The following is a 72,089-nucleotide window of genomic DNA, read 5'->3' on the forward strand; positions in this document are numbered from 1 at the left end:
CTCAGGAGGATCGACAAGTATTTGAGGTTGATTAGCTGTTTGGGATTCAGCAGTGTTTCAGTCACCCAAGAGTGTAGGCTGGTATGAGTAAGTGGCAGACGAGTGGGGCGGGATACAGACCAGGTTTGGGCCTAGGGATAGGCCGAGATTCGAGTATAAGGAATGGAATTAGAGTTCAGAACCCCTAGAGGGCTAGAACAGTATGTATGGGAGAGATTCACAGGAGGAATAGTTCGGAATGATATTTTGAGCGGTCCAGGGAGACTGAAGGCCAGTGGGCGTACCAGTCAGGCCGAAGGCTCGGAAAACGGTCCAGACATGCTGAAGGCCCTGGAGGGCGGTCCAGACATGATGAAGGTTCGGAGAGTGGTCCAGATTGGTTGAAGGCCTAGTAGGGTGGTCCAGTCAAGTTGAAGACTCTATATGGGTTAGTGGATCGGTTCGAGGAGAGTGAGAAAAGGCGTCACCATGGGATGATAATTGATATGGTCTGGCCCCAAGTATGGATCATGTTAGTGGAAGGCAGTGCATGGACCCGAGACTCCTTGCAAGAAGAATTAGAGTTTATGGAAGTTCGAGAATAGCAGTTGCTCTACATGGACAATGTAGACCAAAGTTTAGCTCAATGGCACGTGCAAGTGCAACAAGGGTTGTTGAGTGGATTTCCTGGAAGGAAAGGCATGTAGCTCCGGAAGGAGCGTGGGTACTCCAAAGGAGGAGGAAGTGAAGTAAGTGGATTATCGGCAGTACTTCAGCTATTGGTAGTAAGTACTGGGATGGTACCAGTGGTATGGAACACATCCAGGTTGGGTGTCTGTTGAGGTTGCGGAAGGATTTCCGGTGGTGTAGAACTAGAAGAGTTCGGAGGGGATGCAAGGATGGAGCCTTGGATTTTCCAGTATGGTTGTGATCAGGAGGTTATGTATGTAGCGATAATTCATCCTGGGGATGTTTGGAGGTATCGTTAGTGTATCGGGTTTTTTCAGCCAAGGATGTTAGAGCAGGTGCAGCATGTGTATGTGATTGCAGAAGAGAGCTCATGGAAGCTACTCAGAAGCTGAAGGATGTGTCATCCGGTCAGCATGGAAAAAAAGAGTTGGACTTTATAGCGATTTGATAGCAGTGTTTGGAGGAACCTGGGTTGGTTGAGACCAGGAGCTGTATTGTGGGAGTATTCATCTGGGATGTGTTGCTGCAGGCTTTGAGGACGAAGCCTAATTTAAGTGGGGGAGAATTGTAACATCCTAAAGTCAGAATCAAGAGTTCAGGGGGTAAAAGTGTAAGTTGGAAGAAAGGAACTCGGCGAGTAGGACCTGCAACTCGTCGAGTCTAAGCGGGTGTCGGGCACATGTTAAGTAACCGGATTCGCCGAGTCAGAGGCTGGACTCGACGAGTCCGTGCTGGAATGAGAAACCCTGATTCCTGGGGTTTGCACCCTATATAAGGAACCTTAAGCCCCACCCCATCCTCTTTAGTACCCCATTTGATGTCCAGAAGCTTTCCCCATCGTTTTCAAACCCTAATTTGAGAGTGAGAGGGATTTAAGTGATTTGTGGAGCTTGGAGAAGAAGGATACTTGAAGCAAGAGTTGGTGGGATCATAGAGGAGCGAAGTGGATATGATTTCCTTGCTTGTTGGCATCAGATTAAAGGTAAAAAGTTGTTACCTTGGCTTGGTTGTGCTTGGTTTGTTCATGAATGAAGTTTTAGGGACAAATTGTCATATATGAGTCTTTTTTCGAGTTTTGGGTTCAGACATGTGGTTGCTACTACAGATCTAGATTGGTCTTGACTCATGAATCTAGAAAGTGATAGATTTGGGGCTTGTTTGAGAGTGTCCTTGCCTTAAACCTTCATTTTAGCTTGTTTAGAGCTTGTTGAACCTTGCATGCACGTAAAGTTGGAAACTTTACGTGTGAATCTGGCCCTAGGAGTCCACATCTATGTATTGGAAGCATTGGAATGGCCTAAAATCGTCTGGATGAAGATGTCACGTCTGGACTCAGCGAGTCACATGGGTGCACTCGGCGAGTTGTATGAATATGTGCATGGACTCGGCGAGTTGGAAGAACAACTCGGCGAGTCTGTTGAAGATTGCCTTGGACTCAGCGAGTCTGGTCGTAAGGTCTTAACCTTTTTGGTTGAGCGGTGAATCGGTGAGTCGAGGGACGACTTGGTGAGTTGAGCAGGAAGTGACTCAGAGTTGGTTGGACTCGACGAGTTGAGTCGTGGATTGGGAGTTTCTGAGTATAGGGACTCGACGAGTCAGCGGGTTGACTCGGCGAGTAGAGTGAGTCACGAAGGTTGACTTTGACTGAGAACTGTGACTTTGACCAAGAGTTGGCCAGTTGACTTCCAGGGGTATTTTGGTAATTATTGGTATTTATTAAGTTCAGTCTTTTGGTATTATCAGTGATGGAGTTCGTATCAGAGGTTGGAGCAGCGTGATCTTATCTTTTCAGTCAGCAGTTGCGAGGTGAGTTATCCTCACTTTATCGACAGAGTCTAAGGCACCAAGGCCGACCCTTTTTCGGATGGATATCCGGGTAGTTGTTTGTTATGTTATTGCTTTGTTATGTTTGCATCCTGGTAGTTAGGATGGTGTATCTTAGAGACCTGGTAGGGTCGGTATCCTGGTTTATAGGATGATGCTATGCTAGTGACCGGTTAGGTCGGAATCCTGGTAAGGATGTGCTATGTATGTGATCTGCTAGATCGGTTTGATTAGTTGTGATTTGATATATGATTATATGTTTAAGTGCACATGGTTGTTGGACTGGGGTTGGGTTGAGGCGGGTCCTGCTTTGTGTTGTAGGTCAACATACCCAGGGCGGACCGGTTATCCCGAAGGCCCAGCGAGCGGTCCGGATAAGCTGTAGGCCCCAAGAGGGTGGACCAGACGTGTCGAGGCTCAGGGAGTGGACCAGGCCGACTGAAGGCCCGGTGCGGGCAGACCAGTCATACTGTAGACTCAGAGAGTGGACCAGGTGGGTTGAAGGCCCGGTGCGGGCGGACCAGCCACACTGCAGACTCGATGTATATGGCTAGACTCGGAGGGTGGACCAGGTGGACTGTAGGCCCGTTGCGGCAGACCAGTCACACAGTAGACCCGATGTGCATGATTGTTCTGTTATGTTATGATATGACATGTTATGTGTTTGGTATATGTTGTTGGTAATTTGGGGGTATCTCACTAAGCTTTCGGGCTTACAGTTGTGGTTTAATGTTTCAGGTACTTTAGGGGACCGTGGCAAGGCAAAGGCTTGATCGTACCACTCCTCATGTTTTGGTTTTATGATTTGGTTCTGGGAATACTCTGATAATAAATGTATTGAAAACATTTTTGTAATAACTTGAGGATGTTGGGTTGTTTTTGAAATGTTTAAATTGGTTGGAATTTTTAGAACGTTACAATATATATATATATATATATATATATATATATATATATATATATATATATATATATATATTAATGCACAAAACCTTAAGTAACAATAAAGTTTTTTTTTTTTTTGGTTTTGATCACACCATTTTGTAAAGGTTATACTTTTGATACTCCTTTTATATATTAATGCATAAACCCTTAAGGATTAGTAAAGTTTTATTCTTTTGAATTTTGACCACATCATTTTGTAAAAGTTACATTTTTGGTCCTCTTTCTTTTACTTTTCAATCCTAATCATATTTTTTTTAAATGATTATTTTGGCCCAATAATTATTATACTTTGAGATATGTGGTTCTTTTTTTTGGATCTAATGTATTGTGTATTGAATTTGTTGTGGATTTCTTCACATATTGCTTTTTAATTGATGAATTTAAAAGTCCCTATGCTTTGATTTATCTTAAAAAAATACGACCCAGGGGAAAACCCATGCTTTATTTATTAGTTATAATTAATATAAAACTAAAATTTTTATTAACTTAAAATTTAAAATTTCATGTACATTATAATAATAAAAAATAGATAAATTACATAATGGTCCTTGTGGTTTGGTGAAATAGGCCTTTTTAGTCCAACTTAAAAAAAATCGATAAACTCGGTCCTTATGTTTGTTCAATATTACACGAGTCGTCCCTTAGCCGTTAAATCCAAGTACAGAGCCGGTTAAATGCATGTAAAATTACTTTTTTCACCTTTTTTTTTTTTCTTTTTTGTATATTTTATTTTTTATATATTTTTTCTAAACTATAGGGGCCATTTATGTAAAGAATACCTTTGTAATTAATATCTCATCCCTCAGATTCCACTACATCAATTCCATTTTCTGATACACCTTTGATTCTCGATTTCACTTTGAGTTTTCGATGACAACGATCGTGGAAGTGGGCGCTAACAAAGAAGGGGACGATTGGGTTAGGAAAAGTTCACCATCGACGAAAGGGATGGTTGTTGTGGACGTTAATGCCATCGATAGAACTAAAATCTGTAACATCCCGACTTGCAGGTATGAGAATTAATCTTTTAAGTATGTTTTTCCATTGGAACACGGTGTGGTGGAAGCCTCACCACGGCGTGTTGAAGGACTTTTGTGCCGCGTATCTTTATGGACCAACACGGCGTGTTGGTGAAGGAAAACTCGGTCTATTGACGGCTGAATGAGAAACCCTAAATTTTAGGGTTTTGCACCTTATATAATCCCCTTAAGTCCTTAGGGCTGATATTTTATCAGCCTCCAAACCCCCATATCGGCCCTTGTGAACACTAATCATCCTTCCCTCTCATTTGTGAGCTAGTGTGGTATTTTGGAGCAAAATAAGAAGAAAGTTGGAAGAAGGAAGCAAGGATCTAGCAAGAAAAGATCTCATATTCATCTTGACACTCTTCTGGATCTTTGTAAGTGTCTAAGATCCGATTTTTATTCCTCTATATAGCTAGATCTTGAGTTTTGTTCCTTTTCTCCTTATTCTTGGATGTTGCAATGGATGTGTAAGCATTGGCATCCTTTAGGAATTGGGGATTCCTTCATTCTTAAGGCTAATCAACTTCTTGGGTTCAATTGTTTCAATTGAATCCTTGATTTTTATTAAGAAGGTGTGTTGTGGGCTTCCCTAACCTCCATACTACCTATGAGGAATCTTGGCATATCATGCTTCATGATTGTTATAACCAATTTGGGATGAATGATAAGCTTCATATTGAATCCTAATGATCCTCGGGGAACACTTCCGGAAAATCACACACCACTAGAATGCTCTCCATCACCTTCTTTTCCTTCTTAGCATCAATCACAAATGCTAAATATGATGTACATCCCTTGGTCAAACACTTTCTGGCTTTCATTAGAGAAATGATCCCAGAATTCACTCTGCGTTTGTCCCCATATACCATAAACGAATCTTTTCCAGGCGGGTTTACTTTAACTATCTTCTTCTTGCATAAAATTTCGGCATCATTGGCGCTAAGCCAATCCATTCCCAAGACGATGTCGAAACCATTTAGTTTGATAGGCAATAACGCCTCGTGAAACTTATTCCCATTAAGGTCGATCAAGACGTTTTTCATACGATGGCTAACAGGTACAAACTTGCCACTAGCTACTTCAACTAATAAAGCATTATCTAGTCTATCAATAGGCAAAGCTAGCTTTCTACCAAACTCATGCGAAATAAAGGAGTAGTTGGCTCCAGAATCAAACAATATATGAGCAGGTAATTCATTTACGAGAAAGGTACCTGAAGCGACATCAGCTTCATCTTTCGCAGCCTCAAGTGTCATCTGGAAGGCTCTCGCCTTCGGCTTTGGTGGAATGTTGGGCTTTGCTGCCTCCTTCTTCTTCAGACAGTCTTTCAAAATATGCCCCTCTTCATTACACCCAAAACACATCCTTTTGTTGTTCGGACATTCATTGGCAAAATGTCCAACCTTTCCACACTTGTAGCAGGTCACATCCTCGCTACATTTCCCAAAGTGCTTTTTCCTACACTTATCACACCACTTCGCTTCGCCTCCTTTTCCTCCAAACTTTTTCGAATCAGATTACGAAAATTTGCTCTTCTTACTGGAACCAGATGTTCCTTCAAACTTCCTTTTCTCACCAACCTCAACCTTGACGGTGGTTCTCCCCTTGATCATGTTCTCCACAGACTTGGCAGCCCAGATAGCTGCCTCTAGAGTAAGTGCCTGACGTACTGGCACCTCGTACTCCCATGGAAGTCCCTTCACATACCGGTCCACCTTTGTCAACTCGTCTGGAACGATACGCAAGGCAAACTCCATCTTATCGGTGAAGTTATTGGTGTACTCATCCACTGACATGCTACCCTTCGTCAATGTCAAAAACTTATTCTCCAACTCCAACAGATTTTGAGCCGAGCAGAACTTGCGCTTAAACTGCACCAAGAACTCTGCCCATGACAATTGCAGTGGCTCATTAGGGCTTAAGGTCTTCCCTAGAGTGTTCCACCAACGAACGGCTCCACCTCGGAATTGACGCACGGCATAGATAGTCTGCAACTTACCTCTGCAGCCACACGTCATGAAGGCTAGCTCCATTTCGGAGATCCAATCCATAACCCCAATCGGATCCTCCTTTCCATTGAAGGTCGATGGTTTGCAAGTCAAAAAGTCCTTGTACTTGCATCCCATTCCATCATTCCTTCCATCGCGGTTATCTTGCCTAACTATCGGTGGGTTGGCTGGACCAACAGACCCACTGAAGTTTCCACCTTCTGAGTGCCCTTCATTCAGTTCAGGCTCTTCCACACGAATCGACAGTTCTTCACGATTTTGTTGAAGCAACCGTCTAGTTTCATCCATCTGACGATCCAACATCGTCTGAATCATCAATTGTACACCAGCCATGGTTATTGGCTCAGGTGCTGCTGCTACGACAGGTATTGGCTCAATCACTGGTGGTTGATTCCTGTTTTCGTCAGCATTTCCAACTCCACTTCTTGTTCTCACCATTTTGATCTACACACCGAATGAGGTGAAATTAGATCCTCAATCATGATAGATATCCAAATCATCCTTATCACTCCGAAACGTTTACATGCTAGTTCTAATATCGTAGACGTACGCTTAGAATCCTACACACATAAGGTTTCTAGATCCGGTCGGCAACAGACCATAGATCCGAACAAATAATATCATATATGGCAACATATAACATTTAGCACATAAAGCATTTTAGGCAACTTTCCTAAAATAAACTAGTGCTCGTGTCTAAATCACAACAGACACACATCTCAAAACTTCACTTAGCATTCTAAGTTTAAGTCTAGAAATCCAACAAATTCCTAGTTCGCTTAAACTAATGCTCTGATACCAACTGTGACATCCCCAAAAATCTCGGCCAGAAAAGACCGATTTTCATTTATGCTTTTAAATATTTTCAGAGTAAATCCTTTTGATTTGAAAGAGTTGCGGAATTTGTTCCCAAAAACAAAACATGATAAAACATTGTTTACCGAAGCATTTCATAAAAGAAATGTATTTTCATTATAATCAAAACTCGGGGTGTCATGTTCCGATACAGACCAATAAGCATAAACGAATACATTACAAGTCATATAACAAATATAAACATATGCAGACTTGTAAACAAAACAACTTGATGGTTCATCCATCTCATGCCCTTCCGCCACTTCCTGTAATACAATTTAAAACTGAGTGGGTCAGGCTTGGGAGCCTGGTGAGCATATAGGGTTTTCAACCCACAATAAATATCATATTTAATTTTCACCAACCAACAATAACCCAATTACCCATTCCCGTTATTCTCACTTTAATGTCCCTAAAACAACTAACATAAGGGACCTAGTCTAAGAATATTTCATCGGGGCGACAACACATGCTTCGGGGGTACCTCAGCAATATAAGTCAAATAAGGCAACCATGAGGGGGATGGAGTACAGCGAATGAACACCCAAGTTCATTAACACCTACAGGTGGCGAACCTGCTAATGTTTCCACAAGACTGTCTAGAATAGCCAGGGGTCGTCATCTAAACTCCGCTAGATGACTCAATCAAACAACAACGAGGCCTCTCATCTGTTTATTACACACCAACTGTCTACCCATGTTCTACCCAACATATTAGTAGATAAAAATATACATTTGTATACATAGTTTAAAGAAAACCTGTATAGCATGCTTTAATCAACACATATATCACATAACAGATGAGGCACAACACGCATAACACATATCTCATAAAGAAATAAGCAGATCTGTAAGATAGAAGAGAGTGAATACTCATTCACACATAATACAACCAAATATATACACATAGCACGTATTTTATATAAAATACTTCATATTATTGTATTTGGAAGAAAATAACTACACACTCACACTTATAAACAACAATACTCTTAATACACTCGAACCAAACTCGTATTATTATTGTGTTTATGAAAGGTAGTATACACTCACTTGATCAGAAGATGATCGGACAGCACTACGGCTTATAAAAGTAGTATTCCTCAGCAGATCTGGAAGATCTTCACAAAAATCGAACTTCTCGCGGGCAGAGCTTCGACTCGGGAACCGCACTTCTCGGGATCTTCGGGATCTCGGGACTTGCCTCGGGGCTCGAGTATGATACCGGGGCTTCGGGGTATTTCTGGCACGCAAAACGATGCAAAAGACTAGAGAGAAGAGAAGAAATGAACAACAAATAAGGCTGTCTTCGGATCCTTTATATAGAGGCTGGAAGCCTCAATTACGCGGGGCGTACAGCAGTACGCAGCGCGTACTGCTCCAATGTTCGTAAGCGCATGCGTCATCCAAAGCCACTTGCTGCGATGTCGACACCCTCGAAGTACGCGGGGCGTACTCGAGTACGCGGCGCGTACCTCGGATCAGATCAATGACTCGTTCGGATAATGCTTCCGAAGTTTGAATTAAATATAAATACCAAATGATTAATAACCTTCGGAAATTCATAACTTCTTCATACGAACTCCGTTTTCGACGTTCTTTATATCCACGCGAAGGTGAGACCACGCTCTACGACTTTCGTTTAGACTCCGTCGGCTAATTTTGACTTTATTTTTATTAATTATTTTTAATAGGCCGGGACAGAAATTTTCGTTATAAATTCATAACTTCTTCGTTTGACGTCCGTTCTCGCCTAACTTTTTATCGCTTCGATACCAACAATGAGATCTTCGATTCTCATTTAGATTGCTTCGGCTAACAACCGCTCGATCTCAAATCGAGTAAAACAGGTTGTATACCGCTAAGCCGGAACTTCGATAAATCATAACTTCTCATACGAAGTCAGATTTGGGCGTTCTAAATATATTCGGAAACCTCGTTTTAACTACTACAACATTATTCAAAGATATTAAGTTTATTTTACACTTAAATTTTGACGCTTATTTTTATTCTTAATTATTCAAACCACATAATTAAGCAATTAAGCACAAAACACATAATACTCAAATAATAAAATCTCATTATTTCAAAACGGGTTACAAAGGTTAACCTAGACTATTACATTGCTAAAAGTGACAAGCCCGGAAACACAGGCGTTACAATTCTCCCCACCTTAGAATGATTCCGTCCCCGGAATCACACATCAACAAACAAATGCGGATAGCGACTCAACATGTCACTCTCCGTCTCCCAGGTGAGATTTGGCCCACTCGTGTGTTTCCTTCGGACAAGCACTAACCCAACCATTTTGCGTCGCAACTTCTTAGTCTTTCGGTCAACAATTGCCTCTGGTTCTTTAATCAACCTTTTGTTCGCATCAATTCTCAATTCAGAAATTGGAATTATATCGGGAACTTCTCCCGTGAACTTCCTCAAATAACACACATGAAAGGTGTTGTGAATTCCATTCAGTTCTTCGGGTAATTCGAGCTTGTAAGCTTGATTCCCAATCCTCTGAAGGACTTTAAATGGTCCAATAAACCTTGGACTCAACTTTCCCCTTTTACCAAATCTTATAAGTCCCTTCCACGACGAGACTTTAAGCAAAACCGAATCTCCAATCTCAAAAGTCATCGGTCTTTGCTTCTTGTCAGCATAGCTCTTTTGACGATCTTGAGCTGCTAACATTCTTTCCCTAATTATTTTCAACTTTTCAGCAGTTTGATGAACCAACTCTGGTCCCATAAACTGCTTTTCCCCAGCCTCAAGCCAACAAGACGGCGTACGACACTTCTGTCCATACAAAGCTTGAAAAGGTGCCATCTTAATGCTCGAGTGAAAACTATTATTATAGGAAAATTCTACCAACGGTAAATGTTCATCCCAATTACCTAGGAATTCCAAGGTACATGCTCTCAGCATATCCTCAAGTGTTTGTATTGTTCTTTCACTCTGACCATCAGTCTGCGGATGGTAAGCTGTGCTTAAACATAACTTGGTACCCATTTCCTCTTGTAGACTTTTCCAAAACCTTGAGGTGAAACGGATATCACGATCCGATACAATCGTTAACGGAACACCGTGAAGCCTCACAATTTCCTTCACGTAAGAATTCGCAAGCTTTTCCATAGACCATTTCTCCCTGGCTGCTATGAAATGCGCACTCTTAGTGAATCGATCAACGACCACCCAAATCATGTCGTGACCATTCTTTGTTCTGGGCAGTTTAGTGACAAAATCCATAGCAATGTCTTCCCACTTACCCATAGGCACAGGCAATGGTTCTAAACTCCCGTAAGGTTTCTGATGTTGTGTCTTGACTCTCGCACAAGTCACACACTCGGCCACATACTTTGCAACATCAAGCTTCATCGTCGGCCACCAGTAGTAGGGTTTCAGGTCCCTATACATTTTAGTGCTACCTGGATGAATTGAGTACATGGTTTTATGAGCTTCTTCCATCAGAAGATCCCTAATTCCACCTGACTTAGGTACCCAAATACGATCTTGGAATACCTTCAGTCCATGACCGTTAGTACCAAACACCAACGTTTTACCCAAACGTTCCTCCTTTCGGTCATTTTTCTCAGAAGCTTCCTCTTGAGCTTTCTTTATACTTTCCACAATAGTCGAGACAACTTCAATTCTCAACGCTCTTGGCCTCTTCCTTTCAAGATTGACCTTCCGACTGAGAGCATCAGCAACAACATTAGCTTTACCGGGGTGGTAAAGTATCTCGCAGTCGTAGTCTTTAAGTAATTCTAGCCAGCGTCGTTGCCTCATATTCAATTCCTTCTGATTAAAGAGGTATTGGAGACTCTTATGATCAGTGAAAAGTTTGCACTTCGTGCCATAGAGGTAATGCCTCCATATTTTCAGAGCGAAAACTACCGCTGCCAACTCCAAATCATGAGTCGGGTAATTCTTTTCATGCTCTTTCAGCTGTCGAGACGCATATGCTATCACCTTTTCTCTTTGGGTCAAAACACAACCCAATCCAACACCAGACGCATCGCTATAAACAGCGAAGTCTTCAACTCCATCGGGTAGAGAAAGTATCGGTGCCTCGCATAGCTTCTTCTTTAACTTCTCGAATGCTTCTTTATGCTTCTCACTCCAAGCATAAGTAGCTCCTTTGTGGGTCAAAGCTGTTAATGGAGTAGCAATCGAAGAAAAACCTTGGATAAACCTTCGGTAATATCCGGCTAATCCCAAAAAGCTTCGAATCTCCGTGGGACTTTTCGGTTGTTCCCACTTCGTCACAGCTTCGATCTTCGCTGGATCAACCATTATCCCTTCTTGGTTGACCACGTGACCCAAGAATTGGACCTCACGAATCCAAAAATCACATTTGGAGAACTTTGCATAAAGCTTCTCCTCCTTCAAAACTTCTAACACTTCTCGCAAGTGTCTGCCATGCTCCTCCTGGCTTTTCGAGTAAATCAGAATGTCATATATGAACACTATCACGGATTTATCAAGGAACGGGTTACAAACCCTATTCATCAAATCCATGAATGCTGCTGGAGCATTGGTTAGTCCAAACGACATAACCAAGAACTCATAGTGTCCATATCTAGTTCGGAATGCAGTCTTCTCGATATCTTGCTCTCTTACCTTTAGCTGATGATATCCTGACCTAAGATCGATCTTCGAGAAATAGCTCGAACCTTGCAATTGATCAAACAGGTCATCAATCCTCGACAACAGATATCTATTCTTTATTGTTGCCTTGTTCAGCTCTCTGTAATCGATGCACATTCTCATACTTCCATCTTTCTTCTTTACAAATAACACCGGAGCTCCCCAGGGCGATGAACTAGGTCTAATGAAACCTTTGTCCAACAACTCCTGAAGTTGCATCATTAACTCCTTTATCTCCGTCGGTGCTAATCGATAAGGTGCTTTTGCAATTGGCGTGGTTCCTGGTAACAAGTCTATTCTGAACTCCACTTGTCTATCAGGTGGTAATCCAGGAAGATCCTCGGGGAACACTTCCGGAAAATCACACACCACTAGAATGCTCTCCATCACCTTCTTTTCCTTCTTAGCATCAATCACAAATGCTAAATATGATGTACATCCCTTGGTCAAACACTTTCTGGCTTTCATTAGAGAAATGATCCCAGAATTCACTCTGCGTTTGTCCCCATATACCATAAACGAATCTTTTCCAGGCGGGTTTACTTTAACTATCTTCTTCTTGCATAAAATTTCGGCATCATTGGCGCTAAGCCAATCCATTCCCAAGACGATGTCGAAACCATTTAGTTTGATAGGCAATAACGCCTCGTGAAACTTATTCCCATTAAGGTCGATCAAGACGTTTTTCATACGATGGCTAACAGGTACAAACTTGCCACTAGCTACTTCAACTAATAAAGCATTATCTAGTCTATCAATAGGCAAAGCTAGCTTTCTACCAAACTCATGCGAAATAAAGGAGTAGTTGGCTCCAGAATCAAACAATATATGAGCAGGTAATTCATTTACGAGAAAGGTACCTGAAGCGACATCAGCTTCATCTTTCGCAGCCTCAAGTGTCATCTGGAAGGCTCTCGCCTTCGGCTTTGGTGGAATGTTGGGCTTTGCTGCCTCCTTCTTCTTCAGACAGTCTTTCAAAATATGCCCCTCTTCATTACACCCAAAACACATCCTTTTGTTGTTCGGACATTCATTGGCAAAATGTCCAACCTTTCCACACTTGTAGCAGGTCACATCCTCGCTACATTTCCCAAAGTGCTTTTTCCTACACTTATCACACCACTTCGCTTCGCCTCCTTTTCCTCCAAACTTTTTCGAATCAGATTACGAAAATTTGCTCTTCTTACTGGAACCAGATGTTCCTTCAAACTTCCTTTTCTCACCAACCTCAACCTTGACGGTGGTTCTCCCCTTGATCATGTTCTCCACAGACTTGGCAGCCCAGATAGCTGCCTCTAGAGTAAGTGCCTGACGTACTGGCACCTCGTACTCCCATGGAAGTCCCTTCACATACCGGTCCACCTTTGTCAACTCGTCTGGAACGATACGCAAGGCAAACTCCATCTTATCGGTGAAGTTATTGGTGTACTCATCCACTGACATGCTACCCTTCGTCAATGTCAAAAACTTATTCTCCAACTCCAACAGATTTTGAGCCGAGCAGAACTTGCGCTTAAACTGCACCAAGAACTCTGCCCATGACAATTGCAGTGGCTCATTGGGGCTTAAGGTCTTCCCTAGAGTGTTCCACCAACGAACGGCTCCACCTCGGAATTGACGCACGGCATAGATAGTCTGCAACTTACCTCTGCAGCCACACGTCATGAAGGCTAGCTCCATTTCGGAGATCCAATCCATAACCCCAATCGGATCCTCCTTTCCATTGAAGGTCGATGGTTTGCAAGTCAAAAAGTCCTTGTACTTGCATCCCATTCCATCATTCCTTCCATCGCGGTTATCTTGCCTAACTATCGGTGGGTTGGCTGGACCAACAGACCCACTGAAGTTTCCACCTTCTGAGTGCCCTTCATTCAGTTCAGGCTCTTCCACACGAATCGACAGTTCTTCACGATTTTGTTGAAGCAACCGTCTAGTTTCATCCATCTGACGATCCAACATCGTCTGAATCATCAATTGTACACCAGCCATGGTTATTGGCTCAGGTGCTGCTGCTACGACAGGTATTGGCTCAATCACTGGTGGTTGATTCCTGTTTTCGTCAGCATTTCCAACTCCACTTCTTGTTCTCACCATTTTGATCTACACACCGAATGAGGTGAAATTAGATCCTCAATCATGATAGATATCCAAATCATCCTTATCACTCCGAAACGTTTACATGCTAGTTCTAATATCGTAGACGTACGCTTAGAATCCTACACACATAAGGTTTCTAGATCCGGTCGGCAACAGACCATAGATCCGAACAAATAATATCATATATGGCAACATATAACATTTAGCACATAAAGCATTTTAGGCAACTTTCCTAAAATAAACTAGTGCTCGTGTCTAAATCACAACAGACACACATCTCAAAACTTCACTTAGCATTCTAAGTTTAAGTCTAGAAATCCAACAAATTCCTAGTTCGCTTAAACTAATGCTCTGATACCAACTGTGACATCCCCAAAAATCTCGGCCAGAAAAGACCGATTTTCATTTATGCTTTTAAATATTTTCAGAGTAAATCCTTTTGATTTGAAAGAGTTGCGGAATTTGTTCCCAAAAACAAAACATGATAAAACATTGTTTACCGAAGCATTTCATAAAAGAAATGTATTTTCATTATAATCAAAACTCGGGGTGTCATGTTCCGATACAGACCAATAAGCATAAACGAATACATTACAAGTCATATAACAAATATAAACATATGCAGACTTGTAAACAAAACAACTTGATGGTTCATCCATCTCATGCCCTTCCGCCACTTCCTGTAATACAATTTAAAACTGAGTGGGTCAGGCTTGGGAGCCTGGTGAGCATATAGGGTTTTCAACCCACAATAAATATCATATTTAATTTTCACCAACCAACAATAACCCAATTACCCATTCCCGTTATTCTCACTTTAATGTCCCTAAAACAACTAACATAAGGGACCTAGTCTAAGAATATTTCATCGGGGCGACAACACATGCTTCGGGGGTACCTCAGCAATATAAGTCAAATAAGGCAACCATGAGGGGGATGGAGTACAGCGAATGAACACCCAAGTTCATTAACACCTACAGGTGGCGAACCTGCTAATGTTTCCACAAGACTGTCTAGAATAGCCAGGGGTCGTCATCTAAACTCCGCTAGATGACTCAATCAAACAACAACGAGGCCTCTCATCTGTTTATTACACACCAACTGTCTACCCATGTTCTACCCAACATATTAGTAGATAAAAATATACATTTGTATACATAGTTTAAAGAAAACCTGTATAGCATGCTTTAATCAACACATATATCACATAACAGATGAGGCACAACACGCATAACACATATCTCATAAAGAAATAAGCAGATCTGTAAGATAGAAGAGAGTGAATACTCATTCACACATAATACAACCAAATATATACACATAGCACGTATTTTATATAAAATACTTCATATTATTGTATTTGGAAGAAAATAACTACACACTCACACTTATAAACAACAATACTCTTAATACACTCGAACCAAACTCGTATTATTATTGTGTTTATGAAAGGTAGTATACACTCACTTGATCAGAAGATGATCGGACAGCACTACGGCTTATAAAAGTAGTATTCCTCAGCAGATCTGGAAGATCTTCACAAAAATCGAACTTCTCGCGGGCAGAGCTTCGACTCGGGAACCGCACTTCTCGGGATCTTCGGGATCTCGGGACTTGCCTCGGGGCTCGAGTATGATACCGGGGCTTCGGGGTATTTCTGGCACGCAAAACGATGCAAAAGACTAGAGAGAAGAGAAGAAATGAACAACAAATAAGGCTGTCTTCGGATCCTTTATATAGAGGCTGGAAGCCTCAATTACGCGGGGCGTACAGCAGTACGCAGCGCGTACTGCTCCAATGTTCGTAAGCGCATGCGTCATCCGAAGCCACTTGCTGCGATGTCGACACCCTCGAAGTACGCGGGGCGTACTCGAGTACGCGGCGCGTACCTCGGATCAGATCAATGACTCGTTCGGATAATGCTTCCGAATTTTGAATTAAATATAAATACCAAATGATTAATAACCTTCGGAAATTCATAACTTCTTCATACGAACTCCGTTTTCGACGTTCTTTATATCCACGCGAAGGTGAGACCACGCTCTACGACTTTCGTTTAGACTCCGTCGGCTAATTTTGACTTTATTTTTATTAATTATTTTTAATAGGCCGGGACAGAAATTTTCGTTATAAATTCATAACTTCTTCGTTTGACGTCCGTTCTCGCCTAACTTTTTATCGCTTCGATACCAACAATGAGATCTTCGATTCTCATTTAGATTGCTTCGGCTAACAACCGCTCGATCTCAAATCGAGTAAAACAGGTTGTATACCGCTAAGCCGGAACTTCGATAAATCATAACTTCCTCATACGAAGTCAGATTTGGGCGTTCTAAATATATTCGGAAACCTCGTTTTAACTACTACAACATTATTCAAAGATATTAAGTTTATTTTACACTTAAATTTTGACGCTTATTTTTATTCTTAATTATTCAAACCACATAATTAAGCAATTAAGCACAAAACACATAATACTCAAATAATAAAATCTCATTATTTCAAAACGGGTTACAAAGGTTAACCTAGACTATTACATTGCTAAAAGTGACAAGCCCGGAAACACAGGCGTTACAAACCATTTCTCTGAGGATTGATACCCCTTGTTACCATTATATTACGTTTTATTTGCAAACAAATGGTGTAATTTGCTTGGTGGACTTATGGATGCATCGCTTGTTATGTATGATTAGACTAGAAAAGGTTTTAAATGATGCACCGAGGACGCACAAGAACCAATGAGTCTTATCGGAATCGTCGACAACTTGGCCGGTAGCAGCGAGGTGATCACACGGTAGCTTAAATTTGCGACCAAACTCAGAGACGAAGTCGCTGCCTTTGGTAAGATGGCGAAGGAGGTCACGAAGGTTTTGAGCACACTCCAATGAGGAGTTACCGTAGGCAGCTTCAAGAGCATTCCAAATCTCACAAGCGGTGGAGAGTCCCACGATCTCAGAAAAAGCCTCTTTAGTGAGGGAAGCTTGAAGGAGAATGAGAGCCTTTTGATCCGATGAGACCCACTCAACAAAGGCGGGGTTAACAGTGGGCTTATTGTCTACTAGAATAGACGCCGGTGGGCACAGATTGGAGTCGCCAACATGGCCGTAAAGCTGTTGAAAGTTCAAGAGAGGAATCATTTGATTTCTCCATAAAAGATAATTTGAGGAGGACAACCAAATGGTGATTAGATGGAGGATTGTGCTCATTGACAGAGAAGAGGAGTCGGCTGCCATGGAGGGGTGGAGAAAAATGGAGAAAATCCGATGGGTGGGGGTTAACGGAAGGAGAAGAGAAAAAGAAGGAGGTTATGGGAGGGAAAAGGATGTGATTTAATGGCTTTGTGATACCATGAGTGAATGTAAAACCCGGTGCCAACAATGGCACGAGTAACTCTATATATAGGAAAAAGAATAACATTTACAACCCCTCAAATAATAAATGATTATACAGTAAATACAAAATTTACATAAGTCTAATTGGGTCCTCCTGTACATTGTACATCGACCCATGGGCCAAAACCATCTCTTCTGTCAGGCTCCAAAGATGAGCGTTTGAGGAAGCCAGTTTGATAGAGGATTATGCGTGTTGAATGTTTGAGAGAAATGAGTATCGAAGGTTTAAGAGCGGTGAAAAAAAAATTGTTCGTAATTATTTTGGTTGAAAATGAGTTTTAAATTTGATTTTTTGAAACAAAAAATAGTTAAATTTTTGAAAGACAAAACTGCACAAATGGTCCCTATGGTTTGCTGAAAATTGACACTTTGGTCCAAAAAGTTTTGGACTAGCACCACATGTCCAAAGTTTTCATTTTGTTGCGAGTTTGTTCCAATTTACTTTAAATTTTTTTGTAATGACGATTTTACCCTGGTTTTTGTTTTTTCTTCAGTTTTTTTATTTATTTAAATATTTCATAATTAAAAGAAAAATAAAAAAGAAAATAATTCTCTCTCTCTCTCTCTCTCTCATCTGACTACTACCTCCATCCCCGACTAAATGTTTTCTACTTTCACAATCTAAAATGAAATTAGGGCTTTAAATGGCATTCCTGTGTTCAATGTATAATCGAGCAATGGATAAACACGTATGAACACAAGGCAGCAGAAGGAACGGAAGCGTCATTGCAAGTAGAGGAGAAATCGAACACCAACTTCGATTTTGGGGGGTTCAATCTTTGGTTCCTTGCTCGTCACAGGCCAGAAAGGGGACCGAGGGAGGTATCGACGATTACAGATCGTGAGGAGGGAGAAGTCTCCGGGTCGACGAGAGCGAAGCGACGCAGGTGGGAAGAAGCAGCGAGCGTCTGTGATTTCGAGGCTGCTGGGTCGTGGATGAAAAAGGAGAAACACCCTCGTTGTTTGAGTAAACCGAAGAAGGGAAGAAGAACAGGGCAGTGAGGTTGTCGTCGAACTTGTTGGGTTCAACGAGGGCTGCTAAAGCAGCTCTTGGTTGCTTGTTTTTGCTCTAGCTGTGGATCGTGAGGGGGAGGAGGGAAGGGGCAATGAAACATCGGTGCAGGTAGGGAGGCTCGTGGGTTGGTCGAATGCTCACAGGTCATTTACTTCTTCTTCTTCTTTTTTGATAAAAATGGATAGGCTTAACAGGTGTTTGGGATTGATTCTTGACAGAAATTTATGAATGGAAAGGATTTTTGGGGTTAATGTTTTACATGGGATCCATGGGTGTTTGTTTGTTTTGCTTGATAGAAATCGATGAGTTTAAATCAATAGCTTTAGGTTGGTGTTTTGTTTTGCTTGATAGAAATCGATGTGTTTAAATTAAGTGTTTGGGAATGTATGAAGTTTGAAGAACATCATCTGAGTTTCCAAGAAACAAGAGAGGGAAGAGTGAATGTTGGTAGTCTGGAACCCGAGAAAGAGAGAGAGAGAGAGAGAGAGAGAGAGAGAGAGAATTATTTTCTTTTTTATTTTTCTTTAAATTATGAAAATATTTAAATAAATAAAAAAATGAAAAAAAAAACAAAAAAGAAGGGTAAAATCGTCATTAAATTTTTTTAAAGTAAATTGGACCAAACTCGCAACAAAATGAAAACTTTGGACCTGTGGTGTTAGTCCAAAACTTTTTGGACCAAAGTGACAGTTTTTAGCAAACCATAGGGACCATTTGTACAGTATTGTCTTTTTGAAAAGCAAGGTATTTTTTTAAATGATGAAGAAAATGAAAATTAAAAAACCTTTTTCTCTCCTCTATACGATTGTTTGCCAAACTCAGCAAGCCAAGGTGGTCGCTTGGTATTTACCAAGATAAGTCATCGTCCACCAAGATAAGATGGTGTCGAGACCACTCTGTATAGCCTAATGATTACACTATTTATAACATCTCTTCCACCACATTATCAACTTGACACGCTTAAACTTAAATACAAATAAGTTTTGCTAAGATGGTATATGATCTTCACCATGAATTTTTGTTCAGTATTTTCTTATTTGTTTTTTTGTTATATTTCTAAACCACACCTATACGTTTACTCTTTGTGTATTGATGAGTCATAAATTGAATTATTTTTTTATGAAGTTAATGCACACCCGACACCACCAACACATTTGAATTCCCACTACTATTAACCTAATGAAACCATTTGTGCGGATTTCAAATGTCAATGATATCCACCCACACACCAGAGGAAATTTGCCTTAAATGGTTCAACACTTTTACTGATGAAGATGATACAGATCTTAATCAAATCAATCAAACCACACCACTTTGATCATTGTTGTTAATTGACTAATCGTTAATCCGGTAACCACTTTGATCAAGTATTCCTCTTTCTTCTGTTACAAATCATGGATCGCATCTTTTAATCAATCAATTAAGAACCACTTTACAATTACAATAATTTTACCTTTTCCTATTGCTGTTTTGTTTTTCTTTCACATGATTATGATGCATAAAGCAAAACCCTAAATGTGCTTCATCATACCTATTCCTGAAAGTCAAAACCCTACAAAACCAAACTCGCCCATACATACATACATACATATGTGTATGTATGTATATTTAAAAAAGCTAAAACTACTTAAGCTTGCTTCTGAGAGATCCGTACACATCTTCAAGATCCTTGACTACCTCTCTCATTGAAGGTCTTCTGTTTGGTTCCGTTTCTGTACACCTCAAAGCAAGATGAAGCACTTCAGTCACTTGTTCCCTTACAAAAGAATCATACAGATCATCATAAAGCCCTGGATCCATAACCACCTCCAACTCCACCTTTTCACTCCAAACAGACTTCACCCACCTCACAATATCCAACCCATCCGCAAACGAATCATCAACCGCTTTCTTCCTCGTTATCAACTCCAGTAACACAACACCATAACTGTACACATCAGACTCCATGCTTTTCGTGTTTGTAAACGCATTTTCTGTCAAAACATTTTCATCATCATCATCATATAATTGATATATGAACAAAAAACCCTAAAATTGATAAAAAAAAAAAATTGAATTTACCTGGAGCAATGTATCCGATTGTGCCACGGAGTATAATGCTGGAGAGGATTGATCGAGAAGCTTGGCAATTCCAAATCTGAGATGTGAGGCTCCAATTCATCATCTAAAAGAATGTTCATGGGCTTAATATCTCGGTGCACGATAGCAGGATCACAGTCAAAATTTTAGGGTTTTGCACCTTATATAATCCACTGAAGTCCCTAGGGATGATCTTTTATCAGCCTCCAAACCCCCATATCGGCCCTTGTGAACCCTAATCATCCTTCCCTCTCATTTGTGAGCTAGTGTGGTATTTTGGAGCAAAATAAGAAGAAACTTGGAAGAAGGAAGCAAGGATCTAGCAAGAAAAGCTCTCATCTTTATCTTGTCACTCTTCTGGACCTTTGTAAGTGTTTAAGATCCAATTTTTATTCCTCTATGTAGCTAGATCTTGAGTTTTGTTCCTTTTCTCCTTATTCTTGGATGTTGCAATGGATGTGTAAGCATTGGCATCCTTTAGGAATTGGGGATTCCTTCATTCTTAAGGCTAATCAACTTCTTGGGTTCAATTGTTTCAATTGAATCCTTGATTTTTATTAAGAAGGTGTGTTGTGGGCTTCCCCAACCTCCATACTACCTATGAGGAATCTTGGCATATCATGCTTCATGATTGCTATAATCAATTTGGGATGAATGATAAGCTTCATATTGAATCCTAATGATAAACACACAAATGTTCATTGTGTTGAATTGCCTTGGTTAACCAATTCTCTCCAATATTTAAGCATCTCACCATCTTGCTTAATTGCAAGCTTTTTAGTTATTCAAGTTTTTTGTTTTCAAGCAATCACAACCCCCCCCCCTTTAGTTTAATTGTAGTTAGTTTATTTACACTAGTTCTATTGGATTGCATTAGTGATTGAATACAACCATTTCTCCGAGGATTGATACCCCTATTTACCATTATATTATGTTTTATTTGCAAACAAAGGGTGTAATTTGTTTGGTGGACCTGACATCTCACCAAGTTTTGGCGCCATTTTCGGGGATCGAACCCGGGTCACCCGCATGACAGGCGGGCTAAACTCTTTTGAAGTTTTAGGAACCAAACATATACTCTCCAACTAGCCATCGACCACCATCTGCGACCATCGACCACCATCTCTAACCAACTACCACCAGAAAACCCACCAATCCCAACAAAACTCATACACCTCTCACACTTCGGTTCTCCTTTCCCCTCCATCCCCTCTTCACCGAACACTTTTTTCTGGCACCACCCACCTGTATAAATTAGAGAAAATGAAGGGTTCCGACCACCAACCACCTCTAATTTCCCCTTTTATCTTTGTCATCTCTCATTCTCTTCTCTCCCCAACCATCTTTTTCAGCTCTAACAGCCACTACTTGTCACCACCAACATCCCATTTTACCTCCGGTAACCCCTTTCACCTCTAGAAACCTCCTCCAAGTAGAGAATGCATTGATAAAGGTTTGTTGTCAGAATCTAGATCTATAAATGGAGAAGAAAAATGAGTTGTTTCCTGACTGTAGATCTACAAACCCTAAATGGTACGCGATGATGATGCTTAGGTCGAACAGAGAAGACAATGGTGATACCGGAGACGATGGCAAATGAACCTACAACCGGAGAAGAGAGATGGTGATGTAGATCTGAGACGATCTGTTTATTGTCATAGTGCAGACTACATCGATGCAATGATAGGGGTCTTGTAGAGATTGTAGGGGGGCGATGAGGTGTAGGTGGAGACGCCGACGATACTCTTTTCTCTCTCGGTAACTCCCCAATGATGGTGGTGGGCATAGGAATTAAGTGATGATCTTCTCTCTCGGTTCTCCAACGAAGGTGGTGGTGGCGATGATATGTATCTCCGACGAAGATGGTGGTGGTGACGATATGTATCTCCTGCAAAGGTAGTGGTGCGCAGTAGGAGTTACACCAATGAAGATGAAAGGTGTGATGGGGCTAGGGTAGAGTTTAATAGTTTGTAGTGGTAGCCCCTTTTTTGTTTTTCTTTAAAACTTTTAATAATAAATAAATCAAAAAAGGAAATGAAAAAGGTAACATGGTCATTTTATGTCCGTGAGGGCCAGTCCGAATGAGATATAAACATTATAGGGATGACAAGGTTAATTTTTGAAAATAAGGACTAAACATGCAATTTAACACCTGCACGAGGGACGACTTATGTAATTTACTCAAAAGAAAACATAAAAATAAAATCACTTCAGTCCACGTGGGTCGTATTTTGTGCCCCTGACAACTTGTCATAACTCTAGATATCCAGAAAGCTTTTTCATTTTGTTGGCGGAAATTGCAATAGCATCATTTAACATCATCGGGTCTGAGTGAGGTGACCGGCAAAATGACCATTTTGGGGACAATGGTTAGCAAAATGACCATTTTGCCTTCAAAGTTGACAGTAAGGTGATCGGCGACCACGACCTCGACCACCACCACGGGCCGCACGACCGCCGCGGCCCCGTCCAGATGCCAACCCAGCAGAGGCTGCTTCGGCAGAAAACGCAACTGCAGGGGGTGAAGAAGCTTCTCCATGTATAACCTTCAAGAAAAATTCATAACCTTAGGCCTTGGCCAGAAGATCACGTAACTGGTAGGAGGAATCGGAGGTCCGAACGGCTATGGAAAAGGTTTCAATCGACACACCGAGGCCGCACAAGAACCAATGAGTCTTATCGGAATCATCAACAACTTGGCCGATAGCAGCGAGTTGATCACACAGCAGCTTAAATTTGCGACCAAACTCAGAGACGGAGTCGCTGCCTTTGGTAAGATGGCGAAGGCGATCACAAAGGTTTTGAGCACGCTCCAATGAGGAGTTACCGTAGGCAGCTTCAAAAGCATTCCAAATCTCACGAGCGGTGGAGAGTCCCACGATCTCTGAAAAAGCCTCTTCAGTGAGCGAAGCTTGAAGGAGAATGAGAGCCTTTTGATTCGATGAGACCCACTCAACAAAGGCGGGGTTAACAGTGGGCTTATTGTCTACCAGAATAGACGCCGATGGGCACGGATTGGAGCCGTCAACATGGCCGCAATGGCGGATCCAGGATCAAAGTAAAGGGGTATCCCCGACAAGTAAAGAGGTATCCCCAACAAAAATAATCGCATAATATATACACAATAAGAAAAAAAATCGGAAAAAATTACACTACTAAATTTTTTTTAGGGGTATCCAGGGCTACCCCGGGATATATACTAGATCCGCCTATGCATGGCCGTAAAGTTGTTGATAGTTCAAGAGAGGAATCATTTGATTTCGCCATAAAAGATAATTTGAGGAGGACAACCGAATGGTGATTAGATGGAAGATTGTGTTCATTGATAGAGAGGAGGAGTCGGCTGCCATGGAGGGGTGGTGAAAAATGGAGGAAATCCGATGGGTGGGGGTTAAGGGAAGGAGAAAAGAAAAAGAAGGAGGTTATGGGAGGGAAATGGATGTGATTTAATGGCTCTGTAATACCATGAGTGAATGTAAAACTCGGTGCCAAGAATGACACGAGTAACTCTATATATAGGGAAAAGAATTACATTTCAACCCCTCAAATAATAAATGATTATACAGTAAACACAAATTTACATAAGTCTAATAGCGTCCTCCTGTACATTGTACATCGACCCATGGGCCAAAACCACCTCTTCTGTAGGGCTCCAAAGATGAGTGTTTGAGGAAGTCAGTTTGAGAGAGGATTATAAGTGTTGAATGTTTGAGAGAAATGAGTATCGAAGGCTTAAGAGCGGTGAAAAATGAGAAAAAAAAATTGTTGGTAATTATTTTGGTTGAAAAGGAGTTTTAAATTTGATTTTTTTAAACAAAAAATGGTTAAACTTTTGAAAAGTGAGGTATTTTTTTTTAAAATGATAAAGAAAATGAAAATTAAAACACATTTTTCTCTCCGCTATACGATTGTTTGCCGAACCCAGCAAACCAAGGTGGTGGCATGGTATTTGCCAAGGCAAGTCATCGTCCTCCAAGATAAGATGGTGTCGAGACCACTCTGTATAGCCTAATGATTACACTATTTATAACATCTCTTCCACTACATTATCAACTTGACATGCTTAAACTTAAATCTAAATAAGTTTTGCTAAAATGGTATATGATCTTCACCATGAATTTTTGTTTAGTATTTTCTTATTTGTTTTTTTTGTTATATTTCTAAACCACACCTATACGTTTACTCTTTGTGCATTGATGAGTCATAAATTGAATTATTTTTTATGAAGTTAATGCACACCCGACACCACCAACACATTTGAATTCCCACTACTTTTAACCTAATGAAACCATTTGTGCGGATTTCAAATGTCAATGATATCCACCCACCCACCAGAGGAAATTTGCCTTAAATGGTTCAACACTTTTACTGATGAAGATGATACAGATCTTTGTCAAATCAATCAAACCACACCACTTTGATCATTGTTGTTAATTGTCTAATCGTTAATCAGGTAACCACTTTGATCAAGTATTCCTCTTTCTTCTGTTACAAATCATGGATTACATATTTTAATCAATCAATTAAGAACCACTTTACAATTACAATCATTTACCTTTTCCTATTGCTGTTTTGTTTTTCTTTCACATGATTATGATGCATAAAACAAAACCCTAAATGTGCTTCATCATACCTATTCCTGAAAGTCAAAACCCTACAAAACCAAACTCGCCCATACATACATACATATGTGTATGTATGTATATTTGAAAAAGCTAAAACTACTTAAGCTTGCTTCTGAGAGATCCGTACACATCTTCAAGCTGCTTGACTACCTCTCTCATCGAAGGTCTTCTGTTTGGTTCGGTTTCTGTACACCTCAAAGCAAGCTGAAGCACTTCAGTCACTTGTTCCCTTACAAAAGAATCATACAGATCATCATAAAGCCCTGAATCCACAACCACCTCCAATTCCACCTTTTCGCTCCAAACAGACCTCACCCACCTCACAATATCCAACCCATCCGCAAACGAATCATCAACCGCTTTCTTCCTCGTTATCAACTCCAGTAACACAACACCATAACTGTACACATCAGACTCCATGCTTTTCGTGTTTGTAAACGCATTTTCTGTCAAAACATTTTCATCATCATCATCACCATATAATTGATATATGAACAAAAAACCCTAAAATTGAAAAAAAAAAAAAAAATTGAATTTACCTGGAGCAATGTATCCGATTGTGCCACGGAGTATTCCACTCATTAATGCTGGAGAGGATTGATCGAGAAGCTTGGCAATTCCAAAATCTGAGATGTGAGGCTCCAATTCATCATCTAAAAGAATGTTCATGGGCTTAATATCTCGGTGCACGATAGCAGGATCACAGTCAAAATGGAGATATGCTAAACCATGAGCAGTTCCAAGAGCTATGTTACAACGAATGCTCCAATCCAACAATGGAGGTGGATGCACCTCGTGTAGTATATCATGAAGACTACCATTATGCATATACCTGTATAAAATCAACCCGTAGTTCTTTCTCATCCAAAAATCTTCCAATCTCACAAGATTCCTGTGTCTGACTTTCCCAACTGTTTCAATCTCTCTAACCATGCTTGTGCTTCCTTCTTTACTAGCTCCAAACATAAGCTTCTTTACTGCAAAAACCCCGTTTTGACCTAGTGAAGCTTTGTAAACAGTTCCATGGGCTCCTCTCCCGATTATGTACTTATCATTCAAGTCTTCAGTAGCTTGCATTACTCTCTGAAAAAGAACATCATCATCTTCTTTATCAGGATACACCTCATCTATAACGTGTTTTTCTCTTTGTCGACATTGAAGCATGAAACCAACTCCAAGAACTACTGCAAACAGGCATGCAGATGTTGCAAGGGCCACCATTGCAGTATGGAACTTGCTAAGACCTTTCTTTTTGTTTGAAGAACCAGGACACAGCTTGAAGTTTCTGAAAGGATCACAGTTTGAGCCACAATCGACACAAAGATCTGGATTCCCTAAGAAGGAATCCAAAGAGGAATTGAGAAATTTCATCAATGGTGGTGGTATTTGACCTGTGAAGAGATTGTATGAAATGTTGAGGCCAGTTAACACACGAAGCTCGGCTAGTGATGATAAAGATCCGGTTAAATGGTTGTGGGAAAAATCTATGTGCTGTAACATCACCATTTTTGAGAAACCTGAGGGAAGATCACCTGTGAGATGGTTTCTGCTGATGTTTAATGTGTCGAGTGACTTGAGCTCTACTATTGAAGAAGGTATTGTTCCATCTAATGAGTTTCCATCAAGTTGAAGATCTATCAGAGCCTGGAATTCAGATATGAAATCAGGGATGTTCCCGGAAAATTGATTGTCACTTAAATACAGTCTCATTAGCCCTGACATGCTCTGAAAAGCATAGGGAATTGAGCCATTGAACTGGTTATCACTTGCATCAAATTCCAACATTTTCCTGCAATTTGTTAGTTGAGATGGTAAAGGACCTTCGAATGCATTGTGGGAAAGGTTCAGAGCTTGAAGATGAACGAGGTTTCCAAGCTCCTTAGGTAAAACACCTGAAAACCTATTCATGGAGAGGATAATTTGTGATACATTCGTAAGATTACCGATGCTAGCTGGGATTTCACTGGTGAAATTGTTGTTTTCAAGGTTCATGTAATCTAGGGTTGGATTATTCACAAATTCTGGAAGAACTCCGGTGAGATTACTGTTCTCTAATCTCAATCGTAGAAGATTTGGACAGTTTCCAAGGTCGGAAGGGATACCACCTTCGAAATTATTGAACCCTAAAACCAGTCGCTCAAGTTTCTTTCTGAAGCAAAGACTAGGTGGGATTGGTCCGGTGAAGGAGTTGTCGAGGAAATCAAGTATGACAAGATCGCTGTTCATTCCTAAACTTTGAGGTATGACACCCGAGAAATGATTAGTAAACAGAGTAAACTCTTTCATTTGCTTCATCTGGGCGACTTCAATGGGTAGTTCCCCAAAAAGACGATTTTCATAGATAAGAAGGTGTTCTAGGGTTTCGATTTTCCAAATACTCATTGGAACCTCACCTGTTAAACGATTTGTAAACAAAAAAAGGGATTTCAGCTTCAGTATACCAAGCTCACTTGGAATACCACCCTCGAGTTGATTTTGATCCAGTTGAAGATCAGACAACGATGAGCAATTGGCAAGCTCAGTTGGAATCTTTCCTGACAATTCATTGATAGATAGGTAAAGGAGAGTCAATTTGGTGAGTTGACCAAAAGAAGAGGGAATTTCACCGGTTAACCGGCATTTCACAACTGCGAATTGTTCCAGGTTGCTACAGTTTCCCAACTCAGGTGGAAGACGGGTGAAGCTGTTGAAAGACAAATCTAAATAGATCAAATCTTTGCAACCATTGGAACCCAAAGGAATTCTACCTTCTACACCAGCTTTATGAACATCTAAATAAACGAGGTTAGCAAGATCATTTAAGCTATCTGGCAAAGACCCAGTGAAGTGATTATCGTCAAGGCATAATTTGTTGAGCATGGTTGCATTTCCCAAGTTCGACGGAATCAAACCGGTCAGCTGGTTGGAGCTGAGGAGAAGCACCTCCAAACCGGAAATGTGGAAGATGGATTCCGGTATGGACCCATTGAGTGAATTGTTAGAAAGAATCAACGATTTCAAACGTAAGTTACCGAAGCTGTCTGGTATCTTACCAGTAAGGTCGTTGAGCGACAGGTCCAACTGTTGAAGACGACTGCAATTGCTTATCGATGAAGGAATTTGACCGGAGAGATGGTTTAAACTCAAATTCAAATATTCCAGTTGGGTTAACCGGGAGATTTCCGGCCCTAATTCACCGGAAATCTGGGATTTTGATAAGTCTAAAGAGATTACCAGCTTGTTCCGATCACAAAGAACACCAACCCACGAACAAGGATTTGCATCAGAAGCATTCCAGGTTGACACGAGTGGTGGGGGTATAGAAATCCAATGGCGTGAGAGTGATAGTAACGTTTGACCATCGGAGCTCAAACCAGATACAGAATAGAATGGAGGAGGAGGAAGGAAACAAGCTACCATTGACAAGTAAATTAAATCAACCTTGATCTTCATTAATGTCGAAGAGAAAGAGGTGTACTTTAGTGGAGAGTGGTCGACTACAGTAGTGGTAGTGGGAGGGAGTTGCAGAGTGATTTGTTGAATTTCGAGGTTACTTTTAACGCCTATTCAAAAGGTCTTCGTTCTTTGTGGTTGTGCTTGCCTCGAATCTCAATCAAATCACACCTCAAAATCATCATTACGTGTGTTCTTCGTCCACATCACACTCTTTTCTTTTTTAAAAACCCACGAGGTTTTAATGTGAAAGCAACCGAATTTGAACTAGATACTGATGTTTTGATTCTGTTCTCAGTGGGATGCTCTGTTTTCTTGAAATTTGTAAATCCGAAAGGGTTTCTAGTGTTTCGATCTTTCTTTTCTTTTATAGATTAAAGTTTGGATTTTTCTCGCGACTTTTCACATATGAACTACTACACCCTGCTCCTGAGTATCACTTAATGAAAGAAGGGAACGGAATTGAGAGGATTTGGAAGGAAAGAAGAGAAGTTTGGGTGCTCCCGAGTATTTTTTTTTGAAGAGAAGAGATGAAGAGAGCAGATTTGGGAGGATTTGTATCGTTCCAAACTTTCCTCCCAAAATGGGCGGAATTGGAGAGAAAGAAAACGGCTGGAAGATAAAAAGGTAGATTATGACGAAAATACCCTTTAGCCTAACAATAAAAAGATATGCTCACTGATTCTACTAATCGATTAGCTTCTGCCTCGTCTTCTTCTCTGTTACAAACACCAGGTACCCAATTTCTTCTTCAACTGTTTTTTTTTTTTTTTTTTTTTATATCCTTCTGTATTCTACCTGATTAGGCTTCTGCCTTATGTTTGTTGCCCAATTTCTTCTTATTTGTGTTACGGATTCTGCTTCTGTTATGACTTCTGCCATTTTTTTTTGTTAGACTATGTATCTGTGTTGTATTATAGCACTAATTAATCCCATCAAACTGCTTACAAATTTTTTTTTATCAATGGGACAAAAAATTGTAATATTTTGTCCCTCCTAAAAATTGTAATATTTTGTCCATCTTTAGGGACATTTGCAGGGACATTTGCAATACTCAGTTTCACAGGATATAAAGGATGTCCCATGGTTATCCAGAATCTGCATATAAAGTTTTTAAAAAATTAAACAAGGTTTTAAACAGAAGATGAGTTATATAGTTTGTATCTATTACATGGATTTTAAGAAAAAATATATATAATTTTATGGAGTAAACTTATGGATCTGCATGTCTAAGTCTACAAATTATAATTAATAAATCAACTCTTTATAATTACATGTTATTTTTATCAATGTTGTTTAAATTTAACTTAAACTATTTGATCATGTATCAGAAAAAAGGATTAGTTCATATTTAGTCCTTATGGATGCTCCGGTACTCAACCCTGCTCATGCTTTAAGAGCCCGACAATTGCAAGTCGTTAACTTGATTTGCTTGTTGTTGACTTTTATTACACAACGTAATATGGCCAACAAAAATCGGGTTAGATTACCCACTAGAAAAGTTATTTTAGAAAGACAAGCTGTACGGGAAGAGTTGCTCCACAATCTTTTAGAAGGTGGTCAATGTCGTGACCTTATTCGTATGAGTGAAAACGCTTTTAGGAGATTGTGTGAAATCTTACAAACTGTAGGTGGTCTACGACGTACGCAACGCATGTCCGTTGAGGAACATGTTGCTAGATTTTTGCATATTGTAAGTAATGATTTGCGAACTCGGTTTACCTCGTGGATGTATCGTCGCTCTAGATCAACAACGAGTAGGTGCTTCCATAGAGTATTACGATCAATTATAGCAATAGAAGGTCTTTATATTCATCAACCTACAGGTGATGTTGTCCCGAGAGAAATTCAAGAAAGTACAAGATTTTATCCTTTTTTCAAGGATTGTATAGGGGCAATAGATGGGACACATGTTCGTGTCCATGTGCCTAATAGAGATGCCCCTAGATACCGTGGTCGTAAGGGATACCCGACAATAAATGTATTAGCTGCTTGTACATTTGATTTGAAGTTTACGTATGTGTTAACGGGTTGGGAGGGTACTGCATCAGACTCGAGAATAATAAAGAACGCATTTACTAGAAATGATAAACTGATAATTCCATCAGGTAATTTATTAAACCAATGTAATTTCAATATCTAATATTTTTCAATAATATTGATTAAGCTCTTTATAGGTAAATACTGTTTAGTAGATGGGGGTTTGCCTCATACGAATAAACTAATGGCGCCATATAGAGGTGTTAGATATCATTTAAAAGAGTACTCCATGCGTGGTCCACAAAATTCTAAAGAGTTGTTTAATCTTCGTCATGCTTCTTTACGTAACACCATTGAGCGAGCTTTTGGTGTCCTTAAAAGAAGGTTTCCTATCATTCGAAGTACAACGGAACCATTTTACTCTTGTGAAACACAATCTGCCATATTTTTGGCATGTTGTATTCATTTGGAGAACGAATATGTTGATCTTGATGATAACATTCAGGATGTTATTCCACCTCCTTTTTCACAAGAACAGTCTTCATGTGCAAAGAAGTGTAAGAGTAAAAAGAGGAAATTTGAAGACGACGACGAAGAAGAAGATATTAACTCAAAGATAATGAAATCGGTTGATAATGTGGCTGGTGCTATCAGGGAGGGTAATATAATTTTTGAAAGAGCTTATCCTCGGGAATATACAGGGGAAGAAATTTATAGAGAATTGGAGTTGGTGGGTTTGGAACCCCATGAATTACCGAGGGCTCTAAATTTTTTGGCAACAAATCAAGCAAAAGCTAGGACATTGTTCAGTTGTCCCCTTCAGATACGGATGGGTGTCCTTAAAGATATGATGGGTGCACGTGATTAAATAACCTTGGGTGATTGTTACTGGATTGATCTAATGCGTTTATGATTTTGGTTTTTTTTTATTTTTTTTGAGTTGTTTGTGGTTTTCGTTTTGCATCTTGAAAACAATTGAATAACATGCGGTTTCCCTTTTTACAATTTACTTTATGTTAAAATAAAATTGTTTTGTTAATGTTTTAAGTAGAGGGGAGGAAGGGAGAGTTGGTTTTTTTGGGGTAGGGGGTACGGTAGAATGAATGTGGGGATGTAAAGACTTAATATTTACTCAAAAACATAAAAGGGTATAATTGTCTTTTTTTACTTTCTTTTCTTTCCTTTAATGAACTCGGGAGCACCTAAAATGAATACTCTCTTTTCCTTTCTTTTGAACTCGGGAGCACTGAATACTTTATTATTTCCGTTTCCTTCCTTTTTCTTTCTCTCCTTGTTCTTCCTTTCTTTTCTTTTCTTTCCTTTAGTGAACTCGGGAGTAGGGTGCTAGGGTTCAATCCCTATAGGAAACAAAAAAACATCAATTCTTGATTAGTTAATTAATTATGCCAACAAAAAGTAAACAACACACATGTGAAACAAATTAGCGATGACTCTACTGTTTGAAAGAATGAATTAACAATTCTTTCTTTTAACACGAGTCGGTTTACATGAATTATTAAATCAGTCAAATGACAAAATTCAACAGTCGTTTTATATTCTTCATGTTACTCGCATTTCCAACTGTTACCAAATTCTTTAATCTGTGTGTGATGCAACCAAATCATAATATTATATCGACTTAAAAAACAAAAAGAAAAAAAAAAAAACAAGTAGACATTTAAGTACACAACAACTAACAACCCCAACAAGCTAAATAATTAATAATTATCCGATGCTTTTGAATGAAGATTTTGTATCTTCAAGACACTTTACAACCTCTCTCATCGATGGCCTTCTTGTTGCTTCCCATTTTGTACATCTTAAAGCCACCAATAACACATTTTCCACTTGTTCTCTGATCATTGTATCATCAATTTCATCTAAAACCTCATCATCTACAATCTTTTCAAGCTCCTCTGTGTCCCTCCATGTTGACCTAACCCATGACACCAAGTCCATGTTTCCTGTTCTCTCCATTAACAAAGGATCAAGAACCTTCTGTCTAGTTATGAGCTCCAACAACACAACCCCATAACTATACACATCAGACTCCATGCTTTTCGAGCTTGTAAACGCATTTTCTGCAACACAAATCAATAACCAAATAAAATGAATATAAACAATAAACAAGTTTACAAACAGAAATAAATGTATATAATAAATCTTAAATCTTTACCTGGAGCAATGTATCCTAGTGTCCCCATTAGTAAGGTGGTTGGTGGTGAAGCAGTAGAGTGATCAAGAAGCTTAGCAATGCCAAAATCCGAGAGATGAGGGTCCATGTCAGCATCTAAAAGAATATTCATAGGCTTAATATCCCGGTGCACGATAGCAGGATCACAGTCAAAATGAAGATATGACAACGCCTGAGCTGTTCCTAATGCTATCTTGTATCGAACACTCCAATCTAAGTTTAAGCTTCTTCTCTCATGTAGAACATCATGAAGGCTTCCATTTTTCATATACTTGTAAAGAATCAAACCGTATTCTTTTTTTATCAAGAAATCTTCAATTGTCACAAGATTTCTATGTCTCACTTTTCCAACTGTTTCCACTTCACGTATCATACTTGTATGTCCTCCTTTTGTTCTTCCAAAAGCAAGCTTTTTTACAGCATACACCTTATCATGACCTAAAGAAGCTTTGTACACTATTCCATGGGCTCCTCTCCCAATTATATACTTATCATTCAAGTTCTCAGTAGCTTCCAGAACTTTTATCATCAACGTGGAAACACCCCCTTCACCAAGCATCTCGATGTCTTGCTTTTGTTTTCTGTGAAGAAAAAGCACCAGATAAAGTACAAGGAGAACAGCAGCTACAGACAGACATATTCCAATGGCTATCATTACATATTGCTGTTTGCTCAGGTGTTTCTTGTTTGATTGAAGAGCAACACAAGGTTTGAAATTGCCACAAAGACCTGGATTTCCTATGAATGATGAGTTGGATATGTTGGAAGATGATAACAAGATTTCTGGAATTGGCCCTGTGAAGTGATTAAAAGAGACATTCAAGTCAACCAGTCCATGAGTGTCACTTAGTGATGCTAAATCCCCAGTTAGATTGTTGAATGAAACATCTAAGTACTCTAGCATTACCATCTTCCCAAAATCAGAAGGAATATCACCTGTTAATCTGTTTCTGCTGAGATTCAAGTTACTTAGACTATGGAGCTCTACTATCGATGAAGGAATGTTTCCACTGAATGAATTCCCACCTAAATCAAGACTTATTAGATTTTGGAGTTGAGATATGAAATGTGGGATTTCCCCTGAAAAACGATTCTCTTTTAGACTTAAAGTTGACAAACGAGTCAACTTTCTAAAGCTCTCAGGGATCGAGCCAGTTATCGAGTTATGACTTGCATCGAATTCCAACAACCTGCTACAATTGGAGAGTTGAGATGGTAAATGACCTTCTAACCCATTGTAGGAAAGATTCAAAACTTGAAGCTCCACAAGGTTTCCAAGCTCAAAGGGTATCTGGCCATGGAGTTTATTCATGGAAACATCAATCTCTGTGATATTGGTAAGCTTCCCAAAGGTAACAGGAATTTCACCATTGAAGCCATTTTTCTTAAGGTTCATGTACAACATGTTATGATTCTCAACAAATTCTGGAAGGACACCCGTGAGGTTATTATGTTGCAAGATTAATCTTGAAAGACTAGAACAGCTTCCAATGTCACGAGGTACACTGCCTTCAAGATTATTAAAACCCAAAAGTAGCCTTTGTAGATTCTTCCGGAAGCATATGTTTGGTGGAATCTTCCCTGTGAATGAGTTATTTGTGAAATCGATTATCATCAATCTGCTATTGATTCCCAACCCCTGAGGTATAACTCCAGAGAAACGATTGTTGTACAGTGTAATCTCTGTTAATTCTTTCATTTCAGCAAGAACACCAGGTAGTTCCCCAGAAAGATTATTGTTGTATATGTTAAGCTTCTTGAGGCCTTTAATCTTCCAAATCTCCATAGGGATCTCTCCTGTCAGATGATTATTGAATAACTGAAGTACTTGCAACTGACTTAACATCCCAATTTCATTTGGGATATTTCCCTCGAGAAGGTTAGCATGGAGTTCCAGATCAACCAAGGAATTACAATTCCCGAGCTCAGGTGGAATCTTTCCTGAGAAACGATTAATGGAAAGATGGAGGGTGGTCAATGAAGTGAGTTGACCAAGAGAAGAAGGAATGAGACCACTTAAGCCACAGCTAACAGCAGCAAGCTGGTTTAAGCTACTACAATTTCCCAGTTCATGAGGAAGAACGCCATGGAAATTGTTGAAAGAAAGATCCAAATACACCAACTCCTTACAATTGACACCATTAAAACGAATGCTACCCTCTAGACTGTTGTTATGAACATCAAAAGTAGTTAGGTTGGGAAGATCATTTAGGGTAACAGGTAACGTACCAGTCAACTGGTTGTTACCAAGCATGAGTGTCTCCATGCTACTGCAATTCCCAATGGATGAAGGAATGGAACCCGAGATTCCATTGTCGTTCAACTCCAAGTCTAATAGCTTGCTCAGGTTACCTATGTTGAACGGAATCGGACCACTAAGCTGGTTAAAACTGAGATAAAGTGTTTCCAATTGGGGATTGCGAAATGAAAATTGGGGTATAGATCCAGTAAGAGAATTGTCGTACAGACTCAAGAATTTCAAGTTTCGCAGATTCCACAGGCTTTCTGGTATTCTCCCTGTGAGGTGGTTTAAGGACATATCCAGTTCTTCAAGACGTGTACAGTTCCCGATTTGCGAAGGGATAGAACCAGTGAGCTTATTGCTATAAAAACTCAACTGCTTTAAAGAAATCAAGTTCCCTAAACTCTCTGGTATTCTTCCGGAAATGGCGTTGTAGGAAAGATCTAAATGATGAAGAAGGGTGCAATTACGGAGTTGTGAAGGAAGTGAACCAGATAGATTGTTATAGCTCAAGTCAATCGATCTAAGGCGGTTCAAGTAACCGATTTGTGGGGCTATTTGGCCAGATATGAGGTAACTGGATAGATTGAGAGCATCGACATGATTGGTGGTAATGTCGCAATGAACTCCAACCCATGAACAAGGTGTTGGGTGTGAAGCATTCCAGGTAGAAGAAACGGATGGAGGTATTGACGTCCAGTGAGTCATGAGTGATAATAAGTGTAACCCATCGGAGTTTATTCCGGAAACAAGTGATGATGGAGAAAGATAAACCAACCCAAACAGAAACAAGAAAAACATAATCGAAAAAGTCATTCTTTTTCGTTTTCTGGAAGTATTATATCGTGGTTAATGCAGGCGAATTGAAGAGGCGGGGATTACACATTTCTTTAAAAAGATTCGTACTTGAAGAGTTGCAGCTTGAAGGAACTAACTAACCTGGTTGAAGGAAGTGAATGCAAGTAGCTAGAGTTGCAGGTCCAAGGACTTAAACAGTGAGCAGGACATAGAAAGATGAAGGTGGTTAGAAAGAGATGTGAGAGGAGATGGATGGGCGACAGAGAGAGTGAGAGTGAGAGACAGGAGAGAAGAGAATGGTGAATTGGTGATAAAAAAAAAAAAAGGTTTTTAATTCAACGCGGTTTCTGGGGGGAGGTGTGAAAGGTTTGACGGTTTGACGGTTCGATTTGGACATTCTTAAATTGAATGCTGTCTTCTTCTTGGAACCAGAAGAAGGATTTTGCCACGTTATATCTATATATCTATACAATAACAGAAAAAGTAATACGCACTATCTGTATCTGTGGCCCGCATCGCAATCTTCGTTCTCATACGACAAAATGACATAAATGTTGTAATTTATAGAAAATCATTATTTTAATCTTTAACTTTTTTTTTCTTCAAATAGATGGTCTAACCGTCTAAGTATCCAATGTGTTTCTAAAATTTTACTTCGTTACTAAGCGATATAAAATAATTTCTTTTTTCTTTTTTTATATTTTTCTTAAGTAATTTCTTTTAAAAGAAAAAAAAAAAAAAAAACTCCACCCATCCTCTCTTATCTCTCTCAGCTAAGACTACTAACACAAATTCAATAGTTTAGGCTTTGTTTGATAAAAGTGTTCGTAACTATGATTTCTTGGAAATTTTACAAGTACCACGTACATGGTTTCACTCGATAGTTTGTCCAATATCTCTATGGGATGAGACGATTTTTTGAAAAATAAAAACATGACTTGTAGAAAAGACGTGAGTGGTCAATCGGTATAATTTCTGAATAAAATGAATACAATATGGTATTTCTCGTATCCACCTTTAATATGTCCGTGGCGTACTCTCCTTGTATCGAAGAAGGGTCCGTAGTTGGTGGACATCTGTCTGGGATCACCAATGAGTGATGAGTCACATACAACACAAGAGTCAAGAGGTCAATTGGATTGGATCAACTTCATATATTTAAATGTAAAGTCATATGATTTCTCTAACATGCCCTTCTTACCTAAAATGTAAAATATCACGTCACATTACTTGTCGGCTTTCCAAATTTAGCGAAACGAAATATCTTAGAGAAAACGGCAACACGAGAACAAAAGCATACCCCACAACCTAATCCTATAACCACCACTACAATTATTGCTTCCCACTTCTCTACTTCAAAAACTAAAATTAGGAGTTATGCTTCATTTTGACATGTTCAATTTCAAGACCATAACCCCACCATATCAATTTTACATGTTTATTTTTCTTCAACTAAATTACAAACTTCTGAGTTTTATATGGGTTTAAGAACTAAATGCAATCCTACAGGATTTCAAAACTTGCATATTTTGAGTTAAGGACAGAGAATGAATTTGTAATTTACTATTTTTCTTATTCTGTTACATACAAAAATACTGCAAGTTTAAAATTTCCATTTAGACTTGTTGATGTTTTTCTCATAGACCAACCAAAAAAATACAAGTCAAAAGAAGTCAACCCATCAAATTTTCTAGACTTGCTTCAAATTTCGATTTTGTATCTCCATCATGGAGTATGATGATAATGATAATCATCTTCTCTTTTCTTTTCTTGCCAACACTTGCTGCATTTCAACATTCAATGAAAAAAAATACATCAAAAATCCAACCCTAACCCAACTTCATATGTTTGGCTTATGTTATGACAGTGATTTACTAATATTACCTGAAACAAAAGAGCAGTTCAGCCCTTGATCCTGAAAGATCCCCCATGGTGTATGTGCTTTCTTTGATCCCTGAATTTTTAGATTGTCAAATTATGGCCTAGATGATGATGATGATTATGATGATGATGATGATGATGATGATGATGATGTCATGCTAACTATTATTATAAACTCATGCCATGAGATGTCATTTCCTCCATTTCCTTTGCACATACACTTACGAAAACATGAGATGACAAATGTAATGTAGAGAATAATTCCACAATAATGACAGACGTGATGAAAAAGAAGAAAAATCAAACATAACAACACCCACAATCTATAACATATAAGTCAACAAGATGCTTAAAATGCATACTACTAATAATACACTAAGACATATATGCTCACACAAACCCTAACCCTCTCCAATTACATGCAAGTGATATGCTAATGCATTGTTCATGAGCATGAGCATAATCATGACTTGATGATGATGATGATGATGATGAAATGGATGCATGCCCACCACCAATATGCATCCTATCAGTAACAGTATGTTCTTTTTTCTCAAAGTCAAAGCATAGAGAATAGACAGAGTACATCCCCTTCCATCTACTGGTAACTAACAACCGCCAGTGATCCATTTGACACTGGGTACCCACCACCATCCTTCCTTTTCCCAAACGGATTCTTTGAATATGTTTTCTCAGGTTAAAGAAAACAACAAAAATATATATAATATATAACCAAACACAAATGTATGAGAAAATGTATTAAGGATATTGTATTCGCATGCCAACAGAAGTGGAACTAGGGATAACAGCCCCCTGCAACATATGATGCACATTTGTTGCACTATTCACATCCTGTGGAGATCAATCATCAACACAACACAAGATTTAAATTAAAAAACATGATGTAGTTTCTAGAAAAGGGCAATTTATAAGCCATAATAAAGTGAAAGTGAAACAGAATCTTATTATACCTCAAACTCAATAAAGCAAACAGTGTGCCTTTCTTGTCTCAAAACCTTCATCTGCTTAAATCCAGGTTGCCTGCATTTGCACAAGTACAACAAGTGTTTCTAGATAAATAAAAACATTCACTAGTAGTAGTAGATATACACAAGGTTTTTCTTTAAGGGATAAAAAGAGAATCTTACACACTGAAAAGTCCTCTTAGTTCTTCTTCGTTTATGTTCTCCCCAAGATTTCCAATAAACAGGGTGTTGCAAGGAGGATTATCTTTCGTGTTCTAAAAATTGAATAAGATATAGTACAAAATGAGCACTTCAAGTTCTGCATAGTTTTAATAAAAGAATCAATCATCAGCACCTGAATTGGCATATAACTGCTAGGTGCAGGTACAGGAGCAGGAGGAGGAGCCATGGGTACTTGAGAAAGAGGATAGGCTCCATAAGGGTCATAGGGTGGTGGTGGTGGTGGGGCCATATACCTAACAAATTTAGATAAAGATTATATCATATAATATAAAGAGTAAGAACATAGCCATAATACAGATCAAAGAGCATACCAGCTTCTGGAAATGTAACATTTTCCTTCATACAAACAAACTATGACATAAAAAAAATAATACTAACCCATGTGGACCCCAAACAGGTGGAGGTGGAGGATGGAATGGGGATGGGCTTGAGAACCCAGTGTGTGTATAGTCGCCACCTGTCCGCATACGTTTACTTTGATCAAAAGAATTTGGATCGGGTATTATTCCTGCAGAACAAATGAACAATAAATGACATCACATAATAAGGAAGAAATCCAACAGTTGGCATTGGTTTACAATGGGGGAAACCCTACAAGAGTTTGATGTAGCAGGATAATATGTGCTTGTGTAGGTTATCATGGCTTACTAGCTATAAGATTCACAATTTTTGGGGTTTCAATATATGTATATACGAGACAACCTAAAGTGAACACAAACCTGCAACAATATACAAGACACTGTGGCTTTGTTCGCACACAAATCAAGGTATCTAAACTTAATGAAAGGAAACTCACCCCGTTTCACAAACAAATTTTTCTTGGCCATTTCTGTGTGCAAGACTGACTTCGATTCAGCATCAAAAACCATATCCTAGGCCAGAAAACATAACCGATAAGCATACTCATTACATCTTTTAACAAGTGAGCATATGGAATTATGGATTACCTGAAGGGTGTCTCTGGCAGCAACAGCAAAATGCGGTGCGGAGAAAAGAGCAAAACCCATAGGGACTTCTCCTTTGAAGTTAACCTGCGAAGCTTCGAACCCGGGTAACCATCTTAGCAGATTCTGCAGTTCTCTCTCTTTAACGTCCTCCGGCAAACCGGAAATGAAGATCGTCCTAACCTCGTCAACGGCGAGGCGATTGTCCATTGACATGGGAGAATGGTGCGAGTGTGGAGATGGATTCGGAACAACGACGGCGCCAGTAGGAGCTTGGGCCGGTGGCCACTGTGGATGGTATTGATGCATTCCGTTACCGGCCATCTGTTGTCTTGATCAGTGGATTTGTTCACAAATACAAGATATCCTGCATCTAAAACAGAGTTTTTAACTCAACTTTGTACAAATACTCCTACAACTACTCGATGCAATTTATCAAACTCAGATTTATAGATTTACAAAAGAGTTTTACACATTTAAACAACAAAGATAATGGAAAACTTACGGAATCAAAGAATGGAACTGCAATCCAGAATAAAGTGATGAAAACAGACGATATATTAGGTTTTCTCTCTGAGTTTTAACCCTAATCGCACAAACTGGGTATTTGGTTCATGAATCATTGCTGCTTATTTTGCAACTGATCAGTAATACAATTGAACTTATTACCAGCCAATCCTTCAAATTTCTTATTATATACATTCAATTCCTTTTTACTTCTAACTTGTCAACTTCAACCCTCCAACTCTCTCACTTTTATCTATCAAGCACAACTCGTATTTATATGCGTTGTTAATTCCTTTAGATCGGTTTGCTTGGCAAGAATGGAATGGAATGAAATAGATCAGTGAATGAAATGGACAATCAATAAAATAGTTGATTACCATTTCTTTCGTTTTGCTTTGTTACTTTATTGGAAATGATCTATGGATTCATGTTGTTTTGGAGGTAAGAAAAGACATATTAATAAAATAAAACTAATATGTTATGAAAATCGTTGCATTAGGAAATGGGATCTCCCATCCGGCCATCCCCTGCTAAATCTTAGAATATACACCATAAAAATGTATTGTTAAACTTAATTGGTCAATATATTTGTTTATATAAATCAATGAGTATTTATAAATGGGATATTCACATAAATGAACCTCAAGAACGAGGGTTTTAAAGAAAATGTATGTGATTCTTTTTTTTTTTTTTTTTTGTCTTGGATTAGTGCTCTCTAGGCCTCAAGGAAGGAGGTAACTATAAGAGGTATGAATGGAACAAGAAGGAAGAGGTCTTTGTTGTTTTCCTTCATATAGTAGTAATTTTCAAACTTTTGTGATGAAATCAAACCACATATTTTTTTGTATTCATTTTTAGTTATTATTGTAACGACCCAATTTTCACGTCCAAAAATTTCGTTTATAAAACATAACATAGAAAACATTAACAGTTAAAACAGTGTTTAGTTGAACCACTTCACATCGAAAACCAAAGTGAAAACCACAACATTTGATCAACCAAAATATCAAAGTATCAATCCCAGAATAAACTCGTAACTGCGGAAACAAGAGAGTGTGTGTGACATGCTGCTACCGCGCCGGCTCCTTTCCCCTGGCTGAGGAGGTACCTGAAACCAAAACTGAAAACCGTAAGCACAAAGCTTAGTGAGTTCCCCCATAATACCTCATACCATGCAAGCATATAACAAACAACATTCAGCTAGGAGTTACAGGCCTCGCCCACACTCGGGAAGATACGGGCCCTGCCCACACTTCGCTAGCCGGGAGGTACGGGCCTCGCCCACACTTGTGAAGATACGGGCCCTGCCCACACTTCACTAGCCGGAAGGTACGGGCCTCGCCCACCCTCTACTATCTGGGAGATACGGGCCTAGCCCACACTCCACTCTCGGAGAGATACGGGCCCTGCCCACACTCAACCGCCAACCCATAACATACAAGTATCACACAGACAACAAGTATAAGCAACTCTATCATATTGACACATATATCATACTTGACTAAACCCAGAGACACGGGCTCGGCCCACACTCTAGTACTAGCATCTCGTCTACACGGGTCGGCCTTGGTGCCTTAGACCCGTTCCTACTGGAAAGGAAACTCACCTCGAAATAGCTGTTGGTCTGTGTGGGAATTGATCACCTACTACTGCTGCTGCTGCTCCGGAAATCCTCCGGCTGTAATTCCCACAACATACTAAATCAAACACTGCTAACTGTTCTTTTGGGTAAAATGATCATTTTACCCCTAATCATGCCATAAGCCAAAGTCAGAGTCAACTTTCAGTTGACCCGACTCGCCGAGTTGGCTTGCCAACTCGCCGAGTCCCTGTCCAATCGACTGACCTGGGTCCCGTTTCTACTCGTCGAGTTAGGCGTTGACTCGACGAGTTCTCCTTCCAAACTGATTATTCAAGTCCTTCATCATACTCGCCGAGTTGTATGAACAACTCGGCGAGTTCATCTTCATCCGATGAACACCATGCTGAGACTCGCCGGGTTGTATGAACAATTCGTCAAGCCTGTTCTTGATCTAAGAAGATTGCCTTGAACTCGCCGAGTCAGGGCATTGACTCGCTGAGTTCCTCCATGAGTGAGTTCGGCTTCTAACTCACTGAGTCACACCCCGTGACTCACTACTCAAACTCGACACAACGAAAAGGGGACAACTCAGAGACTCGCGAGCAGACTCGCCGAGTCAGATGAACGACTCACCGAGTCGTCGCCATGCAATCACTAAATACGCGATTTTGCTATATTCCAGCCTATGCCATTCACAGATCTGGGTTCCTAGAGCATGAATCACACGTAAAGTTTCCAACTTTATGTGTAGATATTCACCAATGAGGGATTTAGGGCTCAAAATGCCTCAAAAGGGTATATCTAGGGTGAACAAGCAACAAGGGTCCATAAAGGTAACGGATCTGAGCTCCTGGAGCTCAATCTTGCCTAGATCTAAAGGCCAATCAACTTATTACGACCTATCTTGTACATACAAGCTTGGGGAAGGGCTCAATAAAGACTTAATGGAGCAATAAGCATAAAAACAGAGGGAAAACGGGTTATACCTCAAAGAAATCACTGAGAGAATCACTAAGATGCTTGGCTTCCTTCCCTTCCTCTTGATCTACTCCTCTTCCTTCACAAAATCTTCAAGGAAACACACTAATAAGCTTCAAACTCACAAGAACAAAGGCTAGGACGTATGGAGAGCTTCTGAGGGTGAATGGGGCGGAGTTGGGGCGCAAATGGTCGTTTAAATAGGGTGCAAACCCTTCGAAATTAGGGTTTCATCAGACAGCGCGGACTCGCCGAGTCCAGGATATGGACTCGCCGAGTCGCCAACTTAAACGTGTCCCGGGTCCCGTCTCTACTCGGCGAGTCGGACCTATGACTCGCCGAGTCCAAGGCTAAAAATGGAAAATACTCAAATAAGATTTACGTACTAGAAACTAGGTGCTACAAATCTCCCCCACTTATTTTAGACTTCGTCCTCGAAGTTTGCTGCTTGATCCTGAAACAGCTCGGGGTAATGCTCCATCATTTCCTCCACCGGCTCCCAAGTCCACTCCGAACCCTTGCGGTGCCGCCATTGCACCTTCACTAGCTCCACCCTCTTGTTCCTCAAATCCTTCGACTTCCTGTCGAGGATTGCGACTGGGCGCTCGATGTAATTTAGGCTGGCATCAACTTGAATATCCTCCAACGACACTACTGCTGAATCATCCAATAAGCACTTCCGCAACTGAGAAACATGGAAAGTGTTGTGGATCTGGCTGAGCTCGGCTGGCAGATCCATCCTATACGCCACCTTGCCCACCCGGGCTACAACCCTGAATGGTCCGATGAATCTCGGGCCCAACTTGCCCCGCTTCCTGAATCGAATGACGCCTTTCCAAGGCGACACCTTCAGGAGAACCATATCCCCGACTTGGAACTCCAAGTCGGATCGACGTTTGTCGGCATAAATTTTCTGCCGACTCTGAGCAGTCTAAAGCCTGCTCCGAACCTGCTGGATCCTCTCGGTCGTCTTTAGCACCACCTTGGTGCTCGCCATGACCCTCTGGCCAACCTCACCCCAGCATATTGGGGTCCTGCACCTCCGTCCGTACAACATCTCGAATGGGGGACGATCAATACTCGCATGGTAGCTGTTATTGTATGAGAACTTGGCCAAAGAAAGATAGGTATCCCAGCTACCACCGAAATCTAACACGCATGCCCGCAACATATCCTCCAAAGTCTGGATGGTCCGCTCGCTCTGACCATCCATCTGCGGGTGAAAGGCGGTGCTAAAATGCAAACAAGTGCCCAACTCGTCATGAAATCTCTTCCAAAATCTGGAAGTAAAATGCACATCCCTGTCCGAGATAACCGATATCGGCACCCCGTGCCGCGCCACGATCTCCCTGATATAGATGTCGGCCAATTTCTCGGCCGATATGCTCTCCTGGATCGGGATAAAGTGAGCACTCTTGGTCAATCGATCCACGATGACCCAAATCGAATCCACTCCACGCGCAGTCCTGGGAAGCTTCGTGATATAATCCATTGTGATATCTTCCCATTTCCACAACGGGATGTCCAACAGCTACATCTTCCCATGCGGTCTCTGATGTTCGGCCTTGACCTTCCTGCAGGTCAAGCACCGCTCGACGTACCATGCCACATCCCGCTTCATGCAGGGCCACCAATAATCTAGACGAAGATCCCTATACATCTTCGTCGCCCCGGGATGAATAGAGAATCGGGACTTGTGCGCCTTCTCCATCAAGATCTGGCGCAAGCCTCCGTGATACGGCACCCACACCCTGCGGTGTAGTGTCAATAATCCTCGGCTATCATAATTGAAGGAGGAAACCTGACCCACCACACACTCGCTCTTCCGATGTTCCTCCTTGATAGCCTCCTGCTGAGCCTCCCAAATTCGCTCCAATAGGGGAGTCACTACGGTCATCCTCATGCAAACGTCCCTGATCGGCGCCGCCTTGCGGCTAAGCACATCGGCCACTACATTGGCCTTCCCCGGGTGGTATAGGATCTCGCAATCATAATCCTTTACCACGTCCAACCACCGACGTTGCCTCATGTTCAGATTCGGCTGATCCATGAGGTACCTCAAACTCTTGTGGTCCGTTTAGATGGTACACCGAACCCCGTAGAGGTAATGTCGCCAAATCTTGAGGGCAAAAACCACCGCCCCCAACTCCAAATCATGTGTCGGGTAGTTCGCCTCGTGAGGCTTGAGCTGCCTCGAAGCGTAGGCAATGACATGCCCCTCTGCATCAGTACTGCGCCCAACCCAGAAATGGACGCGTCACAATAAACCACAAAATCCTCTACGCCTTCTAGCAGGGCTAAGATCGGCGCCTCGCACAATCTCTGTCTCAGTGTCTCAAATGTAGCCTGCTGCTCGGGTCCCCACCGAAAGACCACGGCTTTCTTCTTCAGCCGCATCAGGGGTACGGCTATCTTGGAGAAATCCTGAATAAATCTCCGATAGTAGCCTGCTAATCCCAGGAAACTCCGAATCTCAGATGGAGACTTTGGAACCTCCTATCTCATCACGGCCTCGACCTTGGCCGGATCGACCAGAATCACGTTCTGGTTGACAAGGTGTCCGAGAAATTGCACCTCGCGCAACCAAAACTCACACTTGGAGAACTTGGCATACAAGCTCTCCCTCCTCAGGGTCTCCAACACCTCTCTCAGATGCTTCTCATGCTCCTCCTGGGTCTTGGAATAAACCAAGATGTCATCGATAAAGACTATCACAGACCGATCCATCATCGGTCTGCATACGCGGTTCATGAGGTCCATGAACGCGGCAGGAGCATAGGTGAGCCCAAACGGCATCACCACGAACTCATAATGGCCATAGCGCGTCCGAAACGCGGTCTTCTGCGTATCCTCCTCCCTGACCCTCATCTGATGATAACCCGAACGCTAATCAATCTTGGAGAACCAAGATGCTCCCTGAAGCCGGTCAAAGAGATCATCAATCCTCGGGAGTGGGTAACGGTTCTTCACCGTTACCTTGTTCAGCTCCCGGTAATCTATGCACATCCGGTGCGACCCATCCTTCTTCTTCACAAACAGGATCGGGGCTCCCCAGGGTGAACTACTTGGACGAATAAATCCCTTGTCTAGCAGCTCCTGCAGCTACGTAGACAACTCCTGCATCTCGGGAGGAGCCAACCGATACGGTGCCTTGGCTATCGGAGCCGCACCAGGAACGAGGTCGATCCTGAACTCCACCTGTCGCTCCGGAGGTATCCCAGGAAGCTCCTCTGGGAAAACATCTGCGAAATCTTGCACCACCGGAACCTCGCTTATTGTCGCCTTACCCGCCTCCCGGGTATCCATCACGTACGCGACATATCCTGCGCATCCCTACTGAAGGTACCGTCTAGCCCTCGCTACTGAACAGACTGAGGGTCCGCACTGTGGCCTCTCGCCATGAATCACTAACTCTCCCCCACCTGGGGCCCGGACTCGCACTATCTGCTGCGTGCAATCTATCACCGCCCCATTAGGGCTCAACCAATCCATGTCTATAATCACCTTGTTCCCGCGCAACGGAATGGAAACCAAGTCTACCAAATAGCGCTCCTCAAACAACCGTAATACGCAATCCCGAAACACCATCGATGCTCGCACCGATCGATCATCAACAATCTCTACCTCCAAAGGGCAATCCAACGTGCCCGAAGACTCAGGAAACTTCTTGCTAAGCGCAAGGGAAACAAAGGATCGGGAGGCACCCGAGTCGAACAACACCAGAACTGGAATGTCGTTCACATGGAACGATCCTAATGCATACATATACACACAGAGCACATATCAATATCATAACATCATAAACTAAAGTAGAGGGAAAGAATCATACCCGTCACCACGTCGGGTGCGGCGCGTGCCTCCTCGGTAGTCAGCTGAAATGCCCGGCTCCTCACCACTGGAGTCTCTGCCTTGCCCTGCCAGCCATCCGTGATCCGCAGGGTCGCTGGAGCTGGCGCCTTCACTGGCGCTGAAACTGTCAACTGGGGGCAATTGGCCTTCTTGTGGCCCCTCTGGTTGCAGTGAAAACACAGCAACTTCGATGTCTGAATAGCTGAAACTGGAGTAGTACAATCCCTGCTAAAGTGTCCTGTCTTGCCGCACTTGTAGCAGCTTGCTGATCCCATCCTACATGCTCCCTCATGCGTCCTGTCGCATTTCCCACAGCGGCCAGGTCCCCCTTGGCCTTTCGGCCTCCCATCTGATCCCCGGGACTTCTTCCCCGAAGCCCCAGTCACCTGCCCCGCCTCTGCTTTCCTCTTCCGAATGTTCTCTAAATCAATCTCCCTTTCCCTCGCCTTGGCTATCATGGACTCCAGGGTAGGGCAAGCTGAAAAGCTAACATGCTCTCGGATGTCAGCTCGAAGCATATCATGATAAGGGGTCCTCCTCATATCCTCGTCACCTGCATACTGGGGCACCAACAAAGCCATCTCCCGGAACTTGGCGGTGATCTCTGCCACAGTCTCCGTCGTCTGTCTCATGTCCAAAAACTCCCTGGCTAGCTGCTGAAGCTCGACGGTCGGCGCAAACTCTGCCCTGAACCTGGTCACAAATTCCGACCATGTCATAGCCTCGATAGCTAAGGCTCCCAACGAATCACCCACTGACTCCCACCAATCTCGAGCTCGGTCTCGTAAACACCCTGCTGCATACCTCACCTTCGACCCCTCGGGGCAGAAGCTAGTCAACTGTGCAGACTCGATGTCTGTAATCCATCGTCTGGCGGCAATGGGGTCTTTCACCCCGTGGAAATCTGGCGCACCACTGCCCCTGAAGTCCTTAAAGGACAGTGTGCGAGATCCCGACTGGCCAGATGCCATGTCGCTCCTGAACGCCCTGAGGCGATCCTCCATCTACTCGAAGATCCCTTCCTTGATTGACCCGAAGATAATGGGGGTCGACTCAAGGATACCCCTGGTGATCTCTGACGCGATGAACTCGCGTAGTCCCTCATCTACCGGCTCAGAACCTGATCCCGAACCTGACCCCTCTCCTGAACCGCCATCTATCGGCCTCGATCGTAGTACCACCATTCTGCAATACATAAATAACAATCATTAGTGATACTGATACTTCTTGAGGGATCATATCTACTACAAGTTCCCTGGTCTCATCTTGGCCTCCCTTGGTTTGGGTACGGATCCTCTGCTTTCAGTAGTACGGGCCCATACTACCTTCCACATCTATCCGTACCTTCTTCAAGGTATGCCTTGACTCCACCAGATCCCTTTCACTATTGCTGATCACTGCTATACTCATCCTAGGCTTGCCCTAGGGAAATCTCCGACTCTATTCTATTCAGTCCTCAGCTGATGCAGGCCTCCTTGTAATGCCAATTAGCCATTACCTGAATACCATCACATGTGGTGAGGCTCAGATAATCCTTCGAGTAACAGGCTCAATCCCTACAACGGTTAGACTCAAACGAGAGCAGCGCAATAGGGCCAATCCAGCACTCTAAGATTATTCAACCCTGATCACATGTGACGTGACGTATTCACCTAATGGCTAACTCCCACCACTCAGAGTCCCACGAAGCACAAAGCAAGCAACATTCGAACTAAGGGACTATCTCAAGCAAATCCGCTCTCATAGGGAAAAACTGATCTAGCATACAAAGCTAAACTCATACTATCATGCATAACCTAACAGGTTATCCTATTGCTGTCTACTCGATTCTAGCATGCAATTCTCATACAACTGAAACACATAAAGCAGGCACATAAGGCATCACTCCTAGATCCTTAGTCCTATTCTAGCATGCTGTTCTACAAAAGCTGATAAACATAACATAAACTTGTATGGGTACTTTGGGAAATACTAACTTGAGCTCGGCCGGTCGCGCACATCACACACTTCGTTCTTTCTCAAAACTCTTTTCTCAATTTAGAAAACATTTTCTTTTAGAAAATCTTTTAATCCCTCGATTTGAGTCCAGACACCCCCGAAGGTGCGTCCGAATCCCTCAAACCAGGGCTATGATACCAACTTGTAACGACCCAATTTTCACGTCCAAAAATTTCGTTTATAAAACATAACATAGAAAACATTAACAGTTAAAACATTGTTTAGTTTAACCACTTCACATCGAAAACAAAAGTGAAAACCACAACATTTGATCAACCAAAATATCAGAGTATCAATCCCAGAAGAAACTCGTAACTGCAAAAACAAGAGAGTGTGTGTGACATGCTGCTACCGTGCCGGCTCCTTTCCCCTGGCTGAGGAGGTACCTGAAACCAAAACTGAAAACTGTAAGCACAAAGCTTAGTGAGTTCCCCCGTAATACCTCATACCATGCAAGCATATAACAAACAACATTCAGCTAGGAGTTACGGGCCTCGCCCACACTCGGGAAGATACAGGCCCTGCCCACACTTCGCTAGCCGGGAGATACAGGCCTCGCCCACACTTTTGAAGATACGGGCCCTGCCCACACTTCGCTAGCCGGGAGGTACGGGCCTCGCCCACACTTGTGAAGATACGGGCCCTGCCCACACTTCGCTAGCCGGGAGGTACGGGCCTCGCCCACCCTCTACTATCTGGGAGATACGGGCCTAGCCCACACTCCACTCTCGGAGAGATACGGGCCCTGCCCACACTCAACCGCCAACCCATAACATACAAGTATCACACAGACAACAAGTATAAGCAACTCTATCATATTGACACATATATCATACTTAACTAAACCCAGAGATACGGGCTCGGCCCACACTCTAGTACTAGCATCTCGTCTACACGGGTCGGCCTTGGTGCCTTAGACCCGTTCCTACTGGAAAGGAAACTCACCTCGAAATAGCTGTTGGTCTGTGTGGGAATTGATCACCTACTACTGCTGCTGCTGCTCCGGAAATCCTCCGGCTGTAATTCCCACAACATACTAAATCAAACACTGCTAACTGTTCTTTTGGGTAAAATGACCATTTTACCTTTAATCATGCCATAAGCCAAAGTCAGAGTCAACTTTCAGTTGACCCGACTCGCCGAGTTGGCTTGCCAACTCGCCGAGTCCCTGTCCAATCGACTGACCTGGGTCCCGTTTCTACTCGTCGAGTTAGGCGTTGACTCGACGAATTCTCCTTCCAAACTGATTGTTCAAGTCCTTCATCCTACTCTCCGAGTTGTATGAACAACTCGGCGAGTTCATCTTCATCCGATGAACACCATGCTGAGACTCGCCGAGTTGTATGAACAACTCGTCGAGCCTGTTCTTAATCGAAGAAGATTGCCTTGAACTCGCCGAGTTCCTCCATGAGTGAGTTCGGCTTCCAACTCACTGAGTCACACCCCGTGACTCACTACTCAAACTCGACACAACGAAAAGGGGACAACTCGGAGACTCGCGAGCAGACTCGCCAAGTCAGATGAACGACTCGCCGAGTCGTCGCCATGCAATCACTAAATACGCGATTTTGCTCGATTCCAACCTATGCCATTCACAGATCTGGGTTCCTAGAGCATGAATCACACGTAAAGTTTCCAACTTTATGTGTAGATATTCACCAATGAGGGATTTAGGGCTCAAAATGCCTCAAAAGGGTAGATCTAGGGTGAACAAGCAACAAGGGTCCATAAAGGTAACGGATCTGAGCTCCTGGAGCTCAATCATGCCTAGATCTAAAGGCCAATCAACTTATTACGACTTATCTTGTACATACAAGCTTGGGGAAGGGCTCAATAAAGACTTAATGGAGCAATAAGCATAGAAACAGAGGGAAAACGGGTTATACCTCAAAGAAATCACTGAGAGAATCACTAAGATGCTTGACTTCCTTCCCTTCCTCTTGATCTACTCCTCTTCCTTCCCAAAATCTTCAAGGAAACACACTAATAAGCTTCAAACTCACAAGAACAAAGGCTAGGACGTATGGAGAGCTTCTGAGGGTGAATGGGGCGGAGTTGGGGCGCAAATGGTCGTTTTAAATAGGGTGCAAACCCTTGGAAATTGGGGTTTCATCAGACAGCACGGACTCGCCGAGTCGCCAACTTAAACGTGTCCCGGGTCCCGTCTCTACTCGGCGAGTCAGACCTATGACTCACCGAGTCCAAGGCTAAAAATGGAAAATACTCAAATAAGATTTACGTACCAGGAACCAGGTGCTACAATTATAGGATATATATCTTATCTATAGAATGGTCTTGTTATTCATCATAAAGAACATTAACATATGTCTTATATACGCTTTCATATTCCTTGATTAAACATGGAAACAACATTTAATATAACGAAGCATTCCATGATTCTATTATGGTTTCTGATACACATACATAGTTTTAAATGCATGCACAAAACATTAATAAGCATTATTATGACAACCATATCTAATAAACATGCACTTTATAATTTTATGTAATATGGTAAAGCCTAGCTCGAAGCTACGGATATACCCTCACTAACCGAACTAGGTATATCCTGAACCATGTATATATCGAACCACGTATATATTGGACGAAGTATATATCGAACCAGATACCTACCGTATGTATAAGTACCGAACCTCAAAAAATAATGACTAAGATACAGATTGATGTCACAGCAGTGTTATCGTACATTGCGACTCTAAGAAGACAATTTGTATTATGATACATGATTGTATTATGATACATGACTGATAGATCCTTTGATCAATGAGAAACAGTTGTCAAACGGCTAACATGTACATACAATTGTACCTTTGGGCATATGGCCTTTAACACGATAAGATGGCAAACCTGCTCGATACAAGAAGAGGGCATAGCCTCCTAAATATCAACTATAAATAAGCAATGAAAATCACTTTACAATGTACGCAAAGACATACAATGTTCTATTAACCCTTAATCGACTCTCGACATACTCTTAGAGTCTTTCTTACTTTATTATCAGAGCGTTGGTCCGGGACCCTCTCCCAACCAATCAGCTTACGAGTTATGTGTTGTCTCCAAGTTAACTTAATAGTGAAGAAGTCAATATTTCTCACAGACCATGGAAATTGAACCAGGAGGCACGTCAATTGGCGCTATCTGTGGGACTCCACAACAAATGGCCGAGGAAGAAAACCCAATTGTCGATGTGAGTCCTATCATGTGAATGCAAAACCTCAAAGAAACGCCACAGATTGCAATAGTAATAAAAAACAAGAACGTCAAACTAGAATGCCTATGAGAAAAAAGATGAGAAATGTGTAACGTCCCATAATTATGAGGTAAAAATTTCATTTTTAATTCAAAAAAACATTAATTATCTTTTAGACAACATTCAATATCCTTTTTCTAGATATTCAAAAGTACTTTATAAGGAAACAGTTATCAGAGTACAATCCCAAAATCATCATAATGCGAAAACATGGGTGGATGTGCTACGATCAAGCCTGATGGGTTTTGAGCATTCTAACACTCATATGGTGTACATGCAACCCTAGAAACCTTGGATCTATGTTTTCTCTAATATTCATGCAAATAAGAATTTTCCAAGGTTTACATCCTAACTAGCATAGCATGGGGAACTTGTAATATAAAAACTAATAGAATGACATACCTTTCTTGTAGCTTGGATTCCTTAAGACCTTGTGAGCCTAGCACCTCAAATGTGATGCCTCAAATGTTTCACACAACACCACAACTCTTGGAATACCTTGAGAAGAGAACACTTTCACTCAAAATCGGCTAGCCCGCCTTGTCATGCAATAGTGGCCGATTTTGCTAGCTATGGAACTCTTTATATAGTGTGCCACATGTAGGGTTACACTATGTAAACCCTAATGTGCATGGCTTTTCATTTCCCCCATGATCCATGGGTTATAACCTCCGTGGAGCACCCAATGGGTCCTAGCCCAATCTAGTGAATCATGAACCATAAGCTTACTATATAAGAATGAATGATTTACAAATCAATCCTCATATATTTAATTAGTCTATTTTTTATCACAAAATTAATTCCAAATTAATTTTTGATCAATACTAATTAAATAATATGATTTCATATTAATATATTAGAACTTATAATATATTAACAAATCGTAAGTGTCCTTTTTCTCATTTTGTCCATCCAACAGTTGAGATGTCGATGCAATCCAAAAGTCGGGTCAAGTACATACTAAATATAGTTATGGACTTAGACATCTTATCCAACAAATCCGTGTCATTCCATTTCGAGTCGGAAGTACTTGAAACTATAACCATAAAAACCGTAAGCACAAAGCTTAGTGAGTTCCCCAAAATACTGCATACCATACATATCATTGGGCCTAGCCCTCACATTGGGCCCAACACGTATATTGGTCCCAACCCACCATAATGGGCCTACTGTGCCAATCTAATGGGCATAGCCCGATCATACAAATACAAAAGTCACAAAGATAGTTAGCACCTACATAACATACAATAGGCCTAGCCCAACATACAAATGGGCCTAGACCGACATACAATGGGCCTAGACCAACATACAATGCAAGAGTCACAAAGACAGCTAGCATAACAAAACCTAGTGGGCCAACATTGCCTTCGACCCACGAGTATAGTAAGGAGACTCACCTCAATCCGCTGATAATCAAATAATTGATCGGGCCGCTGAATCGGATAACCTCGCACCAACTAACAATAAATACAATCTTAATCAATAATTATCCCGATAACCCAAAATGCGAGTCCCACTCCATAAACCAACTTCCTAAAGAGTAAAAGACCATTTTACCCTTTTCTTACTTGTTCCATAACCAAGGTCCAACCTAAATACACAAAAGCCTAAAATGGCAACCCAAAGCCCAAATTGTGCCCAAAAACTATCATGGGAACAATTCTAAGAAGGCCATAGCCAAACCATGGCCCAAAACCAGAAGTCTAATGGCCCAATAAGGCCCAAAATGTCCATTCTGGGGAGTACGCTCTACATACCAGGGACGTACGCACTGTGTACTAAGAAATGAAGCACATGGTATAAACGATTGATACACGATATGCCCATTACGCTAAGCATACTCCTACGTACACCCATCGTACCCATCAGAGACCAAAAATCCATATTAAGCTCTTAATGGTTAAGCCAATGACTTCCAAACTTAGATATGACCCTAATGATATGTCTTAACACGTAAAGTTAGCAACTTTACCCCTTTGCATAACTTAATGGGACCAAATCCTCAATAAAATACATAATAAGCACCCCAAATGCATGCATGGTCCAACACAACTCATCAATATGATATTTTTATGAACAAAGGACTTCACAAATGCCAAGATTCAACATTCTAAGCTCATGGAGTAGCTTAAACTCACATGGATGACTCTAAGGACCAAAATGAACCCAAAACATTCCTTACACTAGATCTAACACCTAGAGACATCAAGTTAGAAACTTTATACCTCTAGAAGGTAGATCAAGATGCAATAAGCATGGATCCAAAAAGCTTCAAGCAATCTTATACTTCTCCAAAAAGCTCATTCTTCTTTTATGAACACCAAAATGCGTGAAATGCTACTAAAAGCTCAAAACCACTCAAATGGGGGCTAGGGTTTCATTTCTAGGGTTTAAAGGGATGGAGGATGAAGATAATATGGTTTGGTGGTGAGTTAAGGAGCTTAAATAGGGTCCACGACCCTAAATTAGGGTTTGGGTCTAACTGGAGTACGTCATTCGTAATTCTGGTATGCCCAACGTACTCCAAAGAGCACTCGCGATGTATCTGCCTAGTATACCCATCGTACTCCTATGTACACCACGCGTACTAGGCTTAACACTAGTATGCCCATCGTACTCTTATGTATGCCCCGCGTACTAGGTTAACCCTATAACCACCAAATTTCCGAAGACCATAACTTTTTCGTTCTAAATCCGATTTCGATGATCCTTATATCCACAGAAAGATAAAGAGAAGCTCTACGCTTCTATCAACTCATCCTTGCCTTAAAAATTTTTTAAAAAATCCAATATTCATAAAAGCTTGAACTGACACTTTACCAATATACCCCTTGGTTCCAAAACACAAACCAAACTCCCGGATCACCTAAATTACATTACCCACACCCAAATGGGTCTAAATTTCTCTTTCCCTACATGCCCTGAGTCTGATGATAACCGATATTCGGGTCACAAACCTGAATTAGGAAACGATACGGAACAGGGTGTTACAAAATGAGTTAAAATAACTTAGAGGCCGAAGAGATGGAAATGGAGGAATTCGAAGCCTTCAAGATTTTAGAGCCATGAGAAAATGGCAGATAGAAAGAAGTGAGTGAAAGGATCAAAAGGAGAAGGAATGGGATTTTGTTTCAATGCACAACAGTCAATCGAGGGACTTAAATGAAACGGAAGTGAAAGCCTAAGGAAATGAAGGAAGGTCGAGCAGAAAAGAGAAAAACAAAAAAGAAGTAAGTTAAGGACCTTCACGTCCTGAAAAAGAAGAGAAGAACTCTCAAAAAGATCAAGAAGTAACACCATAGGTAGTAGAAGCAAAGCAATACCATTAGGTCTTTAAGAACTTAATATTTCGATCACCCTTCACAGATCACATTAATGAAACGCCCATTCCAAAGGGATTTAAAGGGCCCAAAATACTAATGTATGATGGAACAGGAGATCCAGACGACCATGTCTTAAATTTTCAGTGGGCCATCAAAATGATTCCAATGGATCCGAAGTTGTGGAGTTTATACTTCGTAGGAACTCTAGATCAATCCAGTAGATATTGGTTGGCAAGTCTACCCCTAAAGAGTATATGAAGCTTTTAAGAGCTATGTCATAATTTTTGCAACAATTTTATCTAACAAAGAAGATTACAACAGCATGCACATGCAGTATTTTCATGCCGACAACGAGAAGGAGAATCCAACAGAGCCTTGTTTAAGCGGTTCAACGAAATCAATCGAAAGATGCCAACAAGGGATGACTTTATGATCATAGCAGCCTTTACTTATATGCTCTTGGAAGGGGATTTATTTTGCAAGTTAGTAGGGAGAGAGCGGGTGAACGTTGAAGAAATGATACGTAAGGTCAACCGTTTCCTAAGACAAGAAGAAGAAAATACATAGAAAGCAAGGATGGAAGGAAAAGTGGTTGCAAGATATCACACCCCCGAACCGGAGAAAATGGCGGAAACGTCTGGGGGCTTGCGTGACTTCATCTTGTAATATCATTACACTGAATATAATAGAAACAAGACAAGAATCATCATCACACGTACACTATTACAACAATACTTAGTTTATATCATTGTACTTATTTACAAGAGTTACATCCCAAGATATAAATGTTTATAATAGCAACAAATTTCCACATATTCTTGATGTCCACATGCTTAACGATTTCCTGAGAATACAAGTTATTTTGAAAACGGTCAACATATATAATGTTGGTGAGTTCATAAGTATATTTGTATGAAAAGTTTGTATCACTTTATAAACACCAGAAAATCCGATATTTTCTGTAAAAGAAATAATTGGTTTGAACGCTTTGTATCAAATCTTGTATTAAAGCATGTGTGTTTTCTGTTGTTGGGGTGCGAAGTTCTTCATTCATGACTTTGTAAATGTTTGACTTTTGTAAAACCCACTTGCATGTGGTGCTTTAGCCTTTAGATCCATTTGTTAGTGAGAGTGAGAGAGAGACATGTAAACACCTCTATATAAGGTGGGTTCATACCACTTGTAGAGGTGTGCTTGAGAGATGTAAAAGTGAGTGTGTAAGTGTGTGTTATTTATGTAGTCTAGATCTAGATCCTTTTTGTGTAACACCATATACATTCAATATATCTCTTAAACACCCAAATCACCATGTTCAATTGTGCAAGCTTTAATTCCGCATGCCAAACCATGTTCTTTGTCACTACAATTGGTATTAGAGCTTGGTTTTCACGATCAACGTGACTTTTGAAGAACGATTCTCGGTTTGGTAATTTTTGTCGCAATTTGAACAATTTTGGTGAGTCTCTCTCTATGATCTCTCGTAATATTTGGATTCGTGCTTTGCGTTCTTGATTTTTGATCGTTTTGATTTATTGGATCTAATTCGTTTCAAATCTTATTGTTGATCCAATCAATTTTTTTTAAGATCAAATTCAAACCAAAAATAATCAATTACTTTTTGTATTTCAAGTTTGAGCCCATAATCCTTTTTAATCCAAATTCTCGATGTATTGTTATGGTTCATAGTCTCGATTTGAAGCCCAATCTTAAATCTGTTACTGTTCATAAGTAAGGAGCCCATATTTTTGTTTTGATCCGATAAGAATTTGATGTTAGCCTCATGAATCATTAAAATTCGATTGATCCTTATTCACTGTTTGCGTCTTCACTTTTTCCTTAACTGCTTGAACTTCATGAAGACATGTCTCTCGATTCTACTTTCTATCATCTTAATTTTCAATTTCGCTTAATGTTTCTAGTAGATCGATTAAATATTTTGTTTGAATCTGAGCGATGAATCAATTTTGTATGTTCGGTTTGATAATCAAGTCGATATTGCTCATATTGACTTTGAAAATTCTCAATAAATTCTTTGATCTGGATGAATATGGTCAAGATCAACATGGATTTGATGAAGAACAGTTAATGGAACACTTTTTGATCTAAAAATGGTCATTTGAATCATCCGTTTCGGGCTTGTGTTCTTTGACTTTAAAAAGTCAAACAGTGAAAATGTTGGAATTATGAGATGAATCGGTGAAATTATACACTGAAATCAAAGTTACAAGTATTTTCGGAGTTGAAAGAATCAAAATCTAGCCTGATTTGAGTGTAATTTAGAATTTGGTGTTGTCGATGTTCTTGATGTCTAACTCAGTTGGAGTCGATCGATTGTTCTTGATAACGAAGGCTTGATGTGCGAATGGTTCCACAGTGATCGATGATTTGGGAAGGGAAGACTTGTAAAACGAGATCTGTGATTTTGAATTTGGGGTCAAGCATCGATGTTAAAAACGAAGCCCTGCTGGTCGATAAAAACGAAGCCTTGTTTAATTGTCAATGTACGAAAGTTTTTGATTTCGTTTGTTGATGAAATGATTGGAATCGATGGTTTTATGAGTGATTAGATTTCAATTTCGCATTTGGCATGACAATTTTGTGATTGATTTGTGCGAGTTCGCATCTGGGTAGTTCGCATATTTTGAGTTCGCTATAAGATTGTGAAATGGTTCGCATTTTGGAAGACAAACAGAAAGTTCGTTCAGTTCTCTTGAGTTCGCATTTGAATCACAATCAATTTTGCATATTTGTTTAGTTGGTGATATTGGCTGAAAGATGCGAAGGGTATGTGGATTAAAATGCGAAGTGATTAATGCGAAGCGTGTTATATGAATTGAAAAAGAAGAAGTCAAATTTACGAAACTGGCCCTTAAAGTTTTATTTGTTTGACAAGTGATTTCGTCCGAAAAGAAAAAGCATACACTTCGCATGTTTGGAGAACAAAAGGGAAGAAGTTTCGAAAACGGCCCCTGGACCTTTGAATATTTTACACTTCGCAAATTAACTCAAATTTCGCATGTTTGACACTTTTCACCCAAATTCACAAAAGGACTATTTTTGCTGAAAATTGAAGATTGTGCATTTCAGGCCCCTGCAGTTTGTGCGAATTTACACATTCCACCCAGTTTCGCAAATGGGGGTGTGTTTCGCATATTTGACTGTTTTTGGTGCAACGGGTCACTACAGAATTTAGAAATTGACAATTTCTACCCAATTTTTGAGAAATTTTGTCAAAGGCAATCCGTGAACGACAATAAAAATTGATTATTTTTTGGGTTTTCCGGATTGAAGCACAAAGTTTATACCACATGTTAAGGGGGAGTTTTAACATGAAAAATTCCGAATAGAGCACGTTCTTTTTCCTTGGAGTTTTATAATCAAATTTCGATTATAAAAAAGGGGAGAAGTTTTATATGGAAATTCGAACTTGAATTTTTCATATTACGCGGATTTGAAGACCGAAGTGATCTTGAAGTTTTGAAGCCTACGAGATGATGCAATCGGAAGTTCGGAAGTGATGTATTCGAAATGGTTTTGGAATTATTGAAAATTTTTGGGGTGTGTTTTTATGCACAACTTTGGGGTGATTATTTGGAGTTTGGAATACTCTTGATCATTCGTTGTTGCTCGGATTGTAAGCTCTCACATCCTAGAGCCCAAATTGAAGAGTCATGGAAGAATTGAAGATTGAAGTTCGTTTCGACATGTGTCACCTTTTAGGCTCGAACCGCGTAGTGCTTGATTTTGGAAGATTTGAAGTGGGTCATTCATTCCTAACTTTGAGGGGGAGAATGTTGGGGTGCAAAGTTCTTCATTCATGACTTTGTAAATGTTTGAATTTTGTAAAACCCACTTGCATGTGGTGCTTTAGCCTTTAGACCCATTTGTTAGTGAAAGTGAGAGAGAGACATGTAAACACCTCTATATAAGGTGGGTTCATATCACTTGTAGAGGTGTGCTTGAGAGATGTAAAAGTGAGTGTGTAAGTGTGTGTTATTTATGTAGTCTAGATCTAGATCCTTTTTGTTTAACACCATATACATTCAATATATCTCTTAAACACCCAAATCACCATGTTCAATTATGCAAGCTTTAATTCCGCATGCCAAACCATGTTCTTTGTCACTACATCTGTTTTGAAAATATATAAAGGAAGTATTCCAGAAAATCCCATATTTTCTGTTGTAAGTAGAAGGTGAAGTATAATGTAAGTTTTTCCCAAAAAAATATGATATTTTCTGCTTACAAACGTGTTGTAGTATTAAAAACCCAAAGACCGTAAGTTGGTGTGTAACAACGCAAATTTTCATACAAAATTTTCATTTTAAAAAAATATATTTATTTCCATTCAAAACAAGGCATAAATAGTTTAAGTATTCTGTCAAATACAAATAGTCAAAATCCCAAGATCATAAAAGCATTCTTCAGTGTGTATCGATCACGCCGGCGCCTTCCCACGGTCCTCGCTAGTACCTGAAATACATGCACAATAACTGTAAGCATAAATGCTTAGTGAGTTCCCCAATATACAACTTACGCACATACGCCTTTCCAGGCCCTGACCTTCCGGTCATCAACACAACGCCTTCCGGCCCATGACATAATCGCCTTCCGGCCCATAACATATTGCCTTCCGGCCCGCATAACATACATAGCACATATAACAAATAACTTACCACATATAGCATACATATCACACATCATATTTGACCTTCCGGTCACACAGTCAAACCCTTCCGGGTACAGTATAGTGAGAAGACTCACCTCGCGAATGCTGAAAGCTAGCAAATCCTGAAATCACTCGTGCACAATCCGACGAGCTACAACCTCCCTATAACATCACATATCTCATTAACACTTATATCTTCTAAGTGTGACTATCCCTAAGAAGTCAGACTTAGGTCAACTCTGGTCAACGGTCAACGGTCAACTCGACCGGACTCGGCGAGTACCATGGCGACTCGGCGAGTCTAGACGTCCTCCAACTCTCTGGGATTCCCTATCTACTCGTCGAGTATCCTCCTTGACCCGACGAGTTACTCCTGGAAGAATCGCGGGGCCACCCCGACTCAACTCGCCGAGTCTGAAGAACAACTCGACGAGTCCCAGTTAATCTTCAAGCTACTCGCTGAGTCTGCTCATCGAACTCGGCGAGTCCATGCCATGCAACCGCTCAAACTGCATCCTAAGGTCAGAACTGCTTTGACCGTTCCTAGGTCTGGCCTTCCTAGGATGATCCACCACGTGAAGCCCTCATTTCAGTGCTCATGATACACCATGTGATTCATAATTTACATTTTGACCTAAGGCATAAGGATTCCAATCCAAAACCTTTATCAATTCCCGAAATGCATAGACATGGGACATTCTGGACCTCCAAGGGTCTCAATACAGGGTTACACTCGTTTAGGGGACTAGGGTAACAGTCAATCTAATCATACAAGGGCTCCATAAACCCTAAATCCATAAATACATCAATATAGCAGAGCATACACGAATTCTTACCTGGATGATGTATTCTCTGTGTCCCCAATCCTCAGAATGTGACCCCCTTGCTTCTCCTTTAGCCAATCTCTTCCCTTCCTTGCACAATCACCCTTCTATAATCAACAATGGCCTATGATCCTTGCTCCAGATGCACCCAATCGATTTAGGGTTCTTCTCAGAAGGCTAAAATGAATAATGACGGCCAATAAGTCTCCTTTATACGTCCCAAACCTGAATAGTTAGGGTTTTCGCTAAACAGCGTAGACTCGCCGAGTCCATATCTGGACTCGTCGAGTCCAGTCGCGAACCCGCGACCAAGTCTGCGATCCTACTCGGCGAGTCTAGGCTCCAACTCGCCGAGTCCCCTCTTAAATCACCCCAAAAACATAATTTAATAATACCTGAGATTTCGGGCTGTTACAACTCTCCCCCACTAGGATTAGACTTCGCCCTCGAAGTCTCACTCTGCAAATAGTTCCGAATGCTGCTCCCGCATCTCACGTTCCGGCTCCCAAGTCATTTCCGATCCCTTACGGTGTTGCCACTGAACCAACACCAGAGGTACCTCCTTGTTCCTCAGAACCTTGATCTTCTGATCCCTGATGGCCACTGGTCTCTCAGCATAATTCAGGCTCGCATCCACCTGAATATCCTCCAATGGAACTACTGCCGACTCATCGGCTATGCATTTCCTCAATTGCGACACATGAAAAGTGTCGTGGATCTGTCCCAACTCCGCTGACAACTCCAACCGATAGGCTACCCGCCCTATCCTTGCAATCACACGAAATGGCCCAATATACCGGGGCCCCAACTTGCCCCTCTTCCTGAATCGAATCACTCCTTTCCAAGGAGAGACCTTCAGGAGAACGAAGTCGCCGACTTGAAACTCAAGCTCGAATCGGCGCCTGTCTGCATAACTCTTCTGTCGGCTCTGGGCGGTCAATAACCTCTGTCTAACTTGCTGAATCTGCTCTGTCGTCTGAAGCACGATTTCTGTGCTACGCATCACTCTCTGTCCCACCTCTCCCCAACAAGTGGGGGTCCGACACCTCCTACCATACAACAGCTCGAAAGGTGGCATACCAATGCTCGAATGATGGCTGTTGTTGTAGGAAAACTCTGCTAAGGGCAAGTATGCATCCCAGCTACCCCCGAAGTCTAACACACACGCTCGAAGCATGTCCTCCAGCGTCTGAATCGTCCGCTCGCTCTGACCGTCTGTCTGGGGATGGTATGCGGTACTAAAATGCAATTTAGTACCCAGCTCCTCATGGAATTTCTTCCAGAATCTGGAAGTGAAGCGCACATCACGGTCTGAAACAATTGAGATCGGCACTCCATGCCGAGATACTACTTCTCTCACATATATCTCCGCCAACTTCTCCGCTGAAGAACTCTCGCTGATGGCAAGGAAGTGTGCACTCTTCGTCAACCTATCCACAATCACCCAAAGTGCGTCAACTCCCCTAGCAGTCCTCGGCAATTTGGTGATAAAATCCATAGTGATCTGATCCCACTTCCACTCGGGGATCTCCAATGGCTGTAACTTGCCATGCGGTCTCTGGTGCTCGGCCTTAACCCTACGGCAGGTCAAGCACCTCTCAACGAACCATGTCACGTCCCTCTTCATACAGGGCCACCAATACTCTTTCCTCAAATCCAAATACATCTTTGTAGCACCGGGATGGATCGAGAATTTCGATCTATGAGCCTCTTCCATCAAGGTAATACGCGTACCGCCCACGAACGGTACCCAGATCCGACCCTGAAACTGTTGGATTAATGTCTAAGTCCATAACTATAATTGGTAAGACTTGACCCGACCTGGCATGGTCCATTTGGGTTGCATACCATCATGCACTTGGATAGACTATAATGAGAGAAATAAGACACTTATGGTTATTAATATATTATAAGTTCTAGTATAATAATAATAAGAATAATAAGATTATTTAATTAGTATTGATCAAGAATTAATCTAGGATTAATTAAGTGATCAAAAGAAGACTAATTAAATATATGGGTTGATTGTGTAAATCATCCATACTTGTATAGTGGGCTAATGCTCCATGGATAATCAAGTTGGGCTAAAACCCATAGGATGGTCCATGGATGCTCCATGGTGTATTTGTACCCATGGATCATGGAAATGAAAGGCCATGTCAATTAGGGTTTACATGGTGTAACCCTAACTATATAAGCATCTTATTCTTGACCAAAATCGGCCACTAGAATCACACTAGTGTGTGAAAAGGAAGGGCTAGCCGATTTCATGAGTTGTAGAATTCTCTCAAGTTATTCTAAGTGTTTTGGTGATTGTGATTCCATTTGAGGTGTCACACTTGGGGCACTAGGCACTCAAGCTTCATGAATACTTTCTACACCAAAGAGGTATGTATTCTATCTTGCTATAGTTATTGTTTTGTATGCTAGATTAGGATAATACCTTGGAAGTTCTTATTTGCATGTATAATAGAGAAAACATAGATCCAAGGTATTTAGGGTTGCATGTACACTTAGGAGTGTTAGAATGCTCAAAACCCAACAGTGGTATCAGAGCCTAGGCTTGTTTTGTTGTTATACTTGCAAAAGAAGCTGGAAAATCGAGTTTTGATGCTGTCTGCCCAGCAGACTCGCCGAGTCCAAGGCAAAATGCATCCAACTCGCCGAGTTGGTTCGTGCACTCGACGAGTTGGACCCCCAGACAGCATATATTCGACTTTTTTGGCTGGAATTGGACTAGGAACATTACCCTAAGTTGTTTTTGAACTTATAAACTTATTTTTGATGTGATAATGTTCATGCTAATCCATTTTCAAAGATAATTGTCAATAGATTCATGTTTTGTATTAGTTTAAGGTTTAGACTAATTACATGAAAAAGTTTGATTTGAATTATCTTGTTCTTATGAGTTGCTTAGATTAATAGAAAAGTTAATTGAAATAGTTGTTTTCAATCCATTTTAATCTAAGAGTTGAGTATAAAATGTGTTTGTGTAACTTCTCCTCAAGTTACATGAAGAGTCACATTAAAGACTCATAAAATTCATAAAAGTTGGCAATGGTTACAAAATGAAGAGTCTTGTGTCATTGAATAATTTTTATGACTCCATAACTTGTCCTCAAGTTATGGAAGTTCAAGAGTTACTTCATTAAAGAAAAATATGTAACCATAATTAAATCCATAAGTTATAAAATAAAGAAAAAGTTAGTTCTTTTATTAGTTTAAAGTCTTCCATAACTTGTCCTCAAGTTATGGAACTTGAAGAGTTTTTGGATTAAAACTACTTTAAACACATAAGTTATGGAATTAATTAGTTTTGAATAGTTTCAAAACTTGCCCTCAAGTTTTGGAATTTGAAAAGTTTTCACTTATGAATACTTTAATTCCAAGTTAGCCCTTAGAATTTTAAAAGTTAAAATTCAACCCTTATACTTTATAATATTATAAGTTAATAATATATATATATGTATAAGAGTAAAGTCAGTCTTACCGCTAGTACGCCTCATTCACGAAGCCGGTCTATAAGGTGGGTATAAGGTTGTTGCCTATAAAATGGCAACTTAATGGGTGTCCACTCTCACCCACCGCTTGCTTGACCGGTGGAGGGTCGTTAGCCGAACGGGTTTGACAAGACTATAATTCTCCCTTCATTAAAAGTATTAATGATAAATACTAAGTAACTAAATTCTTAATAATCCCCAATCTTAGTTACTTAGGAAAAATGTGAATAAGGTGCTAATCCATGAAATTACACTTTACACTTTGTCTAAGTCGTTAGTGGAGCGTGTGTGGTTAACCGGCACACTAACTCGTACTTAACAAGGTAGGTAAAGGGTGACTTAATATTTATCATAGTATCGATGGAGCGTGTGTGGTTAACCGGCACATCGATTGAGGGGTAATTTATTAAGGGTACCAAGTGATTTGCATGGTTACTTCACACCTTGTTTTGTGATCCTCGGCATCCCAGTCACAAAACCTGAAGGGCACACTCGAGATTGAAACATGCCTTTGAAAAGTTCAATGAATCTCAAAGATCTAGGAGTTTCAAAACCAATTAAAACCTAATAATACATTTCGTTTATCTTGGTGGAAATTGGTGAATCGTCATTCACCTACCTTCAAATATTTTATAACTTGGATTACGGCATACCTCTTCTAAGTTATAAAATAGTTTGTTGGGTCCTAGCCTTAATATTTCATATTGGGTGTCATATTAAGGACTTTAAATCAACTATCTTGAATATCTCCCAAAAGATGTCTGGTTTAGACACCTATGATCTTCCCAAATCTCTTGAAACAAGGTTTCCTAATGAAGATGATGTCCCATGGATATCATACTTCTTTCACCTCCCTAATTAATCTCCCTAACCCACAAGTTCTTGAAAAGTTTAAGGTCACTCAAGCCCTATTGGCAAGGCAAGGTCTAGGTGTGAACACATCTTGGAGATGTAGTCACATATTGACAAGCCGGGAGAGTTGGGTGTCAAAGTCTTAAGAAAGTTGGTGGTTCAATCACTTTCTAAGTCACATAGTGAGTTCTTTTGGAACACATATGAAACTAACTATGACAAGACCCTTAATGATCTTATCTATTTGCTAAGATCAACTTCCTAAAACTTTATGGACATTGACAATGATGACATTGGATATCTAGTAAAGCTCTCTCTTCCCGATGGAAAGGGATCGGCCATAGTCAACTCGGTTGACCAAATGGTAAAGAGAAAAGCTAAGTCTGTGATAGTCTCGTGTACCATTATCAAAGGGTCCATATGTTTGTATTGCCAAAGAAAGGGGCATTGGTTGCGAAGCTGCCAAATTTACCTAAGGATGTTAAAGTCAATAAGTTTGACTCTACTTCAGGTAAATTCCACTATCTAACTCTGTTAAGTTTCTATTCTGAGATTCTTGATACATGATGTGACTGGGTCACATGGTGATGTTTTAAGAATCAAAGAAAAGTGAAGAAACTTAAAGAAAGAATATGCTGAATCTGATCGCATAGATGGATTTCTATCGCATAGTTTGAAAAATCGGATTCTTGAGCTACTTCTTAGGAGTTATGATATATTGCTTAGGAATAGATAACAACAAGTTTTCATGTGCTTATGGATTGTAAGGATAAGTTTTTTCCGCAAAGTTTTAAAATAAAAGAAAATTTTTGATTTTATTTATTTTAAAAATATCCTTACAATGGCATTTGAGGAAAAAATTGTTGCTTATGTGATTCCATTAAGAGCAAAAGTGGAAATATGAAATTGATTCTTTCATTTGTGGTAATGTCTAGGTTACCAAATAAGGAAAGATTCTCATCACCCAAGTTTCAATTGGACCGAAACTTGGAATCATGCAAGTTATATAGCATGATGAATGAGAACTTTCAAGTTTTGGAAAAATTAAGACTAATTACTCGTTCACATGGATGTGTGAGTCAAGTAAAGGACTAAGGGATCGAGTACACATTCTTGTGCACTGGTCAAGTCCACCACAAAAAGATTGATTAAACTATTCGTCATAGTTTACTAAAGCTCAGTAAATATGATTATACTTACAAGCTTAAGTGTAACTCTGAGACATTGGAAATGGTTCCAATGTAAGGCAGAGCGAATAAGAAGAATCAAATTAGGCAGAAGGATAAAAGTTTCTCAAATCTGAAAAGATGAGAGAGTACTTTAGTATCATTTTTGTGATCATCTTAATGATTAAGAAACCATATCACAATTAGTTCTCTAAGAAAATCTTAGTGCATTCTTATGACTAAGAAGAGGGATCTTGAATTGTTGAAATGGTTAAATCAAGAAGATGAGTCATACTTCGTTCCAATACAAGTCTTAGAGTCATACTCCAAGATTGTAACTTGATTGACATGTCTTAAAGAAGGTTTAAAACACTTGTCAAATGTAAGAGTAAAAGTTTTCTACTCTTGTACATTTGAAATTGGTAAGTTGTGATGTTTTGGATAAAACAAAGACCAACTTAGGCCAATTGTGTGAAGTGTTTGTCTTGATTAGAATCCACACTATCTCTTGGATATTTTACAAGGAAGTCTTATAGGTCAAGAGGACAGTGGGAGTCTTAAAGGTCTTGAAAGTCTCAAGAACTAATCAAGAATAAAACCTGAAGTTCTTCTCTAGCACACAACTTGAGGTTTATAACCTATCGTGTTGACATATTCTGTGCCCATTCCAGTTAAAGTTGGTTTTGCATATGAGTTCTTAGAGTTCTCAATTTGTTGCACAACAACTTGGAAGCAATGGTAGGCCCTTGAGCTGCCAGGTGGCTAGAAATTAAGATTGAGTTCAATCCATATGGTTTTGGATTTGTCATTATCTTTGTCTTGTGATTATGGTTTTGACAATTTCATATGGGTAGGAACTCATACACTATAAAAAATCTAAGTGTCATAAGGTTTCTCTCCGATTCATGAAAATGATGGTGAGGAAACACTTTCACTAAGTAGATTTTATCTAGATAGCAATTGTGATATTTGCGTTCTCAAAGTCGTTAGTGGAGCGCGTGTGGTTAACCGGCACACTAATATGGACTTGTGAGAAGTGGCAAAAAGGTCTAACCATTATGATTACGGCATACCTCTTCATAACTGTTTAGACACACAAGTGTGCTATCTAAGGGAAGGTGTATGTTTTTGATAAAGTTTTATCAAAACAATCTAGTATCAGAAATCTGAACTTTGGTAAGAAAGTCAGCTGATTTCTGAGTACATGTCAAAGCTAGTGGGAGCATAAGTGTTATGCTAATAATCATCATGTTAGTGGGAGCATGATAATTATGATAAAGTATTGCAAGTTAGCAATGTTAATTATAGAAAACAAAAGTTTCAATTGGGAAAAAGTTGTTTTGCTATAATTAAGGGAGAGGAAATTATACCTCATCTCAAATCTATAAGCTTAGATCATGAGGTTTTAATCATTTAGTCAAGGATATATATATATGAATTTCATGTTGGAATGACTCAACATAAGGAAATTCTGTATATGAGTCCATTATTTGCGTTCTAAAATTCGATTATGATTACGGCATCCCTTTTCATAATCTGAATTATGAGAACTTGGCAAATTGAAATGGAAATGTTATAGCAAAAGACTGGTTTAGTCTTTATGTGAGACATCATGAATCGTGTCCCATATGCTTCGGATATAGGATCGATTACATGTGCTATAATCATCCGTTCTAAAATTTTCCAAATGCCTGGGGCATTAAGAAGGGAAAAGGTTTAGAACTGGATATGACTGAAAGGATTAAACAATTGTCGGGGACAATCTAAGGTTTACCAAATATTGGTTGCTCAAGGACAGTTGGAAGTATAGTGATAATTCTGGAAGGACCATATTGACATAATCTGTAAGGAGGCAACTCTTGTTCAGAAGTGATAGTCAAAATGGAATCTGGAAATGTTTCAAAGTTAGAATTTTCAATATGTGTAAGATTAAGGAAACTTAATGCAAGAAGGATATTTCCAAGGAGTTGATCTCCTTTGGAATACTCTGTAATGATTGTTGCCAAGTCTTTGTGAGTTTGTGCATAATCGTTACAAGAGTATCAATGCATATAAGGTTAGAATCTAACAGATTTTAGTAAATGGCATGAATTTGGAATTCTTGCAATTGCGGTGAGGATTTGGGAGTGTGAAAAGAGAATCATTGAAGTTATGTTCAATGGATCTAGTTCACAAAGTAAAGTTCATAGACAAACATAGTATGTATACTTGGTGTATGGCATGACTAGTGTTTAGAAAACGTAGTGTACATGCTTGGAGCATGGGACAACTATTGTTTTAAATTCAAGATTAAAGTTGATCGCTGAAACAATATACAATGAATAATGTGTAATCATATGGTGATAAATAAAAGGTGTTTTTATTTATATTCATAAGTTCTGAGACCATATTGGATTCAATTATTATTGTGTTTCATTTTGCATGTTTTGACTTCCCGAATAAACTGGGTTATTCTTCCGGAATGACTAAGTTATTCAAACCATCCACAGTCGGTCATATGTTGGAAGTAGATATGAATTAAGACTGTCATGATGGGTTGTAGAGGTCTAAGGTGTTGGACAAGGCTACAACAATCATGAGTGCTCATAAGTTCTGAGTATTGGATTCAACCCGCGCTCATTGGAATCACTTCATGGATTTTATCACGAGTGATCATGAGACGATAATATCTTATATTCTTCAAACCTAGAGATATGAGTTGTTACTATGAGTTGATAGTACATTGATTGCACGAAACCGCATTTGGTAACTCTGTGCTATAAAACGTGCCTTTGTGTATGATTCAACAAGTAGTAGAACAAGCCATATGAGTCGAAGTTTATCCATTCCTTTTACCTTCGGGATAAAAGCGATATCTGTGGGCCCCTCGATGATTTGATGATGACAAATGGAAGTGCTCGGCCGGGCCAGGACTGATTTGATTTGTTCAATTAGTCAGTCGTCATAAATCGGAAATCGGGAAACAACAAATGGACATAGAGAATGATTATAATCCATGTCTCAGTCCATATGATATCTAGAATGGAGGAATATATGATCCCTTATCTAATGGACAAGTCACTGACAAAGGTCAGAGTTCATCTACAAGGTCAGAGTTCGACAGAAGCTTTTGAGAGCTACGATTGCCGGTTGGTTCCTGAAGTCATACGCAATAATAGTTTTAGACTTATCCAAGTGGGAGACTGTTGGATTAATGTCTAAGTCCATAACTATAATTGGTAAGACTTGACCCGACCCGGCATGGTCCATTTGGGTTGCATACCATCATGCACTTGGATAGACTATAATGAGAGAAATAAGACACTTATGGTTATTAATATATTATAAGTTCTAGTATATTAATAATAAGAATAATAAGAGTATTTAATTAGTATTGATCAAGAATTAATCTAGGATTAATTAAGTGATCAAAAGAAGACTAATTAAATATATGGGTTGATTGTGTAAATCATCCATACTTGTATAGTGGGCTAATGCTCCATGGATAATCAAGTTGGGCTAAAACCCATAGGATGGTCCATGGATGCTCCATGGTGTATTTGTACCCATGGATCATGGAAATGAAAGGCCATGTCAATTAGGGTTTACATGGTGTAACCCTAACTATATAAGCATCTTATTCTTGACCAAAATCGGCCACTAGAATCACACTAGTGTGTGAAAAGGAAGGGCTAGCCGATTTCATGAGTTGTAGAATTCTCTCAAGTTATTCTAAGTGTTTTGGTGATTGTGATTCCATTTGAGGTGTCACACTTGGGGCACTAGGCACTCAAGCTTCATGAAGACTTTCTACACCAAAGAGGTATGTATTCTATCTTGCTATAGTTATTGTTTTGTATGCTAGATTAGGATAATACCTTGGAAGTTCTTATTTGCATGTATAATAGAGAAAACATAGATCCAAGGTATTTAGGGTTGCATGTACACTTAGGAGTGTTAGAATGCTCAAAACCCAACAGAAACGTCATAAGCCCTCGCCCATCCTTAACGAACTCTGAAATTAACACCACAACCCGCTCTTTCTTCTGCATTTCTGGCCGCACAGCCTCGGCCTGTGCCCCACGAATAACATCTAATACTGGAGTCATCACAGTCAGTCTCAAACATACCCCTCGCAATGGAGTGCTCTCCGCCCTGCGGCTTAATGCATCGGCTACCACATTAGCCTTGCCCGGGTGGTACAGGATCTCACAATCATAATCCTTGACTACATCCAACCACCTCCTCTGACGCATATTTAGGTTGGGCTGATCCATCAAATACTTCAAGCTTTTATGGTCCGTGTATATCGTACATCGAACCCCATACAGGTAGTGACGCCAAATCTTGAGAGCGAACACTACTGCCCCCAACTCTAAATCATGCGTGGGATATCTCGCCTCATGAGGCTTCAGCTGCCTCGATGCATACGCTATCACATGACCCCTCTGCATCAACACTGCACCCAGTCCCGAAATCGATGCATCACAATATACTACAAAATCTTCCATCCCTTCCGGGAGAGCTAATACCGGGGCTTCGCACAACCTTTGGCAAAGTGTCTCAAAGGAGGTCTGCTGTTCGGGCCCCCATGAGAATGCAACACCCTTCCGGGTCAATCTGGTGAGCGGCACTGCGATCTTGGAGAAATCCTTAATGAATCTCCGATAATACCCTGCCAACCCAAGGAAACTCCTGATTTCAGAGGGTGACTTCGGCACCTCCCAACTCATCACCGCCTCAATCTTGGCCGGATCGACCAATATCCCTTTTTGATTAACCACATGTCCTAGAAATTGGACCTCCCGCAACCAGAAGTCACATTTGGAGAACTTTGCATAAAGCTTCTCCGACCTCAATACCTCAAGGACCTCCCTCAAATGCTCCTCATGCTGCTCTCTAGATCTCGAATACACCAGAATGTCGTCGATAAATACAATCACTGACCGATCCAACATCGGCCTGCATACCCTGTTCATGAGATCCATGAACACAGCCGGGGCATTGGTGAGCCCGAAAGGCATCACCACAAACTCATAGTGCCCATATCGTGTCCTAAACGCTGTCTTCTGGACGTCCTCATCCCGCACTCTCACCTGATGGTACCCTGACCTCAGATCGATCTTGGAAAACCAAGATGCTCCCTGCAACTGATCGAATAAGTCATCGATTCTCGGTAACGGATAACGGTTTTTGACCGTCAACTTGTTCAACTCCCGGTAATCAATACACATCCGGTGTGAACCATCCTTCTTCTTGACGAACAGAATAGGTGCTCCCCACGGTGAACTGCTCGGCCGAATGAATCCCTTCCCCAGCAACTCCTGGAGCTGCGAGGACAACTCTTGCATCTCTGGAGGTGCAAGACGATAAGGCACCTTAGCAATAGGCGCGGCCCCCGGAACCAGGTCAATACCAAACTCTACTTGTCTCACAGGAGGTACTCCCGGCAGCTCCTCGGGAAAAACATCTGGAAACTCACGCACCACTGGGACCTCCTCCACTGACCTCGGTCTCTCGGAAACCTCCCGCGTATCCATCACATACGCCACGAAACCCTTACAGCCCTGCTGTAGACACTATCTCGCCCTAGCGGCCGAACAAAAAGCAGATCCCGAACGGGTACCCTCGCCGTATACCGAAAGAACTCCCCCACTATGGTCTCGTATAGTCACCAGCTGACGCTCACAGTCGATGACAGCGCCGAATCGGCTCAACCAGTCCATGCCCACA

At 40.7% G+C, this 72,089-nt stretch overlaps 5 protein-coding genes across 8 annotated transcripts; 1 reads left to right on the forward strand and 4 right to left on the reverse strand.

Annotated features, from left to right (window-relative positions):
- Window positions 1–19,702: 19,702 nt before the first annotated feature.
- On the reverse strand, window positions 19,703–20,636 carry LOC145098926 (receptor-like protein kinase). The gene is made up of 2 exons (XM_079036517.1): window positions 20,537–20,636; window positions 19,703–20,448 (listed from the first exon to the last, which is right to left on the reverse strand). The coding sequence occupies exons 1-2, from the start codon at window positions 20,634–20,636 to the stop codon at window positions 20,099–20,101; spliced, it is 450 nt and encodes a 149-aa protein (XP_078892643.1). The 3' UTR covers window positions 19,703–20,098.
- Window positions 20,637–24,978: 4,342 nt separating this feature from the next.
- LOC145102798 (uncharacterized) lies at window positions 24,979–28,611 on the reverse strand. The gene is made up of 2 exons (XM_079040270.1): window positions 25,719–28,611; window positions 24,979–25,625 (listed from the first exon to the last, which is right to left on the reverse strand). Exons 1-2 carry the CDS (start codon window positions 28,609–28,611, stop codon window positions 25,276–25,278), a joined length of 3,243 nt encoding a protein of 1,080 aa, XP_078896396.1. The 3' UTR covers window positions 24,979–25,275.
- A 518-nt stretch (window positions 28,612–29,129) lies between these two features.
- LOC145102799 (uncharacterized) lies at window positions 29,130–31,827 on the forward strand. The gene is made up of 3 exons (XM_079040272.1): window positions 29,130–29,346; window positions 29,943–30,719; window positions 30,789–31,827. The coding sequence occupies exons 1-3, from the start codon at window positions 29,283–29,285 to the stop codon at window positions 31,457–31,459; spliced, it is 1,512 nt and encodes a 503-aa protein (XP_078896398.1). The 5' UTR covers window positions 29,130–29,282; the 3' UTR covers window positions 31,460–31,827.
- Window positions 31,828–32,165: 338 nt separating this feature from the next.
- On the reverse strand, window positions 32,166–36,228 carry LOC145102797 (uncharacterized). The gene is made up of 2 exons (XM_079040269.1): window positions 32,768–36,228; window positions 32,166–32,672 (listed from the first exon to the last, which is right to left on the reverse strand). Exons 1-2 carry the CDS (start codon window positions 35,841–35,843, stop codon window positions 32,317–32,319), a joined length of 3,432 nt encoding a protein of 1,143 aa, XP_078896395.1. The 5' UTR covers window positions 35,844–36,228; the 3' UTR covers window positions 32,166–32,316.
- Window positions 36,229–37,368: 1,140 nt separating this feature from the next.
- On the reverse strand, window positions 37,369–40,518 carry LOC145102800 (RNA-binding (RRM/RBD/RNP motifs) family protein). Of its 4 annotated transcripts, XR_013706279.1 has the most exons (11): window positions 40,364–40,517; window positions 39,862–40,231; window positions 39,711–39,786; window positions 39,293–39,422; window positions 39,027–39,147; window positions 38,855–38,946; window positions 38,678–38,747; window positions 38,472–38,558; window positions 38,219–38,388; window positions 37,710–37,779; window positions 37,369–37,608 (listed from the first exon to the last, which is right to left on the reverse strand). XR_013706279.1 is itself a non-coding variant. In XM_079040273.1 (8 exons), exons 2-8 carry the CDS (start codon window positions 40,180–40,182, stop codon window positions 38,466–38,468), a joined length of 903 nt encoding a protein of 300 aa, XP_078896399.1. In that variant the 5' UTR covers window positions 40,183–40,231; window positions 40,364–40,517. The 4 variants fall into 4 exon arrangements, 1 of the variants encoding a protein (XP_078896399.1); XR_013706278.1 differs by having other exon boundaries at window positions 37,710–38,388; window positions 39,862–40,225; window positions 40,364–40,518; XR_013706277.1 differs by having other exon boundaries at window positions 37,710–38,388.
- Window positions 40,519–72,089: the final 31,571 nt, after the last annotated feature.

The sequence above is a fragment of the Lactuca serriola genome, chromosome 4, assembly GCF_051521515.1.
Source record: "Lactuca serriola cultivar US96UC23 chromosome 4, Lser_US96UC23_V15, whole genome shotgun sequence".
Lineage (NCBI taxonomy): Eukaryota > Viridiplantae > Streptophyta > Magnoliopsida > Asterales > Asteraceae > Lactuca > Lactuca serriola.

Bases quoted from the DNA above. Each gene is read 5' to 3' on its own strand.
- LOC145102799 (XM_079040272.1), top strand. From the start codon at position 29,283: ATGCTCACTGATTCTACTAATCGATTAGCTTCTGCCTCGTCTTCTTCT. The intron at 29,347-29,942 runs GTACCCAATTTC...ATCATGTATCAG, and splicing joins TTCTCTGTTACAAACACCAG to AAAAAAGGATTAGTTCATAT. The intron at 30,720-30,788 runs GTAATTTATTAA...AGCTCTTTATAG, and splicing joins TAAACTGATAATTCCATCAG to GTAAATACTGTTTAGTAGAT.
- LOC145102797 (XM_079040269.1), bottom strand. From the start codon at position 35,843: ATGACTTTTTCGATTATGTTTTTCTTGTTTCTGTTTGGGTTGGTTTAT. The intron at 32,673-32,767 runs GTAAAGATTTAA...TTTGTGTTGCAG, and splicing joins ACTAGGATACATTGCTCCAG to AAAATGCGTTTACAAGCTCG.
- LOC145102800 (XM_079040273.1), bottom strand. From the start codon at position 40,182: ATGGCCGGTAACGGAATGCATCAATACCATCCACAGTGGCCACCGGCC. The intron at 39,787-39,861 runs GTAATCCATAAT...TTTCTGGCCTAG, and splicing joins CTGCCAGAGACACCCTTCAG to GATATGGTTTTTGATGCTGA. The intron at 39,148-39,292 runs GTTAGTATTATT...TAAATTTGTTAG, and splicing joins CCTGTTTGGGGTCCACATGG to GTATATGGCCCCACCACCAC.
- LOC145102798 (XM_079040270.1), bottom strand. From the start codon at position 28,611: ATGAAGATCAAGGTTGATTTAATTTACTTGTCAATGGTAGCTTGTTTC. The intron at 25,626-25,718 runs GTAAATTCAATT...ATGTTTTGACAG, and splicing joins AATCGGATACATTGCTCCAG to AAAATGCGTTTACAAACACG.
- LOC145098926 (XM_079036517.1), bottom strand. From the start codon at position 20,636: ATGAATTGGAGCCTCACATCTCAGATTTGGAATTGCCAAGCTTCTCGA. The intron at 20,449-20,536 runs GTAAATTCAATT...ATGTTTTGACAG, and splicing joins AATCGGATACATTGCTCCAG to AAAATGCGTTTACAAACACG.